The sequence below is a fragment of the Phocoena sinus genome, chromosome 1, assembly GCF_008692025.1.
Source record: "Phocoena sinus isolate mPhoSin1 chromosome 1, mPhoSin1.pri, whole genome shotgun sequence".
In the NCBI taxonomy this organism is placed as follows: Eukaryota; Metazoa; Chordata; class Mammalia; order Artiodactyla; family Phocoenidae; genus Phocoena; species Phocoena sinus.
In genome coordinates this window covers 178898685-178970773 of record NC_045763.1, presented here as the reverse complement: position 1 = coordinate 178970773, position 72089 = coordinate 178898685, and positions in this window count along the sequence as shown.

The window sequence follows — 72089 nt, the reverse complement described above, 5'->3', positions numbered from 1 at the left end:
GCAGCAGCAGCCGTAGCGTCTGATGCCCATCTCTGCCGTCTCCGCTGGTAGCCGCGGCTCGCGCCCATCTCTGGAGCTCCTTCAAGCAGTGCTCTTAATCACCTCTCCTCACGCACCAGGAAATAAAGAGGGAAGAAAAATTCTCTTGCCTCTTCGGCAGGTCCAGACTTTTCCCCGGACTCCCTCCTGCCTAGCCGTGGGGCACTAACCCCCTGCAGGCTGTGTTCATGCCACCAAACCCAGTCCTCGCCCTGGGATGGACCTTTGAAGCCCGAGCCTCAGCTCCCAGCCCCGCCCGCCCCGGCGGGTTAACAGACAAGCCTCTCGGGCTGGTGAGTGCCAGTCGGCACTGATCCTCTGTGCTGATCTCTCCGCTTTGCCCTCTGCACCCCTGTTGCTGTGCTCTCCCCCGCGGCTCCGAAGCTTCCCCCTCCGCCACCCGCAGTCTCCGCCCTCGAAGGGGCTTCCTAGTATGTGGAAAGCTTTCCTCCTTCACGGCTCCCTCCCACTGGTGCAGGTCCCATCCCTATCCTTTTGTCTCTGTTTATTCTTTTTTCTTTTGCCCTACCCATGTATGTAGGGATTTTCTTGCCTTTTTGGAGGTTAGGTCTTCTGCCAGCGTTCAGTAGGTGTTCTGTAGGAGTTGTTCCACATGTAGATGTATTTCTGGTGTATCTGTGGGGAGGAAAGTGATCTCCGTGTCTTACTCTTCCACCATCTTCCCCTCGTCCTATATGTAGGTTTTGAAATAGATAATAACATGATGTATGGATACAGATGTAGATATAGATCTCTATTTTTTAATTTTTTTGGTGAAAGAGGCTTTATGAGTTTTTAATATATAATATACATTATATTAATTAAATATACAACATTTAGGTGTGTACTCTTCTATTTGTATAATCTGGTGTTTTGAGAACACGCCAAAATGCAATTTCCAAAAAGATGAGTAGTTTAATACTTGAGAAAGTGCAGAATTTTGTCATAGCATGTAGGAAAAATGTATAGTCCAGATGATAGGGAAATGGGAGGTACATATCTCTCTTATCTCCATTTGAAATGATACATATTTGGCATCTTATTTATTTTATTTTTTAAATTTTCATCCTGTTTTATTGAGATATGATTGACATATAATACTGTATAAGTTTAAAGTGTGCATCATAATGATTTGACTTAAATACATCATGAAATGATTATCATAGTAGGTTTAGTGGACATCCATTATCTTCTATAGATATCAAATTAAAGAAATGGAGGAAAATTTTTCTTGTGATGAGAATTCTTAGAATTTACTTTCTTAACAACTTTGATCTGTAACATATAGCAGTGTTAATTATATTTATCATGTTGTACATTACATCCCGTACTTATTTATCTTATAACCAGAAAGTTGTAACTTTTGACTGCCTTCATCCAATTCGCCCTGCCCCTAACCACCTGCCTCTGATAACCACAAATCTGATCAATATTTTTGGTGAGTTTGTTTGTTTTTGAAGTATAATTGACCTGTGACACTATGTTAGTTCCTTTTACACTGCATAGTGATTTGGTATTTCTATACTTTTCAGAATGATCACCAGGATAAGTCTAGTTACTATATGTCACCACACAAAGATACACCATATTTATTGACTATGTTCTTCACACTGTACATGTCATCACTGTGACTCATTTATTTTGTAACTGGAAGTTTGCACCTCTTAATCTCCCTCCCCTATTTCTCCTTCACCTGCTCCCTGCACCCTGGCAACCACCTGTTTATTCTCTGTATCTATGACTCTGTTTATTTTGTTATGTTTGTTCATTTGTTTCAGACAGTATTTGTTTTTCTCTGTCCTATTTCACTTCACATTACACCCTCTACATCATCCATGTTGTCACAAATAGCAAGATTTCATTGTTTTCCATGACTGAGTAACATTCCATGTGTGTATATATATCTTGTTTAACCATTCATCTATTGATGGGCACTTGAGTTGCTTCTATATCTTGGCTATTGTAAATAATGCTGCACTGAATATAGGGGTGCATATATCTTTTCTAATTAGTGTTTTTGTTTTCTTCAGAAAAGTGTCTGGAAGTCAAACTCCTGGATCATATTGTAGTTATATTTTCAATTTTTTGAGGAATCTTCATACTGTTTTCCATAGAGGCTGCACCAATTTACATTTCTACAAACAATGGCACAAGGGTTCCTTTTTCTCCACATCCTTGCCAACATTTTTTATTTGTTGTCTTTTTGATGATGGCCATTCTGACAAGTGTGAGGTGATATTTCAGGGTGGTTTTGATTTGCATTTCCCTGATGTTTAGTGATGTTGAGCATCTTTTCACGTGCTGTTCCTTATCTGTATGTCTTCTTTTGAAAATTGCCTATTCAGATCCTCAGCCCATTTTTTAATTGAGTTGCTTTTTGATGTTGAGTTTTATGAGGTATTTGTATATTTTGAATATCAACTCTTTATCAGTTATATCAATTGCAAATGTTTTCTTCCATTTAGTAGGTGGCCTTTTCATTTTGTTGATAGTTTCCTACACTGTGAAAAAGCTTTTTAGTTTGATTTAGTCCCATTTGTTTATTTTTGCTTTTGTTTCCCTTACCTGAGGAGACATATCCAAAAAATTATTATTGAGATCCATGTCAAAAAGTGTACTACCTATGTTTTCCTTTAGAAGTTTTATGGCTTCAGGTCTTACATTTAAGTCTTTAATCCATTTAAAATTTACTTTTGTGCATGTTGTGAGAGTGTAGTCCAGTTCGATTCTTTTGTATGTAGCTCTCCAGTTTTGCTAATACCATTTATTGAAGAGGCTGTCTTTTCTCCATTGTATATTCTTGCCTCCTTTGTGGGAGAATAATTGCCCATATAATGGCAACTTCTTTTAAATAATAATCATGTGAGTAATAACATAGACACCTCTGGTTTAGCAGACATTACAATATGTATTTCATTAAAGAAATTTCATTGAAAAGAGATATTGATATTTATATTGGTTATATTATCTGCTTGTATACTTATTCAAAATGCAGTAAGGAATTTTATCAAACCATTGCATACCCACTCAAGCTCTATCCAAAAATTTTCTTTCCTCGTTCTTTACTCCTTCATCACTTTGGATATTTTGCCTTTTCTTACTTCACTATTTTCATATTTTATATCAATTTCATCATCTTCACCAGTAGGAATCTACACATTTGTATAAAAACCAATAACATTCGGTCTTAGAACCTCTCACTTATTTCAGATTCTGTAGAACAAATGTCTAGAGTCATGATGTCCAACATGGTAGCCATTTTAGCTTCATATGGCTATTTAAATTATTTAAAATTTTAAAATTAAAAATTTGGTTATTTATTCACAATACTCATATTTTAAATGCTCAATAACCACATATACTTCCTAGCTACCATATTGGACAGTGCAGATTATAGAACATTTACTCAATTTAGATAGAGCCGGACAGCACTTGTGGACAATGAATGGACAAACCCAGGGTTCTGCCTATTAGGAGAGTATTGAATGTAAATAGTGTCATGTGTTTTCCTCTCATACAAAACTTAGTTGATCGAATTATTAATTGCTTTTAAAATGCAAGTTACGGTGTAACTCGGTTATATCAAACAGTGATTTATATTTTAGACTTTAATGAAATTTTTTCCATTAATGAAATAATTTTTATATATTATCAAATAAGTATAAAAGTTTAGAATAAATGAACTAGAAAGTGATTTTTTAATTATAACAATAACAAAAGCACATGATTACTCTTAAGAAGTAATGTGGGCCCACTATGTGGTACACCAGAACAAATATAACATTGTAAGTCAACTATACTTCAATAAAAAAAAAAAGTGTAAGTGATGGATTTCTTTTTTTAATTTTTTAATTATTTATTTTTATTTATTTTCTTTATATATTTTTTTGGCTGTGTCAGTTCTTAGTTGCAGTATGCAGGATCTTTGTTGAGGCATGCGGAATCTTTCGTTGCGGTGTGCAGGCTTCTATCTAGTTGTGGCATGTGGGTTTTCTCTCTCTAGTTTTGGGGCGTGGGCTCCAGAGCACATGGTCTCTGTAGTTGTGGTGCATGGGCTCCAAAGCACGTGGGCTCTGTAGTTTGCAGCACGTGGGCTCTCTCGTTGAGACATGCAAGCTCAGAAGTTGTGGCGTGAAGGTTTTCTCTCTCTAGTTGTGGTGTGTGGGCTCCAGGGTATGTGGGCTCTGTAGTTTGCAGCATGCATACTCTCTCATTGAGGGATGTGAGCTCAGTAGTTGTGGCATGTGGGTTTTCTCTCTCTAGTTGTGATGCGTGGACTCCAGGGCATGTGGGCTCTGTAGTTTGCAGCATGAAGTCTCTCTCATTGAGATGTGCAAGGTCAGTAGTTGTGGCACACAGGCTTAGTTGCCCCATGGCATATGGGATCTTAGTTCCCCGACCAGGGATCAAACACACATCCCTTTCATTGGAAGGCGGATTCTTTACCACTGGACTGCCAGGGAAGTCCCAGGTGGATTTCTAAACTTTCCAAGTTGTTTCATTGATCTAATTTTTGCTCACACTACATTGTCTTGAATGCTCTAGCCTTATAGTAAGTCCTGAAATAAAATAGTTTTACTACTCCAACAATAACAATAAAAGAAATAATGAGGTTCCATCACAAAACAATTAAATCAGAATCTCTTAGGGAGGGAGCTGTATATCAATATAGCCCTATTTTTAAAAATTTCCACAGATGATTAGAATATGTAGCCTTGGTTGAGAACAAGTAGAGAATCTTGTATAGTCACTGTAGGCCTCTTAGATTAAATTTGAACATCATCTTGATTCCTCAAAGTTCTGGAAATCATTCATGGTCATTCATTCTACTCTTTCCATATATTTATATATGTATGTGTATATTTACATTTATACATACATAAATATGCATATATATATGCATATACACTTGTAGGACACATTATGTTAGCATAATCTGTTTTTAAAACTACTTATGTGTTTTAAAAAATTTTTGTTTTTAGGTGGTTTTAGATTTATAGAAATGTAACAAAAATGATACAGACAATTCCTGTACACCCTCTCTAGTTTCTCCTATTGTTAACCTCCTACATTACTATGATATATTTGTCACAACTATTGAATCAACTTGATACATTTTTTCAAAAATTTTAATACTTTATATAAAAATTTTTATTTTATACATTGTCATTGTACAGAATATATGTATATGCATATGCATTTTTTATTGAATGAGAGATTGTTTAAATTCCATGGTGCTTTACATTTTTCAAAAGTTTCACACACATGATTTCATATAATCCCATAGTAACACTTTTTTCTTCCCCTACCCCTATATTGTCCCTCCCTCCTTCCCTCTCCCCAATAGTAACCACTAGTTTTTTCTCTATATCCTGTGAGTCTACTTCATTTTTTAATCCACTTGTTTGTTGTATTTTTTAGATTCCATATATAAGTGATATCGTACCATATTTGTCTTTCTCTAACTTATTTCACTTAGAATAATTCCCTCCAAATCCATCCATGTTGCTGTGAATGGCAAAATTTCTTTCTTTATCATGGCTGAGTAGTATTCCATTTTATATATATACCACTTCATCTTAATCTATTTACCTCTTGGTGGACACTTAGGATACTTCCATAACTTTACAATTGTAAGTATTTTTTCCAAAGAAGAAGTGCAGATGGCTAACAGGCACATGGAAGGATGCTCAATATCACAAATCATCAGGGAAATGCAAATCAAGACCACGATGAGATACCACCTCACACCTGTCAGAATGGCTGTCATCAAAAAGAATGCAAATAACAAATGTTGGCAAGGATGTGGAGAAAAGGGAACCATTGTTCACTGTTGGTGAGACTGTAAATTGGTGCAGCCACTGTGGAAAATGTATGGAGGTTTCTTAAAAATCTAAGAATAGAACTACCATATGATCCAGCAATTCCATTCCTGGGTATATATCTGAATAAAACCAAAAACACTAATTTGAAAAGATACATTATTATTAACTAAACTCCATACTTTATTCAGGTTTCATTAGTTTTTCCTGAATGTTCTCTTGCTGTTTCAGGATTTCAGCTAGAATATCCCATTACATTTATTTATCATGTCTCTTTTGGTTCCTCTAAGCTATAACAGTTGCTCAAATTTTTCTTGTTTTTCATGATCCTGACAGTTTTGAGAATTACTGGTTAGGTATTTTGTAGAATGTTCTTCCATTGGGATTTGTCTGATGTTGTTCTCATGGTTAGACTGGATTTTTGAGATTGGAAAGGAAGACCACAGGGGTGAAGTACCGTTTTCAACACAGCTTATCAAGAGTACATGCTGTCATTTAAACGTATTGTTGATGATGTGAACCTTGATCATTTGACTGAACTAGTATTTGTCAGGTTTCTCCACTGTGAAGTTATTCTTTAATAACTTTCCAAACTGCACTCTGAGAGGAAGTCAGTATACACAAGCCACACTTACAGAGAAGGGTGATATCCTTCTTCAGAGGGAAGAATCTACTCTGAAATTCATTTGCATGGGAAATTTGTCTATTCTTTACCATCTATTTATTCAATTATGTATTTGTATTTGTTCAGTTCTGATGGCTATCCATTTTACATGTTTAATTATAATCCAACAGTAATTAACTTTGTTATTCAGATTGTTCCAGCTTTGGCCATTGAGAACTCTCAGTTGGACTCTGAGTCCCTTTATAGCATATTCCTGAGTAGTATATTCCTACTTTTGAGGATTTTTATTTGTTTGCTTGTTTTTAATGTTCTTTACTCTCTGGTACTACAAGATGCTCCAGGCTCATCTTGCCTATTCCATTCCATAGTCTAGAATCAACCATTTTTTTTAAACAAGCGAGTTCCTTTTATTGGAAAATGGAATAGACCTGGATGATAGCTGTGCTCTTTGCTACTGGGGTGCCCTTACTTTTAGGCCCCCTCAGCTGACAGAACAAGGAAATACAAGTGTGTATATGAACTGGTGTCTATACACATATACAAATATTTCTGTATGTAATCATCTGTTTCCATATTAAGTGAAACGTGAATTCACACTGACTGTCTCCAATTCTAATCCATTTCAACATGGACCATTCTAATCTCCTCCCCTTGATTGTCTGTGACCTTCACTCCAACAGTGAGAAACCTGGACCTGACCATTCAGTATCCATTCACTTATTCAGTTTCATCAGACAAGTACCATATTTTCAAAATTGTTCACTGATAGCCGTGTGGAAAACAACCGTACCAACTAAAGTACAGTGCTTATGGACAGTTTTTTGTTTTTTAGTTTTTTTTTAATTCCTGTCTTACAGACTCCACTCACTTCCAAAGTTTCTCAGGTCAGCACCTTTCCCCTGAAAGGTGAATTCCCTTCATTGATGTTGTTTCATACATTTGTAACACAGTTAGATTCTTTTGTCAGATTCTGCACCCCAGCTTCCTATTCCCAAGCCTCTTGAATCATTTTTTAATAGTTTGCATACATAACTAGGGTATTTCTGTTTTTCTATAAAGTTCTATGAATTTTGACAAATACTTAATAGTTTGTATTTCCCATTAGCGTACCCTGTATTTTACCCTTTCAACCCTTCCCCTTCTATCTGGCAACCACTAATCTATTCCATTTTTATTTCATTTCAGGAATTTTCTTCAAGTTCATTGATTTTCCTCCCTATCTTGTTGAGTCTACTGATGAATCAGTAAAAGGTATTTTCATTTCTTTTACATTTGTTTTTGATATCTAGGATTTCCTCCCCTCCCCTTTTACTTATTGTTTTATATCTCTGTTGACATGACCTATTTAGACTTGCATGTTGCCAACCTTTCCCATCAGAAATATTAATGCATTAATAATAGTTATTCTAAATTCTCTATTTGATAGCTCAAGATCTGTGTCATATCTAAATCTAGTTCTGGTAATTGAATTGTCTCTTCAGACATGTTTCTTTTTGCCTTCTGACATGGCTTATAAGTTTTGTCAAAAACCTAACATGTTCTATAGAGTAATATTTACTGAAAAAAGAGACCTTTAGAGTGAAGTTTTATATTCATCTTTCAAGAAGTTGGGCTGTGTTTCATGCTTTTTGGAATTACAGGCACCAGAAACTTCAAATTGCATTAGTGGGCTTGTTTTTTTCCTCATCTTTTGGCCTTGGAGTTTCTCTCCTTTTTAAAAAAATTATAGTTGATTTACAGTATTATATTAGTTTCAGGTGTACAGCAAAGTGATTCAATATTTTTGTAGATTATACTCCATTTAAAGTTATTATAAAATAATGGCTGCATTTCCTTGTGCTGTATGATATATCCCTGTTAATTAGTTATTTTTTATGTAGTAGTTTTTATCTCTTAATCTCATACCCTCATCTTGCCCTTCCTCCCTTCCCTCTCCCCACTGTTAACCAGTAATTTGTTCTCTATATCTGTGTCTGTTTCTGTTTTGCTGTATGCATTCATTCATGTTATCTTTTAGATTCCACATATAAGTGATAATATAGAGTGTGCATGTGTGTGTATATATATATTCCACATCTTCTTTATCCATTCGTCTCTTGATAGACACTTGTGGACACTTTTGTTGCTGCTGTATCTTGGCTATTGTAAACAAAGCTGCTATGAACATTGGGGTGTATGTATCTTTTCAAGTTACTGTTTTCAGGGTTTTATTGGATAAATACCCAGGAGTAAAATTGCTGGGTCATAGGTAGTTCTATTTTTAATTTTTTGAGGAACATGAATCTGAGAAAAATTGTAACTCCATCGTAATCAGAAAGATGTGACACTATGTGTCTTCTGAGACTAGGTCCAAACAGTAAAGAGACTTGAGCAATGGAACTGTGAGTGATTGAGGTTGTTATACAGTGGTAAATTATAAGAAAAATCAACTACAAAAATGTATCAGGGAAGATGGGTCACAAAAAATGTGAGGTCAGTTTTCAGTTTTTATTATGATGGTCATGGTGGGTGTTATTGAAATGATATTTGGTCAAAGACCTGAAATGGGGGAAGGAGTTAGTGAAGTGGATAATTGTTTTCATTAGAAATCTAGAAGCTCTATTTTGTCTTTTTTTTTTTTAACTTTGTATATTACTTGGGAGTATAGTTGATTAACAATGTTGTGCTAGTTTCAGGTGTACAGCAAAGTGATTCAGTTATTCATGTATCTATTCTTTTTCAAATTCTTCTCCCATTTAGGTTGTTACATAATATTTTGTTTTAAGACCTTCTTGTATTTTGAATTCCAATCCATCAGGATACCTGACTACATATCAAGTCTTCCTGATCATGTCTCTTAGCAACTATTATAAAGTTGGTCTGTTTGTTTAAAGAAGGTTTTATTTTTTTTCTTTGTATTCTATAGCTCATCAAATACAATATGCAACCAAATTCCAACACTGACCCTAGATTTCAGAGTTAAATTGTTTGTACTGAGATCCCTTTCCCCTAGTTTCTGTATTATATCAATATCTGCACTAACTTGTTTTTTGAAAGCTCAGTAAAGTATCTTGGGATATATTGGGCATTCAATACATGTTAATTCATTACTTTTTATCTTTCTCCTTGTACAATGTTTCTTCTACTTTGGAGACTTTATATTTTTTCTCACCATTTGTCAATTTGGCAAATTGAAATGAAAAAATATTGAGTATATTCAAACTCAAAAAATGACTTTTATAATGCACCAAATTCATACTAGAAGCAAGCAGTCTAATTCTCTTATTTTAAACCAGTGTTTCAAACACTGTGGTGTAATGACCACCTGTGTCTGAATCATCTAGGTCATGTGTCATAAATGTGAGCTCCTGGTCTTACTTTATTACAAGATAGGTGGTAAGCATAAGATTTTTAACAAGCTCTCTGGACAGTTCTGGTGTACAATTATGGAGCTGTTACTTAAAATGTTCTACGTGGAATTGAGCAGATATTGGATACAATGTATAGTGGAATGTTTATTTCTTAACATTTGCTAACCCTCATCATAGGACAATGTAATAAATAGATATTTCTAGTTTGCTTTTATTGTTTGTGGAAACAAAATGGAAATTTAAATGCTGATTCTTTGGTTTGGCTCTTTCTCAAATAGTAATAATCTCGTCATTGTTGTTCACAATTATATATTCAACACACACTTTTTTATTATACTTAAAAAATACTGTTAGGCATAATTGTGTTTGGTGGAAAAAGTTTTTAAAAGTTTACTGTTTTCAGCATATAGCAGCAGCACAGCAGATTGTAAATGCAAATATTATTACATGGCTCAAATTGTGTTGAGTGCAACATTTTCAGAAAACATTAATAGATTTGCAGAAATATAATAATCAAATGTTATGTAAGGCTATATATTTATGAAACATCAGATTTAAAATAATAGGATTATTATTATTTAATGGAAAACTTTTCCACATCTTTTATATGTTTATAAGCATTGTGAACTCCAAGAAGAATACAGAGTATCCAGCATTCCTCACACTTATTATGATAAAAGAGCACCCTGTCACCCCATAATTGTGCTCCTTTCCTTTAGCACCTTTCAGTTTTCACATGAAACAATTTTGGAGAACACTTGTCTATTGCCACTGTTCTATTCCATATTTTGCACATGTTTTCTAATACCTGGTATATTTTTTTAAATTTATTTTATTGAAGTAAAGTTGATTTACAGTTTGGTGTTAGTTTCTGGCATGTAGCAAAGTGATTCAGTTTACATATGTAATAGTTTACGTTTCCTAATCCTAAACTCCCAGTCCCTCCCTCATCCCCCTCCCCTTTGGCATCCACCAGTGTGTTCTCTATATCTGTGTCTGTTTCTGTTTTGTAGACAAGTTCATTTGTGTCATATTTTAGATTCCACATGTAAGTGATATCGTACAGCATTTGTCCTTCTCTGTCTGACTTACTTCACTTAGTACAATGATATCTAGGTCCATCCATGTTGCTGCAAATGGCATTATTTCATTCTTTTTTATGGCTGAGTATTATTCCATTGTATATACATACCACATATTCTTTATTCATTCATCTGTTGATGGGCATTTAGGTTGTTTCCATGTCTTGACTATTGTAAATACTGCAGCTATGAACATTGGGGTGCATGTATCTTTACGATTCATAGTTTTGTCGGGATATATACCCAAGAGTGAGATTGCTGGATCAACTCTATTTTTAGTTTTTTGAGGAACCTCTGTACTGTTTCCTATAGTGGCTGCACCAATTTACATTTCCACCAACAGAGTAGGAGGGTTCTCCACACCCTCTCCAGCATTCATTATTTGTAGACTTTCTAATGATGACCATCCTGACTGGTTTGAGGTGATACTATATTGTAGTTTTAATTTGCATTTCTCAAATAATTAATGATGCTGAGCATCTTTTCATGTGCCTATTGGCCATCTCTATGTCTTCTTTGGAGAAATTTCTATTTAGGTCTTTGCCCATTTTTTGATTGGGTTGTTTGTTTTTTTGTTATTGAGTTGTATGAGCTGTTTGTATATTTTGGAAATTAAGCACTTGTTTGTCACCTCATTGGAAGATATTTTCTCCCATTTCATAGTTTGTCTTCTTATTTTATTTATGGTTTCCTTTGCTATGCAAGAGCTTATAGGTTTGATAAGGTCACATTTGTTTATTTTGCTTTTACTTCTATTGTCTTGGGAGACTGCCCTAAGAAAACTTTGGTATTATTTATGTCACAGAATGGTTTGTCTATGTTCTCTTCTATGAGTTTTCTGGTGTCATGTCTTATATTTAAGTTTGTAAGACATTTTGAGTTTATTTTTGTGTATGGTGAGGGTGTGTTCTAACTTCATTGATTTATATGTAGCTGTCCAGCTTCTCCAACACCACTTGCTGAAAAGACTGTCATTTCCCCATTGTATATCCTTGCCTCATTTGTCAAAGATTAATTGACATAGGTGTGTGGGTTTATTTCTGGGCTCTCTATTCTGTTCTAGTGATCCATATGTCTGTTTTTGTGCCAATACCACACTGTTTTGATTACTATAGCTTTGTAGTATTGTCTGAAGTCTGTGAGGTTTATGCCTCCAGTTTTATTCTTTTTCCTCAGGATTGCTTTGGCAATTCTGGATCTTTTACGGTTCCATATAAATGTTAGGATTGTTTGTTCTAGTTCTGTGGAAAATGTCATGGGTAATTTGATAGATATCACATTAAATCTGTAGATTGCTTTGGGTAGTATGGCCATTTTAACAATATTAATTCTTCCAATCCAAGAGCATGAGATAGCTTTCCATTTCTTTCAATCATCTTCAATTTCCTTTATTAATGTTTTATATTTCTTAGCATACAGGTCTTTCATTCCTTGGTCAGGTTTATTCCTAAGTATTTTTTTTGGTGCTATTTTCAAAGGTATTCATTTTTTTTACATTCCCTTTCTGATATTTCATTGTTCGTGTAAAGAAATACAACTGATTTCTGTGTGTTAATCTTGTATCCTACTACCTTGCTGAATTCATTTATCAGTCCTTGTAGTTTTTGTGTGGATTCCCTGAGTTCTCTATATATAGTATCATGTCATCTGCACATAATGAAAATTTTACCTCTTTCCTTCCAATTTGGATACTTTTTATTTATTGGTATTTTAGTAATGTGTTGTTTTTTTTCCATGTAATAGTTTTTTTTGTTGTTTTGTTTTTGTTTTTGTTTTTGCGGTACATGGGCCTCTCACTGTTATGGCCTCTCCCGTTGCGGAGCACAGGCTCCGGACGCGCAGGCTCAGCAGCTATGGCTCACGGGCCCAGCCACTCCACGGCATGTGGGATCTTCCCGGACCAGGGCACGAACCTGTGTCCCCTGCATCGGCAGACGGACTTTCAACCACTGTGCCACCAGGGAAGCCCCATGTAATAGGTTTTTTTCTCATTTCTTTTTATATGATTGATATCTAGTTTAATGCCTTTATAATCAGAAAAGATGCTTGAAATAATTTCTATCCTCTTAAATTTGTTTAGGTTTGTTTTGTGTCCTATTATGTGTTTAACCTTAGGGAATGTTCCATGTGCACTTGAAAAGAACGTTTATTCTCTTTGTTTTGGATGTAATGTGCTGAAAATATCAATTAAGTCTAACTGTTTTATTGTGTCATTTAGAATCTCCATTGCATTAATGATTTTCTTTCAGGAAGATCTGTCCATTGATATCAGTGGGGTGTTAAAGTCTCCTAATAGTATTGTATTCCCATCTATTTCTTCCTTTATATCTTATGTGTTTTATGTATTTGGGTGCTCCTATATTGAGTTCATATACATGAATGAATTTAATATTCTCTTCTCCTGTTGATCCTCTTATCATTATATAGTGTCATTTTTGTCTTTTGTTTTAAAGTCTGTTTTGCCTGATAAGAGTATAGCTACCCCCACTTTCTTGTCATTTCTGTTTGTGTGAAATATCTTTTTCCATCCCTTCACTTTCAATCTATGTGTGTCCTTTGCCCTAAAGTGGGTCTCTTCTAAGGCAGCATATTGTAGGCTCTCTTTTTTTTTTAATCCAATCTACCACTCTGTGTCTTTTGATTGAATCATTTAGTTTCTTGACATTTAAGGTAATTATTGATAGATATCTATTTATTGCCATTTTAAACCTTGTTTTCTGGTTGATTTTATATTTCTTCTTTGTTCCTTTCTTTTTCTTTTTTCTTTTCCTTTTGTGGTTCAATGGTGTTCTTTTGTATTATGCTTGTGTTCTCTTTTTGGTTTTTGTGAATCTATTGTATGTTTTGATTTGTGGTTACCCTGTTTTTCACGTATGTTAAGCCCTTCCTATATCTACTTGCTTTAGACTGATAGTCTATAGGCTCAAACACATTTTTTTAAACAATCTGTATTTTCTTACTCTCCTCACCCACATTTTATGATTTTGATGTCCTCTTTTACATCTTCATGTTTATCATTTTGCTGTTCATTGTTGTTATCAATGCTTTCAGAAATTTTTGATTTTTTAAATCTATGTACTGGCTTATTTAAGTGGTTTACTTTCCAATTGCAATTTTCTCTTTCTTACAGACTCTTGCTTCTTTTCTATTTAGAGAAAAACTTTCAATGTTTATTTTAAGGTAGTTTTAGTATTGCTATATTCTTTTAGTTTTTGCTTGTCTGACAAATCCTTTATCTCTCCTTCTATTCTAAATGGATAATCTTGCTGGGTAGAGTATCCTAGGTTGCAAGTTTTTCCCTCTTAGGACTTTCAGTAAATCTTGCCACTCCCTTCTGGCCTGCAACGTTTCTGTAGAGAAATCAGCTGATAGCCTTATGGGGGTTCCCTTGTCATGAACTCTGTTTTTCCCTTGCTGCCTTTAGAATCCTCTGTCTTTAACTTTTGCCATTTTAATTATAATGTCTTGGTGTAGGTCTGTTTCAGTTCATCTTGTTTGGGACTTGCTGTGCTTCCTGTACCTGGACATCTGTTTCCTTCTTTAAGTTTAGGAAGTTTTCAGCTATATATTCTTCAAATACTTTTTCTATCCTCTTTTCTCTTTCTTCTTCTGGGATCCCTATTACACATAGATTGGCATGCTTGATATTATCCCATAGGTCTCTTATATTGCTTTATTTTTTAATGTTTTTTTTTATTTGGCTTTCTGACTGCTGTTCTGATTGGCTGATTTCCATTATTCTATCTTCCAGATCCCAATAATACACATTATTCAATTTGCTATTTATCGCCTTTAGCTCAGTTTTCATCTCAGCAAATGAGTTTTCTAATTTTCCTTGATTCCTCTTTATAGTTTCTAGTTCCTTTTTACAGTAATCTGCATTTCTATTGATAGTCTTTCTTAATTCCTTCAGTATTTTCATTACATTCTTTTTGAACTTGGTGTCTATTAGACTGAAGAGGTCTGTTTCATTGTTTTTTCAGGGGACTTCTCTTGATCTTTTAACTGGGAGTGGTTCTTCTGCTTTTTCATTTTACTTATATTTCTCTTGCTCTGTGTGTTTAGAAGAAGCCGTTATCTACTGTGGCCTTGGAGGGCTATTTTTACGTGGAAGCATCCCTGTGTTGCCTGCGTGAGTTTAATATTTTTGGTGCAAGGGCTCTTTTTAGTATGTGTACCTGTTGCATCTTTCCTCAATGTGTGCTGGCTGTTATTCCCTTGATAGGGGCTGTGACTGGTGATGTGGTGACCAGAACCTGCACCGGCTATCAAGCAGAGTCTCCTCTTTGCTTTGTGGTTATCACCACTCTGTTCCAGGCAGCGTTTGCTCCCCAGTTGTTGGAGTAGAAGACCCCAGATCCATTTCTGAAGTGCAGTGTGAAGTAGGCGGAACTGGAGCACTCCCCCTGGAAGAGGAGCCATTAAGTATTCCTCTGCAGGAGCTGTCCACTGGGGAGTGCACTCTGTGGTGTTACCTGAAACCCATTGTGCAGGCTCACAAAGTACACTGTTGTTGGCACTGTCCTTTGCCCTGCCTCAACTGGGAATGCAGGCAATAGGGCCTTGTGAACTTCAGGGGCTGCATTCACAAAGCCACCAGCACAGATGCATAGGCTTAGATCCACTGAAATTAGTTAACCAGGACTGCAGTAGTAGCACACCTGGCCCCACCATGGAAGCTATGGAAGCAGCCCAGACCCTGGCCCCGCTTCCATGTGCCTGCACTTGGTAAGCCCACAGCTGCTAACAGCTGCCCCAGCCACAGGAGCACCTGCTGTCCACTCTGATGTCCTGAAGGCACTGAGTTTACAATGCTGGCAGTGGTGGCGTGAATCTGCCAATCACACAGACATAGGAAGAGGGCTCATGTTTCAGCCCTGACTCCTAAGTCACACAGTTCCTGGGGATCAGCTTGGGTTTCAACCCCACCCCCACATGTGGGCAAATCACTGGCACTTGCGCACTCCCAGAACTCCTAGAAGCTGTACCACACCCACTGGAAGCACTTTGAGAAATAGGTTGCTATGGCAGGGTCCACCCCTCCCTTCACATGTTGCTTTACTTTTATGGTGGGTTCAGGCTTCTTTAGCCTACACCCCCGGTTGCGGCTCATACCACACTCCAGCCCCTTCAGGCTGTCTCCAATGCAGCCAACCCCAGTCCTCTCCCCAGGTCTGTCCTCTGAAGCCCAAGTTTCAGCCCCCAGCCTCCACATGCACCAGTGGATATGACCCTCTGGCTGGGGAGTGCAGAGAGGTGACACCAACCATCTGTTCAGGTCTCTCTCTGTTCTGCCTACTGCAGACCATCAGCTGTGTTCTCCTCCAAGCCTCTGAAGCCTCTTGCTTTCTGTCCTGAATGATCTCACTGGAAAAGGGGCTTCCCAGGGTGAGGGAACCTTTCCTCTTTCACAGCTCCCTCCCAGGGGTACAGGTCTCACCCCATTTTTTTTTCTTTTGTCCTACACAGTTACATGGAGATCTTTCTTGCAATTCTGGCTGGCTGAGATCTTCTCCCAGCATTCAGTAGGCATTCTGTGAAAACTGTTCCAAATGTAGATGTATTTTTGATGTATTTACGGGAGGAAGTGAGCTCCAAGACCTACTATTTCACCATCTTGATTGGAACACCCCATATTTTGTATTATGATCTGAATGTCTGTGTCCCTGAAAAATTCATATGTTAGGATCCTTATGTACAATGTGATGGTGTTAGAAAGAGGGGCTTTTAGGAGGTGCTTAGGTCATGAGGATGGAGCCCTCATGAGTGTTATAAAAGAGATTCCACAGAGCGCCCTAGACCTTCCGTCAGGTGAGGATACGAGAAGTCTACAATCCAGAAGAGGGCCCCCACCTGGTCTTGCTCACAGTCTGATCCCAGACATTCAGCATCCAGAACATGGAGCAATACATTTCTGCTGCTCTTTACCCAGTTTGTGGTATTTTGTTATAGCAGGACAGGCAGACTAAGATATTTTGATATCTGAAGTTTTAGTTTTATTCATAATTCATTAATATGTGTTATCCATATACTGTAAATGGCACACTTTCTTTATACAGATATTTATTTTCATTTAGTAACAAGCTTAATTCTTGTTATTGCTATTAAATTCTGATTTTATGCTCTTAAATTCAGTAAGTTTATCTATTTTATAAATTCATTAAATGTAAGTGCAATAATAATTACATTCATGGCAAGGCACATAGATTTTTAAATGTATCACAAGATATTCTCCACGACTTTAATTAATTTTAGACATTTCATTATGGCCAGAGACTTTCTTGAATAGGATAATCTGCATTCTAGTTTTTACAAAAAAATGTAGATTGAAATGCTGGTATCTGCTGATATCTAATTGACTGAATGATATTATTTACATTTAAAAGGTTATTTGATTTAAAATACAACATTTTTATTGCTAAATATTAAAGCCTGATTAAATGAATCAAAATTGATGATTATAAAGTAGTCTAAAATTGTATTCAGAAGTAAGATTTTCAGAATATAATACAAATAATAAGAAATGGAAATAAATATAATGTTACACATTTACCCTTGAGGTATTCAGAATATATGTGTACCCGAAGTTGTGATTTTGCTGCTAATCCATTGATGTAAGTTATCATTATTTATATTGTAAATCAATAATAGATTCTATTTGTCACACACGTACTTAACAAGATAACACTATACAAGATACAAATGTACTTAGGTAACAAGGTACTTAAGAATATTTTTAAAGTTTATTTTGTATTTTTTTAATTCAAATATGCTTAAACTTTGGATACATATGGATTTCATGATTTATCTGTTAACTGGTAATTTACATAGCTTGCAAAAAGTATAGCAGTATTAACCCCTCCTGCAGCATTTTTCGTAGAAATAGAATAAACACTCCTAAAATATGTTGGAGCCACAAAAGATCCCAAATAGCCAAAGCAATCTTGAGAATGAAGAACAGAGCTGGAGGCATGACATTCCCCGATTTTAAACTATATTTTAATGCTATGGTAAAAAACAAAAACAAAACAGCAACAATAACAAAATAATAGTATTCTATTGGCATAAAAACAGATGCAGAGTTCAATGGAACAGAATGGCAGCCCAGAAATAAACCCATGCATAGCGTATACGGTACATAATTTATGACGAAGGAAGCAAAAATATACACTGGGGAAAGTATATGATGCTTGGAAATGATGCTTGGAAAACTGGACACCCACATGCAAAAGAATGGAACAGCACCACTATCTTACACCATTCACAAAAACCAACTCAAAATGCTTTAAAGACTTGAATGTGAGATCAAAACCCATAAAACTTCTAGGAGAAAACATAGTGGATAAGCTCCTTGACATCACTCTTAGCGATATATTTTTGGATTGCATTCCAAAGCAATGGCAACAAAAGCAAAAATAAATAAGATCACATCAAACTAAAAACTTCTGCAAAACCAAAAAACCTTCAAGAAAATAAAAAGGCAACCTCCTGAAAGGGATAAGGTACTTACAAATCATACATCCAATAAGTGGTTAACATAAAAAATATATAAAGAACTCATACAACTCAATATCAAAAAACAAACAACCTGATTGAAAAATGAGCAGAGGACCTGAAAAGGCATTTTTCCAAAGAAGGTACACAGATTGCCAACAGGCACATGAAAAGATGCTTGACATCACTAATCAGCAGAGCAATGCAAGTCAAAACCTCAATGAGTATCACCTGACACCTCCCAAAATGGCTATTATCAAAAAGATAAAAAATGATGTGTTGGCCAAGCTGTGTAGAAAAGGGAACCCTCCTACACTGTTGGTGGGAATGTAAATTGCTGCAGCCACTATGGCAAGCAGTATGGAGTTTTCTCACAAAAATTAAGAATAGAACTATCATATGACCCAGCAATTCCACTTCTGGATATTTATCTGGAGAAAATGAAAACACTAATTCAAAAGGATTGATGAACCCCTATGTTCATTGCAGCATTATTTACAATAGCCAAGATATGGAAACAGCATTAAGTGTCCATTGATGGAGGAATTGATAAATTGTGAGATATAGATATACACATATACATAGTGTAAATGTATACACTACTCAGTCATAAAAAAGAAGGATGAAATATTGCCATTTTCAGTAACATTGATGGGACTTGAGGGTATTATGCTAAGTGAAATAAGTCAGATAGAGGAAAACAAATACTGTATGATTTCACTTTTATGTAGAATCTAAAAACAAAACAAAGAAACAGATCAAAACAAAACTCATAGATAGAGAGAACAGATTGGTATTTGCCAGAGGAGGTCAGTCTGCTTTACTAGATCTCCTGATTGGTATTTGCCAGAGGAGGTCAGTCTGCTTTACTAGATCTCCTGATTCAAATGTCCATCTCATCCAGAATCACTCTCATGGACACACCCAGGGTAATGTTTGACCAAATGTCTGGGCACCCATGGCCAATTGACATGTAAAATTAACTATCACACAAAGTATACTATTGATACCAGAAAAGCTTTATCAAAAGCCCAGGCTCTTTTGTTCAACTCTTTCAAAAGAATTTGGAACACAAAACACAAAGGAAAAATAAACACACTGAAGCTGAGGAGCAAAGAGAACAAAGAAGCAGTGTATTTAGGTCAGAAGGGAAAGTTACACAGTCAGAGGAGAGAAGTGTGTGGGCATCCTTGCGAGTGAGGGGTGCGTCGCAGCGTTCTTTGATCCCCTTTTACTTTTAGCCCTTTGAATGGGTGGGGGTCTTTTTGATTAGGGGTGGAATATTCACTGAGGGGAGGGTTGAGGTGTGGTCTAGATTGCACCAGGTTGCATCAGCTCCCAGTCCTACACATTTTTCTCCTGAAGTCACTGTACACGCACTCTAAGAGTTGTTTTCCCTTAAATTTCTCCTTACTAGTCGACCACCACTCATGGAAGGTTGTACTGTTGCAGGAAGGGGGAACCCTTCCAGGACCAAGAGCTGGCTCTTGTCTAATACTTGGAAATGAATTGTCCCAGGAGACACACGTACTGACAAAGCAGAAGACTTTGTTGGAAAGGGGAATCCAGGCAGAGAGCAGTAGAATAAGGGAACACAGGAGAGATGCTGTGCCACATGGCTTGCAGTCTCAGGTTTTATGGTAAATGGGGTGAGTTTCCAGGTTGTCTCTAGCCAATCATCTTTTTTTTTTTTTAGATGTTGGGGATAGGAGTTAATTAATTAATTTATTTATTTTTGCTGTGTTGGGTCTTCGTTTCTGTGCGAGGGCTTTCTCTAGTTGTGACAAGCGGGGGCCACTCTTCATCGCAGTGCACGCACCTCTCACTATCGCGGCCTCTCTTGTTGCGGAGCACAGGCTCCAGACGTGCAGGCTCAGTAGTTGTGGCTCACAAGCCTAGTTGCCCCGCAGCATGTGGGATCCTCCCAGACCGGGGCTCGAACCCGTGTCCCCTGCATTAGCAGGCATATTCTCAACCACTGCACCACCAGGGAAGCCCTGGCCAATCATCTTGCTTGGCCCATATTTGATCTGACTCAGGGTCCCTCCTGGTGGTGCACATCTCTCAGACAAGATGGATTCCAGCGCGAGGGATTCCGGGAGCTTGTAGGACAATATTATGGGCTGGCGTCTCCTCCCTCCTTTTGGCCCCTTCCAAATTCCCCCAGTTAGTTTTATAAGACATATTAGGGACTGGCGTCTCCTCCTTCTTTGGGCCCCTCCTGAATTCTCCCAGTTAGTTTTCAGCAGAAACACCATGCTCCTTATCTGGACCTCCTATTGTGAGACAACTCAGACAAGTGGTCATCATCATGCCTGGTCAAGGTGGGCGGTTTTGGTCAATGGTTCCCTAATAGTACAGGGTCATCAGCAACCTATGCATTTTTATTGCGCACGTTCCACTGTTTTCTTGGTCAGAGTTTCTTGCTCAGATGCCACAAAGTTTATGTTTTAGATGCCATTCCTCCATGTGTCATGGCCTCCTTTAGTGCAAAACAAGGAGGTGGCTTGGCCTTCTGCCTAATGCCTATATATGAGGAAGCTGTCCTTGGGCCCCGCCCTGTCTTTCCTGCCTCACTATTATAACGTTTATAATTGAATAGTAGAACAATATGGATTTGTCCTTTTAGTTCATCTTACCCTGAAAGTTCAATAAATGCATTTGTCTGTGATTCTTTCTTCCTTTACTTTGCTGTGTCAGTCAATGTGTGCATTCTCACCGGCCTCTGTCAGACAAAGAGAATAACTACAAAGCCTCAAAGCCTTAAGTAAACAATGTAATAACTCCTAAAGTGACCTTGTGATCTGGAGAAACTTGCTCTTTACTTGTTCCCCTGCTTTCTTCAGTATCATAATTTCCAGGCTCTAGCCCAGTTGGTCTTGTCACTAATTTTCCTCCTTGCCATTCTTTCCCTAACAGCCTCCCCATCCTTAGAGAGCCTTTTCTTCCTGTAAAACAAACCACATCCCTCACTAGTCTCTGAATAATGCGCACTGACACCAGGCATCCTTTACATGAGGCCTTAGTCACATAGCTCACACTGGCAGGGTGTGGTGAAAAGAACATGAACTTTAGAAGTAGATAGGTCTAGGAGCCCTTCCCTGCTTTATAATTACTGGTTGTGTGATCTTTTGAAAGGGACTTAACTCTTTCAAACTTTACTTTTCTCATTTGCAAGGTGGAGACAAAAATCCTGCCTCATAACTTTGTAATGAGGAAACATAGTATCAGGCATAGAGAAAAATCATTGTCTCCTTTTTCTTTTGTCCAGTATTTACTGACCATCTATCATATATGAGGCACTACAGCTGTCACCAGGGTTACTGGGTTAAAAGACATGTCTTTACCATCAAAGAACTCACAGGCTAGGGAGGAGATATCATAAAAATAAATAACTACCAACAATGTGGAAATGTCTATAAAATAAGTAAGCCTATTGCATTATGTTTATTCAGGAGATATGTGCCAGTACTGGTCTGAAAGGATCAGAGATGGTTTTTTGAAGTGATAAAAATAAAGATTTGGAATGAGCAGAATTTTCCAATAGAAAGCAGAGCAGGAAGTTTTAGCATGTGCAACCTATGAAATCCAAAGAGAGATGGTGACAACACATAGGATCTTAGAAGGACTGAACTTTATTTTATTCAGAATGGGGCTTGAGGAATCCAAAGAAAGCTTGTAGAATTAAGAGGGGGCCTGAGTATTCAAGGTCTAGGCACAGTAAATACATTAGTGTGTTTGAACTCTTATAGATGTTTGTGTTATCACCATTGTAAAGATGAAACAGAAACAAAAATAAGCATTCCTTAAATCATAAAGCATTTAGGTTGCTGAGCCAAGGTTTATACCTTGGGAATCTAGCCCCATATCCAGTGCTTTAAACCAGCCTGCATTGTTCCTGTCCTCCAAGCTAATGCATTAAAGCATCCACTTGGGGCTCTTCCAGTTCTTTCCCTTTATTCATATAAATGTCAGTCACATATGAAATCCTTGGACCATGCTACTAATCCAAGTTACTGTATCATTGTTTTGCATGAGACAAATTAGCTATAAAAAATTCTAGGAGATGCAACACCAATTAATTAGAATTTAAGAGAATAGTTCTCTAAGGTGGACAGATTTTGTATTGCCATACAAAAATCTATACTTTATCTCTGTGCCAGCTCTAAACTGAGGCGTTTAGGTCCTGGTTAAAATCTTATGTGCAATATTTCAAGCCTGATCACAGGCAGTTACAAAGGCTTTACCCGGCAGGTTTCAAGCCTTTCCATAACAGACTTGGTGCACAGCTGATGCAATGCAGTCTCTGAACAGAGTTACAGTAAAGGATCCAGGCCCGCCTGGCTGGTCACACTCTCCACATACTTGTTTTCCTAGCCCTGGTGCCTTTGTTTCTAGATCTCTTTATCTGTGGTCTTTGCAAAAGGTCCTCCTCAGATGCCTCTGCTGAGAACTTATTACTGCACCATACTTGGGTCTACTTGCCCACACGCAGTAAAGCCAATCTACTGATATTGGGTCGTGGTGAAGGAAAGGACAGCGTTTATTGTAGGTACCAGGCAAGGAGAACAGGGAGCTTTTTCTCATGAGACCAGAACTCTCTGATGGTTTTCAGAGAAGGGGTTTTAAAGGCAGTATGGGGGGGGGGGGGGGGGCTGCAGGGTACGTGATCAGCTCGTGCACAATTCCCGTATTGGTTGGCATCAAGGTGAAGTTTCAACCTTCATCAACCCTCTGGTTTCAACCAGTCTAGGGTCTATGTTATAGCACTCAGCAGTTTTCATCTGGTGGCAGGTCTACTTCCTGTAAAAACAACTTAGCAATGTGTGTCAGGCCCTTGTCTATATCTTTCAGGGAACTGTGAGTTCAGTGATTCTGCTGTGTGGAAGATTTAGAGTCTAAATTATTATGTTTCCCAGCCCAACAGCTATTCTTTGTTTCTACATCTTCATATTTCCTAATTATTAACTCTTGAACCAGCTTTTAGAGACCCAATGGAGGCCAGGGAGACTAAAGCAAAAGCCTTTTACTGCAAAGAACAGGGACACAGGGACTTGTATACAGTTTCAACCTCCTTACTGGAGCGTAGGAGGAACCCTTGGAGAAGATTTTCCCCACCTGACTCAGTCCTTTCCCACCCCAGTCCTTTCCCCCTGTAGCCCTCACACCACTTCAGGTTTCATAAAATTTCCAGAGCCTTTTGTTTGGTTTCCTCAACACTGAGATGCCCCCCACGTCTGCACTGATCCACCTGACCCTAGACCAGTGAGCTGTTCCAGGCTGAGCTGGTCTCATTTTAGACTCTTGCTTATACCATTATAGTTTGAAATTAACTCATTCATTTTTGACATGTTACTTTAATCAATTACTCCAACACCTGACAACTGAGCTTTATTTCTCCCAAATCAACTGAGCTCCTGACATAAACAGAAAATATATACTTGTCAGTGTAACAGAAATCTTTAATGCATGTAAGTAAGCACAATTAAAGGAAGAAAAGTACAATTTATACTGAAGGCACTGGAATGAATGAATACCCAGATTCATTTACCGAATGGCACTATTATATTCTCAGTATTGGTAAAGGTAACAATTCTTTCTAAATGAACCTGTAATTTCAATGCAATCTCAATCAATATGCTAACTCTACCCAAAGTTCAGTTGAATAGGGAGGGCTCAAACAATGTTAAAGCAATTTCATGAAAAATATAATACTTTCCAAAATTCTAATTCTTAAAATTATCACTGATCCCCAGTTATGGATTATGATGATTTATTTTGTATATTTGTTACTAAATACCTTGTAAGTCCTAAATTCCAATGACAATGCATGGTTAATATTTTTATGTAGGGATAAAAAGAGGTAAGAATACTTCCCTAGAGGGTCATGTATTTCATATCTCTTTAATTCACTTTGATAAGACCTATAAATTAAAATGTTATATTATGATTAATAAAATATGTAAAAATAATGACTGCTTTACAGAATTGATTGATTATAGTAATTTAAAAAAAACAAGTGGCACAAATTTATGAGATGTTTAGTCAGAGTGTTGAAGAGAAAAAATTAGGGGAAGATGGAAGGCAAAGGGACACAGAGATGGATTAAGCAGAGAAAAGGCTTTATATTCTAGGATAATACAGAAACTACTGACCCTATAAGCAAAAATAGTAAAGAGACAGGGAATTTAGACAATGGCCTTGTCTTTGGATAACTGTTTGAGTATTTAGTTTGAAATCACCAGGGATGCTTAGCTGAGTGAGTTAAAATGTAGTTACCATATTAGAGACAAAAGGCTTAGTCTGCATACATTTAACATCACTTACTAATGATTCGGGGTGGTGTTATACTAAAACAGTTTCAAATAATCAATGGACCAGGAATGATAATTAGGAACTGCTGGAGATAGAAATTTTGTAATTGTATACATTTTGTATGCAAATTAGATTTTAATTATAGAATTCCTCAAATATTTAGTTGTCCTTGTTAATGCTAATTGGTTTGGTAAATAGTTTTAACAAGGGAATTATGTATTGTAAAACTGTGTTTTCTAAATTAAAAGCCAGCTTTGGGTTAAAAGCACTCATTCTGAAATTAGACGACTTGGGTTGAATGCCTGACTCTGCTGTTTGTCAACATTTGTGAACTTCGAGCAAGTTAATGAATTTGTGTGTGCCTATACGTGATCATCCTTATCACAGGATTAATATTAGTATCTATCTCATCAAGTAGTCATGAGGTTTAAATAGTCAACTGTGTTCAAAGTTTCCTTGATATCTGGTCCATACATTTAAATAGTTTGGCAAAATTTTAATCATGAGGATAATTTAAAATGTATTGGTAATTGCTACAGAATTCATATACCTGTCATTTCCTTACTATACATTTTTCTCCTGAGTTGTTATTTTGATTTTAAATCCAAACCTCTTACTTTTAGGATAGATTTATATTGCATATATTGGTAATGATATAAATCATAAATTTACCCTATTTCAATGTTTTCATAAAGTAAATATAAATAGTAATTTCTATTGCTAATATTTAAGGCTAAGATATTTGAACACATTTATGAGTGGTTTGATTATTTACTACATTCATATTAAAAATCATAGAATTTGATCAAAGCATGTGAATGTTTAGCACCCTACTAGGTGTAATTACCTACAATATTTATTTATTTTTATTTTTTATTTTTTGTCTTTGCCAATGGTTTTTATTGGAGTAAAATTGCTTTACAATGTTATGTTAGTTTCTGCTGTACAATGAAGTGAATCAGCTATATGTATACCTATATCCGCTCCCTATTGGACCTCCCTCTCCCCCTTCCCCTCCCCATCTAGGTCATCACAGAGCACCAAGCTGAGCTCGCTTAGCTATACCGCATGTTCCCACTAGCTATTTTACACATGGTAGTGTATTTATGTCAAGCCTAATCTCCTAATTCGTCCCACCCTCCCCTTCCCCCCTGTGTCCACATGTCTATTCTCTACGTCTATGTGTCTATTCCTGCCCTGCAAATAGGTTCATCTGTACCATTTTTCTAGATTCCACATATATGTGTTAATATACGATATTTGTTTTTCTGTTTCTGGCTTACTTCACTCTGTATGACAGACTCTAGGTCCATCTACATCTCTAAAAATGACCCAATTTTGTTCCTTTTTATGGCTGAGTAATATTCCATTGTATATGTGTACCACATCTTCTTTATCCATTCATCCATCGTTGGACATTTAAGTTGTTTCTATGTCCTGGCTATTGTAAATAGTGCTGCAATGAACATTGAGGTACATATGTCCTTTAGAATTATGGTTTTCTCAGAGTATATGCCCAGTAGTAGTAATGCTTGGTCATATTGTATTTCTATTTTCAGTTTTCTAAGGAACCTCCATACATACTGTTCTCCGTAGTGGCTGTATAAAGTTACATTCCCACCAACAGTGCAAAAGTGTTCCCTTTTCTCCACACCCTCTCCAGCGTTTATTCTTTGTAGATTTTTTGATGATGGCCATTCTGACCCACCTCCTAAATAATGAAAATAAAACCAAAAATAAACAAATGGGACCTAATTAAACTTAAAAGCTTTTGCATAGCAAAGGAAACTATAAACGAGACAAAAAGACAACTCTCAGAATGGGAGAAAATATTTGGAAATGAAGCAACGGACAAAGGATTGATCTCCAAAATATACAAATAGCTCGTGTAGCTCAATATCAAAAAAACAAACAACCCAATTTAAAAATAGGCAGAAGACCTAAAATACATTTCATCAAAAAAGACATACAGATGGCCAACAGACATGTGAAAAGATGCTCAACATCACTAATTATTAGAGGAATACAAATCAAAACTACCTATAATATTTAAATGACTATAATTTAGACCATGTGCCTCCTATGTCTGAATCTCTGCCTAAGAAATTAATGAGTTGAATTAAATATTGTACAAATGTTACTATAAATGAGATTTATGCCTTCAATCTCGGTTGGTTTGTAGTTAGTTGGCATGTATTATCCTGACATTCAAGCACACCACACCTTTCCAACTAGATATATTTACTACCACTTTATCTCAAGCACCCAAGTTACTTATTTGATCTTCTCTGTACACTATGTGTGCTAGGTACACTTCTATGATGGCCAACAGTGACTGCCACCTCCTAGAACTGACAAACTATGTCATTGTATCCCCTTAAATTGAGGGTGGAACTGATAGAAAAACGTAGAAGTTATATGTCACTTCATGATTAGGTTACAAAGTTTGTGACATCTGTCTTGCAAGCAGACTCTATTAACTTCTCAGCTTACAGCTCTGATGAAGCAAATTGTCACATCAGAGAGACCATGATACGAGAAACCCAGGGTGACCTCTGGCCAACAATCACAAGAAGGTGAATGCTGCCAACAACCACTAGGTGCACTTAAAAGGGGATCTTTCCCCATTAGAGCCTTTGGATGAGTCTGCAGATCCTGGGCTGACACTTAGATACCATCCTTGGGAGAGAGGGGGAAGCTGAGGACCTAGCTAAGCCATGGCCAACTTCCTGAATCACAGAAACTATGAACTGATAAATGTATGCTGTTTTAGGTCATTAATTCTTGAGCAATTTGTAACACAGCAATAGACAATAATACACTATGCCACATAGGAATAACAACAACAACAATAATAATAATAATAATAATATCTGTAAGAATAAGAATAAAGATAAAAATATCCCCCAGTGTCGTAAATCAAAGTATTTCCTTACTGTGCAATGGTACTTTGTAGTTTCATCAGTACAAATTCAATTCCAATCATAAAGCATCAAAATTGATTATGAAATATCTAGGAAAGTAAATACAAATATATATTCTAAACATTGTAAGTTGTGTATACATTAAATATGAAGGACAGATCATAATTATATTTTTGGAAATTTTTTCACAGAATAGTTGGAATTAGGCTTCTTAAAACAATGATTCAAAAGAAGTTTTTGCTCAAGACATGGTAATTTTCCTGTTGTTTTCCTTTGAATATGCATAAAGAATTATTAGGTTCCAAGACTCTCCCAGTCACACTTCTCAATGTAATTATATAATCAAAATCACATGTGAATACTGCTATAATACTGCATAATAACGAAGCCTTGACTTAGTCACACTAATTGAGAAGCAGGATAGCAGCATCACTTTGAAGTTTTCTGACTGCTTCTTGTTAGTATATCTCTTTGCCTCCTCTACAGAGGTAACAGCGATTGTAAATGTTACGGTTATCATCTTACTTTAAAAAGAGTTTGTCACATGAAGGTTAAACAATACACTACTAAATAACAAAGAGATCAGTGAAGAAATCAAAGAGGAAATCAAAAAATACCTAGAAATAAATGACAATGAAAATACGACAACCCAAAACCTATGGGATGAAGCAAAAGCAGTTCTAAGACGGAAGTTTATAGCAATACAATCGTACCTCAGGAAACAAGAAACATCTCAAATAAACAACCTAACCTTACACCTAAATCGATTAGAAAAAGAAAAACAAAAAAACCCCAAAGTTAGCAGAAGGAAAGAAATCATAAAGATCAGATCAGAAATAAATGAAAAAGAAATGAAGAAAAAAATACCTAAGAGCAATGAAACTAAAAGATGGTTCTCTGAGTAGATAAAAAAAAATTGATAAACCTTTAGCCAGACTCATCAAGAAAAACGGGGAGAAGACTCAAATCAATAGAATTAGAAATGAAAAAGGAGAAGTAACAACTGACACTGCAGAAATACAAAAGATCATGAGAGATTACTACAAGCAACTCTATGCCAATAAAATGGACAACCTGGAAGAAATGGACAAATTCTTAGAAAAGCACACCCTTCTGAGACTGAACCAGGAAGAAATAGAAAATATAAACAGACCAATCACAAGCACTGAAATTGAAACTGTGATTAAAAATCTTCCAACAAACAAAAGCCCAGGACAAGATGGCATCACAGGCGAATTCTATCAAACATTTAGAAAAGAGCTAACACCTATCCTTCTCAAACTCTTCCAAAATGTAGCAGAGGGAGGAACATTCCCAAACTCATTCTACGAGGCCACCATCACCCTGATACCAAAACCAGACAAAGATGTCTCAAAGAAAGAAAACTACAGGCCAATATCACTGATGAATATGGATTCAAAAATCCTCAGCAAAATACTAGCAAACAGAATCCAACAGCACATTAAAAGGATCATACACCATGATCAAGTGGGGTTTATCCCAGGAATGCAAGGATTCTTCAATATACTCAATCGATGTGATACACCATATTAACAAATTGAAGGAGAAAAACCATATGATCATCTCAATAGATGAAGAGAAAGCTTTCGACAAAATTCAACACCAATTTATGATAAAAACTCTCCAGAAAGTAGGCATAGAGGCAACTTACCTTTACATAATAAAGGCCATCTATGACAAACCCACAGCCAAAATCATTCTCAATGGTAAAAACTGAAACCATTTCCACTAATATCAGGAACAAGAAAAGGTTGCCCACTCTCACCACTGTTATTCAAAATAGTTTTGGAAGTTTTAGCCACAGCAATTAGAGAAGAAAAAGACATAAAAGGAATCCAAATTGGAGAAAAAGTAACACGGTCACTGTTTGCAGATGACATGATACTATACATAGAGAATCCCAAAGATGCTACTAGGAAACTACTAGAGCTAATCGATGAATTTGGTAAAGTAGCAGGATGTAAAATTAATTCACAGAAATCTCTTGCATTCCTATACACCAACAACAAAAATTCTGAAAGAGAAATTAAGGAAACACTCCCATTTACCATTGCAACAAAAAGAATAAACCTACCTAAGGAGACAAAAGACCTGTATGCAGAAAACTATAAGACACTGATGAAAGAAATTAAAGTTGATACAAACAGATGGATAGATATACCATGTTCTTGGATTGGAAGAATCAACATTGTGAAAATGACTATACTAACCAAACCAATCTACAAATCCAGCCATCCCTATCAAACTACCAACAACATTTTTCACAAAATTAGTATACAAAATTTCACAGTTTTTATGGAAACACAAAAGACCCTGAATAACCAAAGCAATCTTAAGAAAGAAAAATGGAGCTGGAAGAATCAGGCTCCCTGACTTCAGACTATAGTACAAAGCTACAGTAAACAAGACAGTATGGTACTGGCACAAAAACATAAATACAGATCAATGGAACAGGATAGAAAGCCCAGAGATAAACCCACACACATATGGCCACCTAATTTTCATAAAGGAGGCAAGAATATACAATGGAGAAAACACAACCCCTTCAATAAGTGGTGATGGGAAAATTGGACAGCTAAATGTAAAAGAATGAAGTTAGAACACTCCCTAACACCATACAAGAAAATAAACTCAAAATGGATTAAAGACGTAAATGTAAGGCCAGACACTATAAAACTCTTAGAGGAAAACATAGGCAGAACACTCTATGACAGACCTCACAGCAAGCTCCTTTTTGACCCACCTCCTAGAGAAATTGAAATAAAAATAAACAAGTGGGACGTAATGAAACTTCAAAGCTTTTGCACAGCAAAGCAAACCATAAACAAGACGAAAAGACATCCCTCAGAATGGGAGAAAATATTTGGAAATGAAGCGACTGACAACGGATTACTCTCCAAAATATACAGGTAGCTCATGCAGCTCAATATCTAAAAAAAAACCCAATCCAAAAATGGGCAGTAGACCTAAATAGATATTTCTCCAATGAAGATATACAGATTGCCAAAAAACATATGAAAGAATGCTCAACATCACTAATCTTCAGAGAAATGCAAATCAAAACTACAATGAAGTATTACCTCACACCAGTCAGAATGGCCATCATCAAAAACTCTACAAACAGTAAATTCTGGAGAGGGTGTGGAGAAATGGGAACCCTCTTGCACTGTTGGTGGGAATGTAAATTGATACAGCCACTATGGAGAACAGTATGGAGGTTCCTTAAAAACTAAAAATAGCACTACCATACAACCCAGAAATCCCACCACTGGGCATATACCCTGAGAAAACCATAATTCAAAAGGGTCATGTACCACAATGTTCATTGCAGTCCTCTTTACAATAGCCATACATGGAAACGACCTAAGTGTCCATCAATAGATGAATGGATATAGAAAATGTGGCACACATATACAATGGAATATTACTTAGCCATATAAAGAAACAAAATTGAGTTATTTTTAGTGAGGTGGATGGACCTAGAGACTGTCATACAGAGTGAAGTAAGTCGGAAAGAGAAAAACAAATACCATATGCTAACACATACATATGGAATCTAAAAAAAAAAAAAAAAAAGGTTCTGAAGAACCTAGGGGCAGGACAGGAATAAAGGCGCAGACATAGAGAATGCACTTGAGGACATGGAGAGGGAGAAGTGTAAGCTGGGACGAAGTGAGAAAGTGGCATGGACATATATACACTACCAAATGTAAAACAGATAGCTAGTGGGAATCAGCCACATAGCACAGGGAGCTCAGCTCGGTGCTTTGTTTCCACCTAGAGGTGTGGGATACGGAGGGTGGGAGGGAGACACGAGAGAGGATATATGGGGATATATGTTTATGTATAGCTTATTCACTTTGTTATACAGCAGAAACTAACACACCATTGTAAAGCAATTATTCTCCAATAAAGATGCTAAAAAAAAGAGTTTGTAACATAGGTCTGTATTCTTCAAATGTATTTTCTTTGATGAATATGCTTAAAATAACAAAATGCTAGTTTATATGATTGGCCTACATAAAATGACTACATGGAAAATTGAAATATACTCTTCTGACATCACTGGTTAAAATAAACATCTATATAATATTTCTCATAATGTCAGCATAGACGTAATTTATTATTTTATGTCTGGAAAGAGATAAAGGACAACTGTAGCTGTTTGCTCTGCTTTATTATAATGAATTTCCCATGAAAATCTCCCAACCCTATAGCTACAGTATAACCATGAGGGGAAACACTTAGAGAATCATTTACAAATATTTATTAAACATTTTAATATGTGATATACCTTTAAAAGTATCAAGGTTTGCATTCTTTTGGATACATCGTATTCTACTTGGTGACTATTGTACTGGAAAACTTAGTGCAGAATTAGTGTAACTTGGAGAAATAGTTGTTTACAACTTGTAACAGGTCACATAAGAATAAAATTAAGCAGGGTCTTCCCAGGCAGTACAGCGTTTATGACTTCACCTTCCAACGCAGGGGATGCTTGTTCAATCCCTGGTCGGGGATAAGATTCCACATGCCTCGTGGCAAAAAAACCAAAGCATAAAACAGAAGCAATATTGTAATAAATTCAATAAAGACTTAAAAAAAAAAGAATACAGTTAAGCAGAGTTGGTTTGAATGACTGGTGGAGCTGGAACTAATAGAACATCACAAAAGTTACATGCCGTTTCCATGATTGAATAGAATTATTTTAGTATCATTTGGGTTTTGCAGTTTTTAATATATTACAATTATATATTAATAGCAATCAATTTTTTTCATGTTTATTGGAGTATAATTTCTTTACAATGGTGTGTTACTTTCTGCTTTGTAACAAAGTGAATCAGTTATACATATACATATGTTCCCATATCTCTTCTATATTCCGACTCCATCCCTCCCACCCTCCCTATCTCACCCCTCTAGGTGGTCACAAAGCACGGAGCTGATCTACCTGTGCTATGCAGCTGCTTCCCACTAGCTATCTATTTTACGGTTGGTACTGTATATATGTCCATGCCACTTTCTCGCTTTGTCACAGCTAACCCTTCCCCCTCCCCATATCCTCAAGCCATTCTCTAGTAGGTCTGTGTCTTTATTCCTGTCTTACCCCTAGGTTCTTCATGACATTTTTTTTCTTAAATTCCATATATATGTGTTAGCATATGGTATTTGTCTTTATCTTTCTGACTTACTTCACTCTGTATGACAGACTCTAGGTCCATCCACCTCATTACAAATAGCTCAATTTCGTTTCTTTTTATGGCTGAGTAATATTCCATTGTATATATGTGCCACATCTTCTTTATCCATTCATCAGATGATGGACACTTAGGTTGTTTCCATCTCCAGGCTATTGTAAATAGGGCTGCAATGAACATTTCGGTACATGACTCTTTTTGAATTATGGTTTGCTCAGGGTATATGACCAGTAGTGGGATTGCTGGGTCATATGGTAGTTCTATTTGTAGTTTTTTAAGGACCCTCCATACTGTTCTCCATAGTGGCTGTACCAGTTCACATTCCCACCAACAGTGCAAGCGGGTCCCCTTTTCTCCACACCCTCTCCATCATTTATTGTTTGTAGATATCTTGATGATGGCCATTCTGACCAGTGTGAGATGATATCTCATTGTACTTTTGGTTTGCATTTCTCTAATGATTGATGATGTTGAGCATTCTTTCATGTGTTTGTTGGTAGTCTGTGTATCTTCTTTGGAGAAATGTCTGTTTAGGTCTTCTGCCCATTTTTGGATTGGGTTGTTTGTTTTTTTGTTATTGAGCTGCATGAGCTGCTTATAAATTTTGTAGATTAATCCTTTGTCAGTTGCTTCATTTGCAAATATTTTCTCCCATTCTGAGGGTTGTCTTTTGGTCTTGTTTATGGTTTCCTTTGCTGTGCAAAAGCTTTGAAGTTTCATTAGGTCCCATTTGTTTCTTTTTGTTTTTATTTCCATTTCCCTAGGAGGTGGGTAAAAAAGGATCTTGCTGTGATTTATGTCATAGAGTGTTCTGCCTATGTTTTCCTCTAAGAGTTTGATAGTTTTTGGCCTTACATGTAGGTCTTTAATCCATTTTGAGCATATTTTTGTCTATGGTGTTAGGGAGTGACCTAATCTCATACTTTTACATGTACCTGTCCAGTTTTCCCAGCACCACTTATTGAAGAGGCTGTCCTTTCTCCACTGTACATTCCTGCCTCCTTTATCAAAGATAACATGACCATATGTGTGTGGGTTTATCTCTGGGCTTTCTATCCTGTTCCATTGATCTATATTTCTGTGTTTGTACCAATACCATACTGTCTTGATTACTGTAGCCTTGTAGTATAGTCTGAAATCCGAGAGCCTGATTCCTCCAGCTCCGTTTTTCGTTCTCAAGATGGTTTTGGCTATTCGGGGTCTTTGGTGTTTCCATACAAATTGCGAAATTTTTTGTTTTAGTACTGTGAAAATTGCCAATGGTAGTTTGATAGGGATTGCATTGAATCTGTAGATTGCTTTGGGTAGTAGAGTCATTTTCACAATGTTGATTCTTCCAATCCAAGACCATGCTATATCTCTGCATCTATTTGTATCACCTTTAATTGCTTTCATCAGTGTCTTATAATTTTCTGCATACAGGTCTTTTTTCTCCTTAGGTAGGTTTATTCTTAGATATTTTATTCCTTTTGTTGCACTGGTAAATGGGAGTGTTTTCTTGATTTCACTTTCAGATTTTTCATCATTAGTGTATAGGAATGCCAGAGATTTCTGTGCATTAATTTTGTATCCTGCTACTTTACCAAATTCATTGATTAGCTCTAGTCGTTTTCTGGTAGCATCTTTAGGATTCTCTATGTATAGTATCATGTCATCTGAGAACATGGACAACTTTACTTCTACTTTTCCGATTTGGATTCCTTTTATTTCCTTTTCTTCTCTGATTGCTGTGGCTAAAACTTCCAAAACTATGTTGAATAAGAGTGGTGAGAGTGGGCAAACTTGTCTTGTTCCTGATCTTAGTGGAAATGCTTTCAGTTTTTCAGCATTGAGGACGATTTTGGCTGTGGGTTTGTCATATATGGCCTTTATAATGTTGAGGAAAGTTCCCTGTATGCCTACTTTCTTCAGGGTTTTTATCATAAATGGTGTTGAATTTTGTCAAAAGCTTTCTCTGCATCTATTGGGGTGATCATATGGTATTTCTCCTTCAACTTGTTAATATGGTGTATCACGTTGATTGATTTACGTATATTGAAGAATCCTTGCATGCCTGGAATAAACCCCACTTGATCATGGTGTATGATCCTTTTAATGTGCTGATGGATTCTGTTTGCTAGTATTTTGTTGAGGATTTTTGCATCTATGTTCATCAGTGATATTGGCCTGTAGTATTCTTTCTTTGTGACATCCTTGTCTGGTTTCCATGTCAAGGTGATGGTGGCCTCGTAGAATGAGTTTGGGAGCGTTCCTCCCTCTGCTATATTTTGGAGGAGTTTGAGAAGGATAGGTGTTAGCTCTTTTCTAAATGTTTGATAGAATTTGCCTGTGAAGCCATCTGGTCCTGGGCTTTTGTTTGTTGGAAGATTTTTAATCACAGTTTCAATTTCAGTGCTTGTGGTTGGTGTGTTCATATTTTCCATTTCCTTCTGATTCAGTCTTGGCAAGTTGTGCATTTCTAAGAATTTGTCCGTTTCTTCAAGGTTGTCCATTTTATTGTCAAAGAGTTGCTTGTAGTAATCTCTCATGGTCTTTTGTATTTCTGCAGTGTCAGTTGTTACTTCTTTTTTATTTCTAATTCTATTGATTTGAGTCTTCTCTCTTTTTTTCTTGATGACTCTGGCTAAGGGTTTATCAATTTTGTTTATCTCCTCAAAGAACCAGCTTTTAGTTTTATTGATCTTTGCTATTATTTCCTTCATTTCTTTTTCATTTATTTCTGATCTGATTTTTATGATTGCTTTCCTTGTACTAACTTTGGGGATTTTTTGTTCTCCTTCTCTAATTGCTTTAAGTGCAAGTTTAGGTTGTTTATTCGAGATGTTTCCTGTTCCTTGAGGTAGGATTTTATTGCTATAAACTTCCCTCTTAGAACTGCTTTTGCTGCATCCCATAGGTTTTGGGTCATCATGTCTCCATTGTCATTTGTTTCTAGGTATTTTTTTTATTTCCTCTTTGATTTATTCAGTGATCACTTCGTTACTGAGTAGTGTATTGTTTAGCCTCCATGTGTTTGTATTTTTTACATATCTTTTCCTGTAATTGATATCTAGTCTCATAGCATTTTGGTCAGAAAAGGTACTTGATAAAATTTCAATTTTCTTAAATTTACCAAGGCTTGATTTGTGACCCAAGATATGATCTATCCTGGAGAATGTTCCATGAGCATTTGAGAAGAATGTGTATTCTGTTGTTTTTGGATGGAATGTCCTATAAATATCAATTAAGTCCTTCATGTTTAATGTATCATTTAAAGCTTGTGTCTCCTTATTTATTTTCATTTTGGATGATCTGTCCATTGGTGAAAGTGGGGTGTTAAAGTCCCCTACTATCAATGTGTTACTATCAATTTCCCCTTTTATGGCTGTTAGTATTTGCCTTATGTATTGAGGTGCTCCTATGTTGGGTGCATCAATATTTACAATTGTCATATCCTCTTCTTGGATCAATCCCTTGATCATTATGTAGTGTCCTTCTTTGTCTCTTGTAATAGTCTTTATTTTAAAGTCTATTTTGTTTGATATGAGAATTGTTACTCCAGCTTTCTTTTGGTTTCCATTTGCATGGAATATCTTTTTCCATCCCCTTACTTTCAGTCTGTATGTGTCTCTAGGTCTGAAGTGAGTCTCTTGTAGACAGCATATATAAGGGTCTTGTTTTTTTATCAATTCAGCCAGTCTGTGTCTTTTGGTGGGAGCATTTAGTCCATTTACATTTTACATAATTATCAATATGTATGTTCTTATTCCCATTTTCTTAATTGTTTGGGGTTCGTTATTGTAGGTCTTTTACTTCTCTTGTGTTTTTTGCCTAGAGAAGTTCCTTTAGCACTTATTGTAAAGCTGGTTTGGTGGTGCTGAACTCTCTCAGCTTTTGCTTGTCTGTAAAGGTTTTAATTTCTCCATCAAATCTGAATGTGATCCTTGCAGGGTAGAGTAATCTTCGTTGCAGATTTTTCTCCTTCATCACTTTAAATATGTCCTGCCAGTCCCTTCTGGCTTGCAGAGTTTCTGCTGAAAGATCAGTGGTTAACCTTATGGGGATTCCCATGTGTGATATTTGTTGTTTTTCCCTTGCTGCTTTTAATATGTTTCCTTTGTATTTAATTTTTGAGAGTTTGATTAATATGTGTGTTGGCATATTTCTCCTAGGATTTATCCTTTATGGGACTCTATGTGCTTCCTGGACTTGCTTAACTATTTCCCTTCCCATATAAGGGAAGTTTTCAACAATAAGCTCTTCAAATATTTTCTCAGTCCCTTTCTTTTTCTCTTCTTCTTCTGGAACCCCTATAATTCGAATGTTGGTGTGTTTAATGTTATCCCAGAGGTCTCTGACACTGTCCTCAGTTCTTTTGATTCTTTTTTCTTTATTCTGCTCTGCAGTAGTTATTTCCACTATTTTATCTTCCCGGTCACTTATCCGTTCTTCTGCTTCAGTTATTCTGCTATTGATCCCATCTGGAGTATTTTTAATTTCATTTATTTTGTTGGTCATTGTTGCTTGTTTCATCTTTAGTTCTTCTAGGTCTTTGTTAAATTTTCTTGCATTTTGTCTGTTCTATTTCCAAGATTTTGGATCATCTTTACTATCATTATTCTGAATTCTTTATCACATAGACTGCCTATTTCCTCTTCATTTGTTAGGTGTGGTGGGTTTTTATCTTGCTCCTTAATCTGCTGTGTGTTTTTCTGTCTTCTCATTTTGCTTATCTTACTGTGTTTGGGGTCTCCTTTTTGCAGGCTGCAGGTTTGTAGTTCCCATTGTTTTTGGTGTCTCTCCCCAGTGGCTAAAGTTGGTTCAGTGGGTTGTGTAAGCTTCCTGGTGTAGGGGACTAGTGGCTGTGTTCTGGTGGATGGGGCTGGATCTTGTCTTTTTGGTGGGCAGGTCCACGTCTGGTGGTGTGTTTTGGGGTGTCTGTGGACTTATTATATTTTAGGCAGCCTCTCTGTAATGCGTGGGGTTGTGTTCCTGTCTTGCTAGTTGTTTGGCATAGGGTGTCCAGCACTGTAGCTTGCTGGTCGTTGAGTGAAGCTGGGTGCTGGTGTTGAGATGGAGATCTCTGGGATATTTTTGCCATTTGATATTATGTGCAGCTGGGAGGTCTCTTGTGGACCAGTGTCCTGAAGTTGTCTCTCCCACCTCAGAGGCAGAGCACTGACTCCTGGCTGCAGCACCAAGAGCCTTTTATCCACATGGCTCAGAATAAAAGGGAGAAAAAGTAGAAAGAAAGAAAAAGAAAGAAGGGAGAGAGGAAGGGAGGAAGGAATGAAGGAGGGAAAGAAGGAAAGAAAGAAAGAAAGAAGATAAAATAAGATAAAATAAAGTTATCAAAATAAAAAATAATTATTAAGTAAAAAAAAATTTTTAAAAGAAAACAAAAAGACAGATAGAACCCTAGGACAAATGGTGTAAGCAAAGCTATACAGACAAAATCTTACACAGAAGCATACACATACACACTCACTAAAAGAGGAAAAGGGGAAAAAATTATAAACCTTGCTCTCAAAGTCCACCTCCTCAATTTGGGATGATTCGTCATCTATTCATGTATTCCACAGATGCAGGGTACATCAAGTTGATTGTAGAGCTTTAATCCGCTGCTTCTGAGGCTGCTGGGAGTTTTCCCTTTCTCTTCTTTGTTCTCACAGCTCCCGGGGCTCAGCTTCGGATTTGGCCCCGCCTCTGCATGTAGGTTGCCGGAGGGTTTCTGTTCTCCGCTCAGACAGGACAGGGTTACAGGAGTAGCTGCTTCAGGGACTCTGGCTCACTCAGGCTGGGGGAAGGGAGGGGTAGGTAGTGCGGGTGGAGCCTGCGGCGGCAGAGGCCGGCGTGTCATTGCACCAGCCTGTGGCGCGCCACATGTTCTCCCGGGGGAGTTGTCCCTGGATCCCGGGACCCTGGCAGTGGCGGGCTGCACAGGCTCCCCGGAAGGGAGGTGTGGATAGTGACCTGTGCTCGCACACAGGCTTCTTGGTGGCGGCAGCAGCAGCAGCCTTAGTGTCTCATGCCCATCTCTGGGGTCCGCGCTTTTAGCCACGGCTCGCACCCGTCTCTGGAGCTCCTTTAAGCAGTGATCTTAATCCCCTCTCCTCACGCACCAGCAAGCAAAGAGGGAAGAAAAAGTCTCTTGCCTCTTCGGCAGGTCCAGAGTTTTCCCTGGACTCCCTCCCGGCTAGCCGTGGTGCACTAACCCCCTGCAGGCTGTGTTCACGCTGCCAACCCCAGTCTTCTCCCTGCGCTCCGACCAAAGCCCGAGCCTCAGCTCCCAGCCCTGCCCGCCCCAGCTGGTGAGCAGACAAGCCTCTCGGGCTGGTGAGTGCCGGTCGGCACCGATCCTCTGTGCGGGAATCTCTCCGCTTTGCCCCCCACACCCCTGTGGCTGTGCTCTCCTCCATGGCCGCGAAGCTATCCCCTCCGCCACCTGCAGTCTCTGCCCGCGAAGGGGCTTCCTAGTGTGTTGAAACCTTTCCTCCTTCACAGCCTCTTCCCACTGGTGCAGGTCCCATCCCTATCCTTTTGTCTCTATTTATTCTTTTTTCTTTTGCCCTACCCAGGTACGTGGGGACTTTCCTGCCTTTTGGGAGGTCTGAGGTCTTCTGCCAGCGTTCAGTAGGTGTTCTGTAGGAGTTGTTCCACGTGTAGATGTATTTCTGGTGTATCTGTGGGGAGGAAGGTGATCTCCGCGTCTTACTCTTCAGCCATCTTCCCTTCTCCCCTGCAATCATCTTTTTACTGAGAGCAGATTGACAACTTCAGGGAAACAAGCCACACGCAGAAGCTTCAACAGACACCGTGTTTACTTAGCGATAAGAAAGATACAAAGCAGGAAACCAAATAGCATACATAACAACAGGCTTGCAGATATCTTGTGGCTTCCAGGCAGATTTCTGATGGCCTGAAGACAAGCATGGTCATGAAAGAGAGGTCTGAGTGCCTGTGGACAACCTCTGCTGATGGAAAACATTGGTATTGCGTTCTTTCAGCTTTAACATCTTAAATCACATAGCCCCGAGGCACACTGGATTGAGCCCATGCTCTGGGTCAGCTGCCTCTCACCCATGCTGGATACCCATTACTGGATCTTCACAATAGGATACAGGTGCTTAATCCGGTAGGGAGACCTTAGCCAAATTCACTCTACTTGGACCTGGAAACTCCTAAAAATTCCTTTGTTTATTACCTTAAGAGAGATTTGCCAAAGGTCATGTCCTAAGACGGTGTTGAAGTTAAAGGAATGGCCAAGGAACCAACAGTACAATCTTTTTTTCTGCATATATTATGAAGTTATTCTGTTACAAAACATTTTTAAAGACTAAAAGTTGGTTGTTTTCTTTATAAAGTGATTCAGGAATGTAATGACTGACTCTACTGGTTTCTAGCTCCAGGCTCCCACCCCTAGTTCTTACTGTGTATCTTTGGGCCATATTTTTTATTTTATTATTTTTTTAACTTTTTGGCCACACCACACAGCATGCAGGATCTTAGTTCCCTGACCAGGGACCGAACCCATGTCTCCTCTGGTGGAATCACGGAGTCTTACGCACTGGACTGCCAGGGAGTTACCCTATTTTATTTTCTTTAAGACAGTAGGAAGGGCACATGATAAAAACCAAGTTGTAAAAGAGTTGTTAAAGATTGTTCAAGTACCTTAAAGTAGTCATGTTGCGTGGAAGTTCAGGAAATGAGGACAGTGTAGGGTAGATAAAGTTAAAGAAGTAGGTAGTAGTAAAACATTCTTACATGCATGTAAGAATACTGGAATATTTTTGTGCTATAAAAAGCCATTAAAGGAGTTTAAATAGTATAATCAGAAAACCGAAGCAGTGAAGTTGTGGCTGGTCTGCAGTAAATCTCTAAGGAAAATGATGAAGTGAAAGAAACTAAAAGAATGAAGATATTATCCAGGGAAGGAATTCATTGGATATCTCAATCTGCTTATTTACAACATACGTATAATCAACTTCATTGTAATTATGATCATAAAATAATGTACTTCTTAACATGACACTTAAAATATAAAGAAAACATTTAACCTTAATAGAATTGTAAGAAATAGCAAGGCATATAGTAAAAATGATCTGGTGAATGTTAAGAGAAGGTGGGAAGGAAAGTGTGATAATTTTAGTGTATTTCACAATGCATTGTTAATGGAAAATACTTAGAATTGCTAGTTAAGAAATAGAATATTGTCAGGATAACCAAGTAATCTACTGAAATTATATTTTGTTCCTGTTTTATTGTATCTTAAAGTACATTAAACTATATGCTGCTAGTGTGTCAAAATGCAATTAAGTTTTTATAAATTTAATTTGGTTAAATTTGAGGAATTAAAGAAGGGAGGGAAGGAGGAATAGAGGGGAGCTAGGAAAGAGATAGAAAGGGGGGGTGGGAAGAAAGATAATTGTACAGCAATATGATCAGCATAACAGTGGCTTGATCATGATGCTAAGTTAGATAGAGAAAACAATCACATAATTTTGTATGCATGATGACAGCAAGCATTTTCTAGAGTTAAATCATCAAAAATTAGAACACTTACTAAGATATTGAATGGAATTTGAGGGAAAAAAAGTGCAAGAATTATAAGGCATAATAAAGGCATAAATAAAATCACTGCATTTTCAAGGACTTAATATTAAGTCAACGTAATAGTAAGAGGTAGAAGATAAACTAGGACCTGCAAACTGGTGCTGGGTAGCAAAGAGCTTATCTGTCGTGCAAAGCAATGTGGTATTTGTAAATATTTGTTATTTTTGTTTCTCCAACATTTAAACCTCCTTCTCAGCTTGGAGGAATTCCATGACAGCTAAGATTTAATGAGAGGTAGGGATCCATCTTCACCTATAAAAACAGAAAGAACTTAGAAACTCCTTTCCCCCAGCTCCCTGACAACTATTAATTACTAGAGAGCATAACAGGGAACAGATTTCTGGGAAAATGTAGGTAATCTTGGATAGATTATGTGGTTAGCTAGGCTGCCAGCTTCCCATTAATATTCCCCAATGAGGATAATAAACCTTGCTCCATGGCAGCAAGAGAAAATGTAATTATCCTTAGTGATCATCTGGAATAAAGAACTCACTGGGATCTAGAATTTTAAGGACTGAATATTCAGTGCTTTTCAACAGTATGAACAATTGAGAAAATCAAGGACTATGAAGTAGAGTGCAGCCTCAAAAATCAGAAAACTTTAAAAAGAGAATAAAATTCAAGTATCAGTGCAAACCATTAGTGGAGATGAAGAAACTTAGTATGATAAACAGATCTCTTATCTCACAAAGTTGCAAAGTTGAGATGGCTGACAACCAAACTCAAACATTGATCTGCTGATCCTGCTATGTTGCAGATTACAATGTCAGTTACATTTATAGTCCTGCCAGGTATCCTATGTGAAAACTAGGACATCTTTAGGATAAGATTGGGATCTTCAGAATTGGAATGATTTAGGTAGTGTGAGTACTCATGAACAGCTTCCACTAAATCTCCCTTGCAATTTGCATCTCCTCCTCCTCTTTCTGATGGGGCAGAAGATGTTGCTTGTCAGTGGCAGTTTTCTGAAAAGGGGGGCAAATTGTCCTCATTTCTTATGACCCTCACTTCTCTGTTTAAAAGCCTTTTAATAGAGTTGGGTAACCTCATGGAGGCAAAGAAGAAGGGAAGACATGCCATCAAAAGTCAAACTATAAAGGAAGGTCAAGATAAAGCATGTTAGAACTTTCTAATTTATGTAGGCAAAAATCTAAAGAATAGGTGTAGAAAATAATTCTACGTATGCTTAATCCACAAGAGAGGAGCCGTTATATACAGAACCGGAACAGATAAGTTCCTCAAACTCTGATCAGGTCCCCCCCTAACTCATACTGATCCTTCACTCTGCCAACACTTCGGGTCTTAGAAGGAATGTTTTTGTTCATTGGGCATAGTAGGATAAATTTCAAGCCTCCTTTACAAATGGCTCCACAGCACTTACTGGCAGAGATTCTAATAGCACTCTGCCCTTAGGTCATTGCACAGTGTACCCATGACTGGTTTCAGAAAGGGCAAATATTTTCAGTGAGAAAACTTGGTTATGTATCTCCTTATCTATGGTTTTTGGAAGAAGATATGGTTGAAGGTAAGAATAAGCAAGTGTACTTAGGGAAGGGGCACGTATCTGTGTCATTTAAACTCACCAAAATAACCCAATGAATATCAGCCTTGATGGCTACTCTGAGCTCAAAACACAGCTATACTATGTCCAAGTTTCAAATTTTCAAGAAGAAGCAATAAAACTTGATTTGCAATATGATACTCAGTTACTAGAAGCAGACTGACAAAACTTGGCCTCATTTCACTATGACTATAACAAGGTTGATGATTCATTTTACTGAATTACAGTCATTTAGCCTTTTGATATGCTTTCTCCTCCTGTTGTGTTTTTAAGCACTTATTGAATAGTTTATAAATTATCATGTTATACTACAGAATATAGTACTGAATAGGGAATTCACTTTACAATAAATAAATAAGTTAATGGACTACTGGCCATGTAATTTCTGATCATATAAAATAGCCCATCTTTCAGAAACACCTTGATTTTTCTAATGATAGAATGGCCTATGGAAATTACAATTAAATAATTGCACTGGAGAAACTATCCTGAGCATTTGAGACACTAGTGTAAAGAGGTGGCATGTTCTCTGAATTGACGGACGGCACGTGACTTAAGGTAGTTCACGTTGAATTGTCCTTTAACAGTCTCTAAAAAAGGAGACAAGTTCAACTCAGTGGATAAGTGGAATCACAATCATGAAAGGTAACCTGAAGAGAATGCTGAAGATCGTAATAGCAGCTGGGTCAAAGAAAAAGGCTATTACTATTGAACATTGCTGAGGACCCAACCTAATTTTAAGACCATTTTGCTAGTGCGTAATTTTGTTGCAAACAGCATTCCAGTCATAGAAAGTAAATGTATTTATTGCTGATAAAGTCACTTAAAAATGTTATTCTATCTTTTATTTAAATTCTAATTGGTGTTTTTTAGTATTTATCAAGTAAGCCAAGAAGCACAGGATAAGCAAATAGCTCAGGGGTTTTTGTCCAAAGTTATTGAGTCCCTATTGTGGAATCTAGGTGTACGTTAAGTCAGTAAACTGAAGGGGGGATGTGTGTCATTGTACATGATAAGGATGGCTGAACACAATAAAACTTTGTGTCTGAACTAGGCATCAAATTGTATTTCAAAAGCATTTTCATGAGCAAAATTTCCAGTGAAATTTTATAAGCACTTTAATGTGTCCCAATACCAGAGAAGGCAGGAAAGATTTATGCTGGCAAATTAAGGAAAGGTAATTAAAGTTTCATATAAAAATAGCACACACCACTAACAAAAGAGGACTCATAAAATAAATAAGCAGTAACATTATGATTTTGGTTTTTTGGTTTTTTTGTGGTACGCGGGCCTCTCACTGTTGGGGCCTCTCCCGTTGCGGAGCTCAGGCTCTGGACGTGCAGGCTCAGCGGCCATGGCTCACGGACCTAGCAGCTCCGTGGCATGTGGGATCCTCCCGGACCGGAGCACGAACCCGTGTCCCCTGCATTGGCAGGTGGACTCTCAACCACTGCGCCACCAGGGAAGCCCACATTATGATTTTTGATGCTCTTCACATGTGATTTGCTCACAAAGTTATTTGATAGTGCTGTTCAATTTACAATAACTTATTCTGCAGACCTTACACGTGGGAAACTCCCACACATTAAAAAGTTGCCTGTTTACATTTAGGTATTTAATCCATTTTGAATCCATTTTTTGTGTACGGTGTTAGAGAATGTTCTAATGTCATTCTTTTACATGTAGCTGCCCAGTTTTCCCAGCACCACTTATTGAAGAGACTGTCTTTTCTCCATTGTATACTCTTGCCTCCTTTGTCATAGGTTAATTGACGATAGGTGTGTGGGTTTATTTCAGGTCTTTCTATCCTGTTCCATTGATCTCTATTTTTGTTTTTGTGACAGTATCATACTCTTTTGATGACTGGAGCTTTGTAGTATAGTCTGAAGTCAGGGAGCCTAATTCCTCCAGCTTCATTTTTCTTTCTTAGGATTGCTTTGGCTATTTGGGGGCTTCTGTGCTTCCATACAAATTTTAAATTTTTTGTTCTAGTTCTGTGAAAAACAGCATTGGGAATTTGATAGGGATTGAATTGAATCTGCAGATTGCCTTGGGTAGTATAGTCATTTTGACAATATAGATTCTTCCAATTCAAGAACATTGTATATAGACCTAAACATAAGACCAGGTACTGTAAAACCATTAGAGGAAAACACAGGCAGAGCACTCTCTGACATAAATCACAACAATATCTATTTGGATCCACCTCCTATATGGATTGCTGGATCATATGGTAGTTCTATTTTTAGTTCTTTTAAGGAACCTCCATACTGTTCTCCATAGTTACACAAATTTACATTCCCACCAACAGTGTAGGAAGGTTCCCTTCTCTCCACACCCTCTACAGCATTTATTGTTTGTAGAGTTTTTGATGATGGCCATTATGACTGGTGTGAGGTGATACTTCATTGTAGTTTTGATTTGTGTTTCTCTAATAATTAGTGATGTTGAGCATCTTTTCATGTGCTTTCTGGCCGTCTGTCTGTCTTCTTCGGAGAAATGTCTGTTTAGGTCTCCTGCCATTTTTTGATATGGTTGTTTTTCTTTTCTGGTATTGAGCTGCATGAGCTGTTTTGGAGATTAATCCCTTGTCAGTGGCATTGTTTGCAAATATTTTCTCCCATTCTGTGGTTGTCTTTTCATTTTGTTTATGGTTTCCTTTGCTGTGCAAAAGTTTTAAGTTTAATTAGGTCCCATTTGTTTATTTTTGTTTTTATTTTCAATAATCAAGGAGGTCAATCCAAAAAGATATTGCTGCAATTTATGTTAAAGAGTCTTCTGCCTATGTTTTCCTCTAAGAGTATTATAGTATCCAGTCTTACATTTAGGTCGTTAATCTTTTTTTAATTTATTTTTGTGTATGGTGTTAGACAAGGTTTTAATTTCATTCTTTTACATGTAGCAGGCCAGTTTTCCCGGCACCATTTATTAAACAGACTGTCTTTTCTCCATTGTATATTCTTGCCTCCTTTGTCATAAATTAATTGACTATAGGTGTGTGGGTTTATTTCTGGGCTTTCTATCCTGTTCCATTGGTCTGTATTTCTATTTTTGTGCCAGTACCATACTGTTTTGATGACTATAGCTTTGTAGTATATTCTGAAGTGTGTGAGCCTGATTTCTCCAGCTCCGTTTTTCTTTCTTAGAATTGCTTTGGCTATTTGGGTTCTTTGGTGTTTCCATACAAATTGTAAAATTTTTGGTTCTAGTTCTGTGAAAAATGCCATGTTAATTTTATAGGGATTACATTGAATCTGATGAATTTCCTTGGTAGTAGATTGCCTTGGGTGGTATAGTCATTTTGACAGTATTGATTCTTCCAATCTAAGAACATGGTATATCTTTCCATCTGTTTGTGTCATCTTTGATTTCTTTCATCAGTGTCTTATAGTTTCCAGAGTACAAGTGTTTTGTCTCCTTAGGTAAGGTAATTCCTAGATATTTTATTCTTTTTGATGTGATGGTAAGTGGGATTGTTTCCTTAATTTCTCTTTCTGATAGTTTGTTGTTAGTGTATAGAAATGCAACAAATTTCTGTGTATTAATTTTGTATTTTACAGCATTACCAAATTCATTGATAAGCTTTGGTAGTTTTCTGGCAGCATTTTAAGGATTTTCTATATATAGTATCATGTCATTTGCAAACAGTGACAGTTTTACCTCTCCTTGGCCAATTTAGATTCCTGTTTTTTGTCTTTCTTCTCTGATTGCTGTGGCCAAGACTTCCAAAATTATGTTGAGTAGAAGTGGTGAATGTGGACATCCTTGTCTTTTTCCTTATCTTAGAGGAAATGCTTTCAGCTTTTCACCATTGAGTATGATGTTATCTGTGAGTTTGTGCCTTTATTATGTTGAAGCAGATTCCCTCTATGCCCACTTTCTGGAAAGTTTTAATCATAAATGGATGTTGAATTTTGTCAAAACTTTTTTTGCATCTATTAAGTTGATCACATGTTTTTATTCTTCAATTTGTTAATGTGGTGTATCACACTGATTGATTTTGGATATTGAAAAAAATCCTTGCATCCCTGGGATAAATCCCACTTGATCATGGTGTGTGATCCTTTTAATGTATGTAATATTTTTCTTCACTTTGTCTCCTACAACTTAAAAAAATCATAAATTACTTCAAATCAAACTCCAAAATAATTTTTCTCTTCATACCTCACGGTCTTTACTGATACATTTTTATCCAAATCCCCATCATCTGTAACATGGAATAATGCAAATTCTCTAATTTTATTTTTTTCTCTGCTTGTACTCATTCCTCCTCACTACAGTCATTGACAAGCACTAAATCAAATCACATCACTTATCTGGGATAGCCCACCACTTCTCATTTCGCTTGGAGGAAAAACACCTATACAGCTTGTTGACCTCACCCACCCAAATCTCCAGCCTCACTCCAAATCAGTCTTTCCCTTATACATAATGTTTCTTTCACATTGAACTTCTAGAACCTGCTCTTTTCTCCTGAAGTTAACTGTATTTGCTGTCCCCTCTCTTTGGAATATTCATCCTCATTTATTTTAATGGCTAAATTCTCTTCACCTCACAAGTGTTGGTACAAAGCTCACATTATTATGGAGAGGGACTCAATCTTTATATGTCCCTCACAAAGTTACTGTTTTTTATCTTCCCTGATTATTTTATTCCTAACATCATATTCTGAAATATTATTTGTTTTCAGTACATCTCCTTCAAGTTAAACTCTAAAGTCCTTTCCTAGAGAAGCATGGCTTTCTTGAGCTCTTCTATATCCTTTTTTCATGACATTGCCTGCAGGCAGATAGATAAATAGATATATAGAAAGCTAGATAATCCATAAGATATTAAACCCATATTTCCTCCTGTATTTTTCTCCACTATCCTCCAGGCATCTCAAAGTATAAATTTTAAAGTTGCATTCACTAAATAGATACTCAAATTTTACAGTCACAGACACTAATAAGTATTAATTTGGAAAACAGAATAAGCATGATTCCATTATCAAAATAATTTAATTTTGCTTATTGTGTGTTCTTAAGTGTTTTAAAAATGTAGCTATGTTCTGAATATTTATTGTCAAATTTTAACAGTCATTTTCCACTTTAAATTAAAAGATACCTCTAAATACATTATATCCAGCACTGAATATAGTTTTTCAAATGTAGTTTGATAAATACAGCTTAAACAGATACTAGGGCTCCCCTCTTTCTGGTCTTATACTTGTATTAATAGAGCTTAAGTTTATATCAGATATTTTTCTAGAGCTCACTCAAACAGATGACAAACACTGAGGTAAACTGGAATCTCTTTATATATTTGTTCAAACTATCATTGCTTAATTCAACTCTTTGACAATTTATATATATATTCTATTTATATTGTAAAGAAATAAAGAGCAAATATAATTTAAGTACTTTGTTGTGTCACTATATCTGTTCCAAAAAAAGTAAACTTTTATTTGCAGCTTTATTACACCATCATTTGTTTATCTGTAAGTTAAGTAAAAATGATATATGATTCTAAATTTAAATATTTGATAATGTGATGAGCATAATTGGACCATATTTAAAATATGTCACACTCAAAGAGAAGCGCTTCCAAATTATCTTTAGATAACTCCACCCATGAAAACATATTATGTGAGGAGAGGCAGCAAAGATGGTTTCATAGGAGGCTCCTGAACTTTTCTCCTCTCATGGACACATGGAAATGTACAGCTCTACATGGATCAATTCTCTCTGAAAGAAATCCAGAAAGGAGTTGAACAACTCCTACATATCAAGTGAATGAGAAAATACCCATATTGAAATTAGTAAGAAAGGCTGAAACATACTCTTGCCAAAAACCCCACCCCCAGCAGCACCATAAAATCTCGTAGGAACTCTCAACTCCCAGCTTCTTCCTGAGGAGCAGAAGGGTTGGATCTCACATGTAGAGGCCCAACTTTGAACAGGTCCCCAAAACCCCAAACTCTAAAAGCCAATGGGGCTTGTATCTATGATACCCACACAAACAAAGAAGGAATTTTTAATTCCTGGGGGAATTTTTAATTAATGGGGGAATGAGCATTCACAGTGGCTAGTCTCCTAGGGCTCAGTGCAGAGGGAAATGACAAAAAAAAATCCTGTCTCAATCTTTTCCTGAATGGGATCTATTTGCACACTTGAGAAGCTGCTGCCTGAGGGTCAGACTTCTAATTTAGCATGCCTCTAGGGGCTGACTGCAAGCATCCCCCAAGGCTGGGGAAGACAGAGGACCCTTCCCCTCCCCTCCTCCTCCTGCCTGACACAAGTCACCAGTATGTCCCTGGAGAGAGTTATATACACATCTGCCCCACAGCTTTTCAGCTGCCACCTGTGGGAGGGGTGCCCAGATTGCCTGACTCTGATAGCAAACTGGGCTTCCATTCAAAAGTCCCACAGAACTGTAGCAAACAAAGAGGAAGTTCTTAACTGGCTATTCCCACCGTGGTTCAATAGCAGACTAGATTAAGTAGAAGAAAGGATTGGCAAATTTGAATACAAGGCAGTGGTATTCTAGTCAGAGGGGCAAATAGAAATAAAATAAAAAATGAAGTTAGCTTAAGAGGAGTATCATACAGTTCAATTTATGTATTGTAGGAGTCCCAGAAAGAGAAGAGAGTGAGAAAGGGGCAGAAAGTTTATTCAAAGAAATAATGGCTGAAAACATCCCTAACCTGAAGAAGAAAAGGACATACAGATCCAAACAGTGCACAAGACACTAAATAAGAAAAATCTAAAAAGACCCACACTTAGACACATTGTAATTAAATTTTAAAATGTTAAAAGATAAGGAGAGAATCTTAAAAGCAGCAATGGAAAAACAACTTCTCTGTACAAGGAACCCCCATAAGAATATAAGCAGATTTTTTTCAGCAGAAACACTACAGGCCAGAAGGAAGTAGGATGATATATTCAAAGTGCTGAAAGAAAAAAAAAAAAACCTGCCAACTAAGGATACTGTACCCAGAAAAGTTGATCTTTCTTTTAGAAAAGTTGGTAACACATTATACCATAAATAAAATTTAATAAATTTATAACCATATTTACCTAATATTTTACAGTAAAAAATTAATGCTAATGAAATATCTAACAAAGTTTTTTAATTAAAATCAATATATAAATATTTTAAAATAATTTCTGTTTTATTTTTTTTTATTTTTTTTTATTTTTTTTTATTTTTTTTTTTTTTAATTTCTGTTTTAAATGCAGCTACATTTCTATGGGAATATGGCATCTATAGAAATTATTTTCAATTCACATAATATATTTAAATAATTTTTTCTTGGGCAAGAAATGTTTACTAGAAATAGAGTTAGGAAACAATAAAACTATGATAATGAAATACAGACAAAATCAAATGGAAGCATAAATAATTATAAATAGTTAAAAATTAATGATTTAGTAAGTAGTCCAACATTGAGCACAACTCTTTCAGCATAGATTAAAAAAGAAAGGGAATAGTAAGATGTCTATATTGAATATGTTAGGAAAAAGAAAGTAACCTAGGAAATTATAAGGGATTACATGTGATTGTTTAAAAAGTAATGATTTATTTATAAAATATAAATAACCTAAATGTTGTCTTCAAAAGAAGAAACCCAAGAAACCCAATAATAACCATAAAAAAATAGATTACATCCCAAATAATCTACTGAAAGTAGGCCGTTTTGCAAGTAGTATATTCAAATCTACTGAAAGTAGGCCGTTTTCAAGTAGTATATTCTATGTTATATAAATTGTTCCAGCTTAAAAATAAAGAAAAGCTCCCCATTTGTAACAAAATTTTATGATTTCTAATCAAAAACATAAAATAGGATTCCATTATTTATTAAAAACATACATGAGTTATTGGTTTTAAATTCTAGCAAACTAAAGTAAATGGTTTAGTAAAAGAAAAAAAATCCATGCATATTTGTGATTTTAGAGAAGTACATGTTTTATTTTTAAAAACTCATTAACTTAATAAGTCATATTACAAAAATAAAAACAGATTTATTATTATATAAATGTGGGATTAAATATACAATAGCAGAAACAAAGCCTTTGTATTTTACTATTGAGAACTATGAAGACAATAATATTATGTAAAAAGTTACCAATTAAAATGTATATAATTGATTCCTACTCTACTTCCCACACACACACACAAAAAGTAGACAATTACCTAAGTGTTTGAGAGAGATACATAATGTATAGCTAGGTATACATTTACCAAATACTGTAAAGAATTTATATAAAATTTTTCAAAAGATTAATGAGGGACATATATTAATACTTGAATATACAGAGCAGCATAAAAGTTTCTAATTTTGAAGACATATATTAAGAGAAGTTAATTTTTCCAGTAATCTGATATTTTAAACATCACAATTAGAGATCTAAAGAAAGTTTTTAATTTTGGCACCCACTGACATATGTCAAATGTTTAATAATATTACAGTAATAATAATATTATGGCACTGATGAGGTTGAAAATAAATAGAAAATTAAAATTTCAGAAATAAATATAAGAATACATTCAAATTGTGTATAAACTGAAGGTTAAAAATTTGAATTAGGTAAAACAAAATGCAAAGTTCAATCAGAAAAGTACCAGACTTCAGAGCCATTTAGGAAAAAATGAATTAAAAATCTACTTATAATTTAAAGCTAACAACATGGGAAAAAAGGCTGATGGATAAACATAGTAATCATACATGAGGACTTAAATATCATATTTTTAATCTATAAATTTTTCTTACTATATTTTCAAGGAAAACTTGAAAAGAGTCTAATAGAAAAGTAGGGAAAGAGGGTGAAGTATCCATATAAAAAATAAACACCAAATAACATATAAAAATATATCAACTATAATCAAAAACTACAAAATGAAATAGCAAACTTAAAATTTTTTTGATTTATTTGTATTTAATAGATAAAATAATCTCTAGAATCTTTCTGAGTATACTAATTCATAATTTAAACTATAGTTGATATACAATATTATATTTGTTTCAGGTATACAACATAGTGATTCCACATTTGTATACATTGCAAATTCATCACCACCATAAGTCTAGTAACTGTCTGTCACCATAGTTATTGCAGTGTTGCTGATTATATTCCCCATGCTGTACATTACATCCACAGGACTTATGTATTTTACAACTAGAAGTTTGGACCTCTAGACCCCCTTTGTCTATTTCATGCCACCCCAAGCCCCTCCCCACTGGTGACTACTAGTTTGTTCTCTGTATGTATGAGTCTGTTTCTGTTTTGTTTGTTTTTGGTTTTGTTTTATAGATTCCACACATAAATAAAACCATACAGTAAATCTTCTCTCAGTATCTTCAGGGGGTTGGTTCCAAAACTTGTCACAGATACAAAACCTGAGGATGCTTAAGTCCTATAGTCGGTAATGAATTAACATAGGAAATCAATAAAAAGAAAACAATCAGGAGGCTATTTAAAAGTAGAGCAAAGTGATAATGAAAATTATAATAAAGGAAATGGTCATAGAGAACTAAAATGTTTAGATCTGAAAGTAATTGTGATATTAATTCAGAACGTACTGTAGTCTAAAACTTAAAGCATTAGCAACTTATAATGAAAACTCAATATATAATGAAAACCCAAAATAACTCAATATATTATAAATGTAGATAGTTGCTTGTAAAAGTCTATGACAAATGCTTCAATAGATTGTTTAAATAGCATAATTTTTTTTCACTTTCATGTTCTTCATTTATCCTAACTATAAAAGTCCTTTTTGATTAAAAATATTTTGATTGAATGTTGGTGTATTTGGGAGAGACTTATACAAGTAAATAAAAGGCATATATAATAATGTTATTTGCATTATATTTCTGTACATTCATAACCCCAAATTAATGGCTAACAAAACGTTACCAATCAGGTGTTCTAACTTGATGAATGCATGCAGATATTTTTAAATTGACATGATGAATGCATGTATGTAAACAAAGCCAATTCAGCTGCTTAAAAAACAGATGTTCTTTTAAATTAAACATTCACAGATACTACTGAAATATTATGCATGTATTTCATGAAGTCTTCTTCCCACAGCAAACAGGAAAGCCATGTTAAACTTGACCTGTGTATAAATTATTAGATATTCCAACTTGGTGTATTGCAGTTGGTTAGATTTCACAGATCTGTACTGAAAGGAAGTACAATGAGATTGAGTTCTGAGTGAAACTGAGAGATTAAATTTATGATATTTCTATAATCTAAAAATAATTGAAAATAACATTTAATCTACATGTAAGGAGCACCTCAAAAAATGGTTCCAGTTACTCCTTAATTTTCTTTCTGTTTGATGTAAGATTTTGGAAAGAGGAAGGAAACATTAAAATGGTATTTTATAAATTTCTGGTTTTCACTTCCATGTGTAAAGAAGTCACTACTCCATCCTAACAACAAGTAAAAAACTGAACAGACTAAAAAATCAAACACCATGTATCCATGAGAAAGAAGAGAACAACAGGGCAAACTATTGCCCCCAAGACTGGAGAGACAGATTGGAAAATTCAGGGAGATGAGCCTCAGGAGGGCAAATCACCTGTGGAACTAGAGTAATGGTAGGAAAGCCAAAATTGTAATTGACATTTGCTGGGGCTTGGTGCTGATGCCTGTGAGGGTTAGAAACACCAGGGGGTGCTGTCATAAGAGAGCGCCAACAATATTGTGAGATTTGCCTCAAGGAGCTTGCCCAGAAATGTGTGGGATGCCATGTTTAGAGGGAAATTTATAGTATTAAATGATACATTAGAATAGAAGACGTATCTAAAATCAGTAATCTAAATTTCCACCTTATGAAACTAGAAAAAGAAGAGAAAATTAAATCCAAAGTAAGTAGGAAAAAAGAAATAATAAGTATTACAACAGAAACCAATAAAATTGGGAAAAAGGAAATCAATGGAAAAAAGCAAAGAAAAACTGTTTAAAAAATTAATAAAACCAATAAGCCTCTAGCCAGCCTTATTAAGAAAAAAAAGAAAGAGGACACAATACCATTTATATTATCATTCCCCAAAATGAAATAAATAGGTATAAATCTAACAAAATATTTACAAAATCTATATGCAAAAAACTACTAATCTTTGATGAATGAAATAAATGGAGATATTTTCTGTGTTCATGGATGAGACTCAATATTGTCAAGATGACAGTTCTTCCAAACTTAATCAATAGATTCACTGCAATTCCAATAAAAATCCCAGCAAGTTATTTATGGGTATTGACAAACTGAGTTTAAAGTTTATATGGAGAGGCAAAAGACCCAGAATATCTACTACAATATGGAAAAGAACAAAGTTGGAGGACTGATGCTACATGATTTCAAGACTTACTATAAAGCTGCAGTAACCATGTGGTATTAATGAAGGAATAGACAAATAGATCAATGTAACAAAATAGACAATCCAGAAACAGGCCCTCATAAATCTAGTCAACTGATCTTTCCTAAAGGAGCAAAGGCAGTACAGTCTCCTCAACAAATGGTGCTGGAATAATGGGGAAGGTGAAGCCATGTGTAAAAAAAAAAAGTGTAAATCTAGGTACAGACCTTACCCCCTTCACAAAAATTAACTCAAAATGCATGACAGACCTAAGTATAAAATGCAAAACTATAAAACTCCTAGAAAATAACATAGAAAAATCTAGATGAACTTGGGTGTGGTGACCAGCTTTTTATGTATAACACCAAAGACATAATCCATAAAAGAAGTAATGGATAAGCTGGACTTCATTAAATATAGAAAGTGCTCTGAGAAAGACAATATCTAGAGAATTAGAACACAAGCCATAGAATGGGAGAAAACCTTTTGCAAAAGACACATGGGATAAAGAACTGTTTTCCAAAATATGAAAAGAATTCTTAAAACTCATCAATAAGAAAACAAAACCTGACCAAAAAATAGGTCACATACATTAACAGACTCCTCACAAAAGAAGACATACAGATGGCAAAAAGCATATGGAAATATGTTCCACATAATGTCACCAGGTACTGCAAATTCAATGCAAAATTAAACAACATTGAATTACCACTATACTCGTATTAGAGTGTCCAAAATTCAGAACACTGACTACACCAAATGTTGACAAGGATGTGGATCAACAGGAACTCTCCTTTATTGCTGTTGGGAATGCAGAATGGTACAGCCACATTGGAAGTCCCTTTTGGGATTTCTTACCAAATTAAACATACAATACAGTATTTGTGCTCCCCAGTATTTACTCAAAAGAGTTGAAAACTATGTTCATACTGAAAATCTGCACACAGATGTTCATAGTATCTTTATTTATAATTGCCAATTCTTGAAAGCAACCAAGATGTCCTTTTTGTTAGTGAATGGATAAACTGTGGCACATCCAGAGAATGAAATATAATTTAGTGCTAAAAAGAAATGAACTATCAAACCTTAAAAATACATGAAGGGACCTTAAGTACACATTATTAAGAGATAGAAGCAAACCTGTAAAGGCTACATGTTATATAATTCCAACTTCATGACATCTGGAAAAGGGAAAACTATGAAGAAAATAAGATCAGTGCTTGCTAGGATCAGGTTGGGGAGATTCTGGTGCATGATATAGATAATGGGGGAGGCTATACATGTGTGACACTGGTGGGTCTAATGGGAAGTCTCTGTACCTTCCTCTCACTTTTGTTGTAAATCTAAAACTGCTCCAAAAAATAAGGTCTTTATATACAGTCTCTCTATATATAAATTATATAGGTAATACCCAGGCATTGTTATGACCTATTTGGCCTAAGTCAAAATGATGCCTGGGATATTATTCCAGAAATAATCATCAACAATTCTTTTTGTGGGACTTCCCTGGTGGTCCAGTGGTTAAGACTCCGTGCTTCCACTGCAGGGGGCACAGGTTCGATCCCTGATCCAAGAATTAAGATTCTGCATGCTGCGCGGCAAGGCCAAAAAAAAATATTATTTTTGTATTCCGTATTTTAGAAGTTTTCTCACATTGAAACTAAGCAAAATACGTAAATCATGCACATGCTCAGGAAAATTAGCAAACACGCTCCTATTTTATGTGGGTAATTGACTGTATTCTGTATTCATGATATCGTGCTTTAACTCCAATCACTTTTAGCAAGTGTCACAAACATGTACAGGCTCTTAAGGGTTTTTCCTGATGCAGGAGAAAGCAACAAAGTCTTTGATTTGCATGTGTATTCGTATGCTATAAAGAACTATATTGTACTTGTTACTTAGCCAGGTAAAGAAAAAATATAACATATTACTTCATAGCTCACATATTTTGATTTTGTGTCAATTTAATCATTTTTCTATTAGTGGTACCAACAGACAAGATAGGTTTGGCCAATGAGCCAAAATATTAAGTTGGATAAAATGTAATTAATTCAAATACCTTTCTTAATCAAGAATTATTCTGATTTTTTTATTATTCATTCTTTGAGCAAGGTACATTTTATTTTACCTAGGATACCAAGCCCCATTGTCTATGACTGAAAATGAGCTTAATCAATTTGCTATGGATAACTACACCTGGGATCAATCACCCAGAGCACTCCTCAAGGAGCCTTAGAAAAAACACAGCTAACATTAACTGGCATATGCCATAAAAAATTAGTCTTTGAATGGAGCATGACATCATAGGCTAGCTTATTCCTGAAACCCAGGTATTCATTGAATTTGGAAAATGTATATATATTCATGGACTGATTTAAATTGATTGAATTGGAATTAGCTAGTTGCTTTGACTAATGCAAAGGGAGAAAAGTTAACTGTTTCCTCTAGTTTTCTTTTTAAGTGGGTATTATTATTCTATGTAAATAGATATTTTAAAGTTAAAAAATTAACATAATTATGCTAATTGATCAAAACCACATACTATTGAAATATACAGATAATTTTAGTGTTTGAAGGGATAGAAATATCTGGGTTTCAACAATATTACCATTTATTGAGCACAATGCTAGAAACGTTACAATTATTATCTTATTATCTCACTTGACCATCAAACAATCCTGTAATAAAGATCGACATCCTAAAGTATTTACTGAAGTCAAATGTTTTTGTTTCTAACCTCAGAATATAATGGGAATCTTCCCATATTCAATTAGATTGGTGTAATATTCTACTATTTGCTTTACAGTATCTTTTCTTCTCCTGTATCTTTTTCTCACATAGCAGCCAGAGTCATCTTACAAGTTCAAATATGCATCTGAGGAATATTTAAATCTTTTATTATTTCAAATGTCAACATTAAAATTACTAGTTTGAGTTCAACCCAATCAGAATTATTGTTCATATCACATAAAAATGTGTTTTTCTTCTTAAAATTTCACCACGGGATATGGAGTCCTTGCTTATTTGATTGTCAGTTAAGCCTATTCTTACTATATTAGACAAGAATTAAATATTGCAAAAAAAATCTAGCAGAAAATAGTTATAGATTAAAATGAAAAGTGTGGGTTTTTTAAATCAGTATGTTTGGTGAATATAAATAGCCTGTCCAACTACATTTTTGTAAGCTTTTCAAAACAACTGTTTTAAACAGTGAATAAAAAGAAAAGCCTCTAGAGATCAGATAAAATATGACTATGATTCCTTTTATCCTTTATACAATAACATTAATCATTAACTATCCAACCCCAAACACTAACCTCTCTATGCAGGGGAGAAGAAAAATCAGAACAAGAACAATCAAACTGAAAATGTGTTTCACAATTTCTCACTTGATTATACATTAATCTTTCTTTTGGGAATCTGTTCCTTAAATTTTAATTAATCTTATGCTAAAATTCATGGCATATTTGCCTCATTAGTCTTTCTGCATTTTTTGTGTGTGTGTCTTTAATTTGTAATTTTCCCTTTTAACTGCATCCCAGTTCCATTCTCCACTGACACAAATTTCATCTATCTTTTAATACATATATATACTTTCAAAATATGTGGTATTATTACTATGTATATGCATCAGGCACCAGCTTTTAAAAGCATGCAAATATATACTGTCTTATGGGAATACAAGTGTAAGCTCTGCTGGCCTCCAGAGCCAGGCAATCTGGGAAGCAGTCGCAAAAATCGGGGCTCCAGATGAGTGTATAAGCTCCTTTCTGGGAGATACAGTGAGCTGCAGGAAGGCGAGGAAAGGGCTCCAAGATGGTATCCGTGGTCTGTGTTCCTTAAGAGGAATTCTGTAGGCCCTGGATGCATGCCAAACCTGAAGTCCACCTCTCAGGCTCCACGACATGCAAATTTTAATTTAAATTTTAATCACATTTCAACTAATCCGTTTCTTTAAATATGAACATTACATGTGTTTTGTAATTGTTGCCTAATACAAATTACATTGAAATAAATATTCTTGACTACATCCCCTTACAAATCTGTATCTATTTATCTCAAGTATGTACTCAGAATTAAGGATTCTGGGCATGAGCTATATATGCATTCGATTTCATAGAAAAGCATGCAGTTTTCTCACTTTTTCAAAACAGACAAAAATGTTGTCTTCGTTACATTCTCTACCTTTGTCAATTTATTAAGCATCTGCAGTGGCATGTCATCATTGTGCCCCCGATACAATGAATACTGCAAGTTGCAATGTTAGAGGATCACAGTGGCTATTCACGCCTCAGGTCAAGCACTAAGAGCTATTGGGGCGGGGGGCAACATATAGATCTTTATTGAAAAAGGAGTTAGAAGGACATCTTTTAAAGGAAGGCATATTTGTTTTCAATGCAACTGGTCTAATTTTAACAACATTCTATAGAAGATTATAAGAATTGCCAAGGTTAATATAATCAAACTATATATGTAATATATGTTATATATAAACAATATATTTATATATAAACTATGCACGTCATATATAACATATGTGCATAGTTTATACCTACATATATAGGTATATTTTGTTTTGTTATTTGTTTGTTTAATTAGGATAACATAGAATTTGCTTCTAGTGACAAAGAATACACTTCTGTAGTTAAATTATATATATATAGTAACATCTATATAACATATTACTCTGATCTATATATTATTAAGATCTATAAACATATTATGAGCTAATTGTGTGCTATTATGTTGATTTACATTTGAAAACCATCCTTAGATGTATGGATGGTTTTTCAAGTAATTATTTTTCAAGTAATTGAAAGCTGTAAAATATTTTTAATGGGCCCATGGAATCATAAAACTATTCAATTGGATACGTTTGAGAATGGTAGTGTTTCCGTAAATCTGGAGAATACTTTTAATAGGTAAACATATAATACCTCCACAAGATTCTAAGAAACATGTATAAAAGAATCAAATTTTGTTTATCCTCTTTTGCTGAGCACTGTCTGCTGCTAAGAGTAAATCTTAATAATTTGTCCAAAAGGAAAATTCAAAGGAAACTGTTAGGACTAGGGCTATGTCCTAGATTGGGAACTTGGTTGGAAACAGGAGTGACTTTGGGGGAAAATGTAACATTTAGGGAAAATGATCAGGTGGCCATCACTTGCGAATGTATTGAGAACAAGAAGCAGTGAGACTTTTCAAGCTGCTTATTTAATGTAAATAAATTTTTATTTACATTAAATAAATGTAATACATTTACATTACATTTATTTACATTATTACATTTACATGTAACATTTACATGTAAACATGTGAACATTTACATGTAAACATTAACATTTACATGTAAATTATTACATTTACATTACATTTATTTACATTAAATAAATGTAATGTATTTACATTACATTTATCAGGAGGGTTTTTATCATTTAATGTAAAGTGTTATGGTCTTATCTTTCCAAAGCAGGTGTGTCAGGGGCTAGTTCTAGCTTGTTTTACAAATTACATTAATACTATTTAATTTAGTATTTTCAATTATGTAACAAAATGTCACCTGGTATGTTACTAAGGCTTGTTCAAGTAGAGAGCTTGACAATTTCATATCTCTTCTGATATTTAAATAAATATTTGTCTATCTACTTGTCTATCTATCTATTAACCTATATATTGAAGAAAACCAGAATATTTAATCCCAATATATACCTCTCTGACATAAAAGTCATTCTGAGCTGAAGGCAATTAAGAAACAAAACCCAGAATAAGCGTCCTCATTTCAGCCAAAAGGCAGGATACGAAATATCTTTTGTTTTAATTAACATTTTAAAACAAATCTTTATTAGAATATAATTGCTTTACAATGCTGTGTCAGTTTCTGCTTTATAACAAAGTGAATCAGTTATACATATACATATGTCCCAATAACTCTTACCAGTTGCATCTCCCTCCCTCCCACCCTCCCTATCCCACCCCTCTAGGTGGTCAAAAAGCATGGAGCTGATCTCTCTGTGCTATGCGGCTGCTTCACACTAACTATCTATTTTACATTTGGTAGTGTATATATGTCCATGCCACTCTCTCACTCTGTCCCAGCTTACCCTTCCCCCTCCTCATATCCTCAAGTCCATTCTCTAGTACCTCTGCATCTTTATTCCCATCTTGCCACTAGGTTCTTCTGACCATTTTCTTTGTTAGATTCCATATACATGTGTTAGCATACAGTATTTGTTTTTCTCTTTCTGACTTACTTCACTCTGTATGACAGTCTTTAGGTCCATCCACCTCACTACAAATAACTCAGTTTCGTTCCTTTTTATGGCTGAGTAATATTCCATTGTATATATGTGCCACATCTTCATTATTCATTCATCTGTTGATGGACACTTAGGTTGCTTCCATGTCCTGGCTATTGTAAATAGAGCTGCAATGAACTTTTTGATACATGACTCTTTTTGAATTATGGTTTTCTCAGGGTATATGCCCAATAGTAGGACTGCTGGGTTGTATGGTAGTTCTATTTTTAGTTTTTTAAGGAACCTCCATACTGTTTTCCATAGTGGCTGTATCAATTTACATTCCCACCAAGAGTGCAAGAGGGTCCGCATTTCTCCACACACTCTCCAGCACTTATTGTTTGTAGATTTTTTGATGATGGCCATTCTGACCTGTGTGAGAGGATATCTCATTATAGTTTTGATTTGCATTTCTCTAATGATGAATGATGTTGAGCATTCTTTCATGTGTCTGTTGGCAATCTGTATATCTTCTTTGGAGAAATGCCTATTTAGATCTTCTGCCCATTTTTGGATTGGGTTGTTTGCTTTTTGATATTGAGCTGCATGAGTTGCTTGTATGTTTTGGAAATTAATCCTTTCTCAGTTGCTTCATTTGCAAATATTTTCTCCCATTCTAAGGGTTGTCTATGCATCGTGTTTATGATTTCCTTTGCTGTGCAAAAGCTTTTAAGTTTCATTAGATCCCATATGTTTACTTTGTTTTTATTTTCCCTTTCCCTAGGAGATGCGTCAGAAAGGATCTTGTTGTGATTTATGTCATAGAGTGTTCTGCCTATGTTTTCCTCTAAGAGTTTGATGGTGTCTGGCCTTACATTTAGGTCTTTAATCCATTTTGAGTTTATTTGTATTTATGGTGTTTATGGTGTTAGGCAGTCTTCTAATTTCATTCTTTTACATGTAGCTATCCAGTTTTACCAGCATCACTTATTGAACCAGCTGTCTTTTTTCCACTGTATACTATTGCCTCCTTTATCAAAGATAAGGTAACCATATGTGCATGAGTTTATCTTTGGGCTTTCTATCCTGTTCCATTGATCTATATTTCTGTTTTTGTGCCCGTACCATACTGTTTTGATGACTGTAGCTTTGTAGTATAGTCCAAAGTCAGAGAGCCTGATTCCTCCAGCTCCGTTTTTCTCTCTCAGACTTGCTGTAGCTATTCGGGGTATTTTGTGTTTCCATACATATTGTGAAATTTGTTGTTCTAGTTCTGTGAAAAATGACAGTGGTAGTTTGATAGGGATTGCATTGAATCTGTATATTGCTTTGGCTAGTTTAGTCATTTTCACAATGTCGATTCTTCAAATCCAAGAACATGGTATATCTCTCCATCTAATTGTATCATCTTTAATTTCTTTCATCAGTGTCTTATAATTTTCTGCATACAGGTCTTTTGTCTCCTTAGGTAGGTTTATTCCTAGGTATTTTATCTTTTGTTACAATAGTCTTTTGTCTCCTTAGGTGGGTTTATTCCTAGGTATTTTATCTTTTGTTACAATAGTAAATGGGAGTGTTTTCTTAATTTCACTTTCTGATTTTTCATCATAAATGTATAAAAATGCTAGAGATTTCTGTGCATTAATTTTGTACCCTACTACTTTACCAAATTCATTGATTAGCTCTAGTAGTTTTCTGCTAGCATCTTTAGGATTCTCTATGTATAGTATCGTGTCATCTGCAAACAGTGACAGCTTTAATTCTTCTTTTCCGATTTGGATTCCCTTTATTTCTTTTTCTTCTCTGATCGCTGTGGCTAAAACTTCCAAAACTATGTTGAATAATAGTGGTGAAAGTGGGCAAACTTGTCTTGTTTCTGATCTTACTGGAAATGGTTTCAGGTTTTCATCATTGAGGATGATCTTGGCCATGGGTTTGTCATATATGGCCTTTATTATGTTGAGGAAAGTCCCCTCTATGCCTACTTTCTGGAGGGTTTTTATCATAAATGGGTGTTGAATTTTGTTAAAAGCTTTTTCTGAATCTATTGAGATAATCATATGCTTTTTCTCCTTCAGTTTTTTAATATGGTGTATCACATTGATTGATTTGTGTATATTGAAGAATCCTTGCATTCCTGGGATAAACCCCACTTGAGCAGAGTGTATGATCCTTTTAATGTGCTGTTGGATTCTGTTTGCTAGTATTTTGTTGAGGATTTTTGCATCTATGTTCATCAGTGATATTGGCCTGTGGTTTTCTTTCTTTGTGACATCCTTGTCTGGTTTTGGTATCAGGGTGATGGTGGCCTTGTAGAATGAGTTTGGGAGTCTTCTTCCCTCTGCTATATTTTGGAAGAGTTTGAGAAGGATAGATGTTAGCTCTTCTCTAAATGTTTCATAGAATTTGCCTGTGAAGCCATCTGGTCCTGGGCTTTTGTTTGTTGGAAGATTTTTAATCACAGTTTCAATTTCAGTGCTTGTCATTGGTCTGTTTATATTTTCTATTTCTTCCTGGTTCAATCTCAGAAGGCTGTGCGTTTCTAAGAATTTGTCCATTTCTTCCAGGTTGTCCATTTTATTGGCATAGAGTTGCTTGTAGTAATCTCTCATCATCCTTTGTATTTCTGCAGTGTCATTTATTACTTCTCCTTTTTCATTTCTAATTCTATTGATTTGAGTCTTCTCCCCGTTTTTCTTGATGAGTCTGGCTAATGGTTTATCAATTTTGTTTATCTTCTCAAAGAACCAGCTTTTAGTTTTATTGATCTCTGGTAGTGTTTTCTTCATTTCTTTTTCATTTATTTCTGATCTGATCTTTATGATTTCTTTCCTTCTGCTAACTTTGGGGTATTTTTGTTCTTCTTTCTCCAATTGCTTTAGGTGTAAGGTTAGGTTGTTTATTTGAGATGTTTCTTGTTTCTTAAGGTAGGATTGTATTGCTATAAACTTCCCCCTTAGAACTGCTTTTACTGCATCCCATAGGTTTGGGGTCATTGTGCTTTCACTGTCATTTGTTTCTAGGTATTTTTTGGTTTCCTCTTTGATTTCTTCAGTGATCTCTTGGTTATTCATAAGTGAATTGTTTAACCTCCATGCACTTGTATTTTTTACAGATTTTTTACTGGAATTGATATCTAGTCTTATAGTGTTGTGGTTGGAAAAGATAATTGATACGATTTCAGTACAATATTCCATGAGCACTTGAGAAGAAATTGTATTCTGTTGTTTTTGGATTGAATGTCCTATAAATGTCAATTAAGTCCATCTTGTTTAATGTATCATTTAAAGCCTGTGTTTCCTTGTTTATTTTCATTTTGGATGATCTGTCCATTGCTGAAAGTGGGATGTTAAAGTCCCCTACTATGATTGTGTTTTTGTTGATTTCCCCTTTTATGGCTGTTAGTATTTGCCTTATATATTGAGGTGCTCCTTTTTTGGGTGCATAAATATTTACAATTGTTGTATCTTCTTCTTGAATTGATCCCTTGATCATTATGTAGTGTCCTTCTTTGTCTCTGTAACAGTCTTTGTTTTAAAGTCTATTTTGTTTGATATGAGAATTGCTACTCCAGCTTTCTTTTCATTTCCATTTCCATGGAATATCTTTTTCCATTCCCTCACTTTTAATCTATATGTGTCCCTAGGTCTGAAGTGGGTCTCTTGTAGACAGCATATATACGGGTCTAGTTTGTGTATCCATTCAGCCAATATATGTCGTTTGTTTGGAGCATTTAATCCATTTACATTTAAGGTAATTATCAATATGTATGTCCCTATTACCATTTTCTTAGTTGTTCTGGGTTTGTTCTTGTAGCTCTTTTCCTTCTCTTGTGTTTCCTGCCTGGAGAAGCTCCTTTAGCATTTGTTGTAAAGCTGGTTTGGTGGTGAATTCTCTTAGCTTTTGGTTGTCTGTAAAGGTTTTAATTTCTCCATCAAATCTGAATGTGATCCTTGTTGGGTAGAGTAATCTTGCTTGTAGGTTTTTCTCTTTCACCACTTTAAATATATCCTGCCACTCCCTTCTGGCTTGCAGAGATTCTGCTGAAAGATCAGCTGTTAACGTTATGGGGATTCCCTTATGTGTTATTTGTTGGTTTTCCCTTGCTGCTTTTAATATTTGTTCTTTGTATTTAATTTTTGATTGTTTCATTAATATGTGTCTTGGCATGTTTCTCCTTGGATTTATCCTTATGGGACTCTGTGCTTCCTGGACTTGCTTAACTATTTCCTTTCCCATATTAGGGAAGTTTTCAACTATAATCTCTTCAAATATTTTCTCAGTCTCTTTCTTTTTCTCTTCTTCTTCTGGGACCCCTATAATTCAAATGTTGGTGCATTTAATGTGTCCCAGAGGTCCCTGAGACTGTCCTCAATTGTTTTCATTCTTTTTTCTTTATTCTGCTCTGCAGTAGTTATTTCCACTATTTTATCTTCCAGGTCACTTATCTGTTCTTCTGCCTTAGTTATTCTGCTATTGATCCCTTCTAGAGTATTTTTAATTTCATTTTTTGTGTTGTTCATCGTTGCTTGATTCATCTTTAGTTCTTCTAGGTCCTTGTTAAATGTTTCTTGCATTTTGTCTGTTCTGTTTCCAAGATTTTGTATCATCTTTACTATCATTATTCTGAATTCTTTTTCGGGTAGACTGCTTATTTCCTCTTCATTTGTTAGGTCTGGTGGCTTTTTGCCTTGATCCTTCATCTGCTCAATGTTTCTCTGTCTTCTCATTTTGCTTAACTTACTGTGTTTGAGGTTTCCTTTCTGCAGGCTGCAGGTTCGTAGTTTCCGTTGGTTTTGGTGTCTGTCCCCAGTCCCTAAGGTTAGTTCAGTGGGCTGTGTAGGCTTCCTGGTGTAGGGCACTAGTGGCTGTGTTCTGGTGGATGAGGCTGGATCTTGTCTTTCTGGTGGGCAAGTCCATGTCTGGTGGTGTGTTTTGCAGTGTCTGTGGCCTTATTATGATTTTAGGCAGCCTCTCTGCTAATGGATAGGGTTGTATTCCTGTCTTGCTAGTTTTTTGGCATAGGATGTCCTGCCCTGTAGCTTGCTGGTTGTGGAGTGGAGCTGGGTCTTGGCATTGAGATGGAGATCTCTGCGAGATTTTCGCCATTTGATATTATGTGGAATTGGGAGGTCTGTTGTGGACCAGTGTCCTGAAGTTGTCTCTCCCACCTCAGTGACACAGCCTTGATGCCTGGATGGAGCACCAAGAGCCTGTCCTCCATATGACTCAGAATAAAAGGGAGAAAAGAAAGGAAAGAGAAAGAAGAGATAAAATAAAATAAAGTAAAGTAAAATAAAATAAAGTTATTAAAGTAAAAAATAAAAATTAAGAAAAAAACATTTTTTTTAAGTAATAAAAAAATAAACACCAAAAATGGACAGAGAGAACCCTAGGACAAAGCTATACAGACAAATTATATATTTGTAAAAGCAAAGCTATACAGACAAATTCACACACAGAAGCATACACATACACACTCACAAAAAGAGAAAAAGGGAAAAAATATATATATTTCATTGCTCGCAAAGTCCACCTCCTCAATTTGGCATGATTCGTTGTCTATTCATATATTCCACAGATGCAGGGTACATCAAGTTGTTTGTGGAGATTTAATCCTCTGCTCCTGAGGCTTCTGGGAGAGATTTCCCTTTCTCTTCTTTGTTCCGCACAACTCCTGGGGTTCAGCTTTGGATTTGGCCCCGCCTCTGCGTGTAGGTTGCCTGAGGGCGTCTGTTCTTCACTCAGACAGGACGGGAGTTAAAGGAGCCACTGATTCGGGGGCTCTGGCTCACTCAGGCCGGGGGGAGGGAGGGGTATGGAGTTCGGGGCGAGCCTGCAGTGGCAGAGGCTGGCGTGACATTGCACCAGCCTGTGGCGCGCCGTGCGTTCTCCTGGGGAAGCTGTGCCTGGATCACGGGACCCTGGCGGTGGCGGGCTGCACAGGCTCCTGGGAGGTGGGTGTGGATAGTGACCTGTGCTTGCACACAGGCTTCTTGTTGGCGGCATCCACAGCCTTAGCGTCTCATGCCCATCTCTGGGCTGTGAGCTTTTAGCCGCGGCTCACGCCCGTCTCTGGAGCTCCTTTAAACAGCGCTGTTAATCCCCTCTCCTGGTGCACCAGGAAACAAGGAGGGAAGAAAAAGTCTCTTGCCTCTTCGGCAGCTCCAGATTTTTTCCCGGACTCCCTCCCGGCTAGCCGTGGTGCACTAGCGCCCTTCAGGCTGTGTTCACGCTGCCAACCCTGGTCCTCTCCCTGGGATCTGACCTCCGAAGCCTGAGCCTCAGCTCCCAGCCCCCACCCGCCCCGGCAGGTGAGCAGACAAGCCTCTCGGGCTGGTGAGTGCTGGTCGGCACCGATCCTCTGTGCGGGAATCTCTCCACTTTGCCCTCCGCACCCCTGTTGCTGTGCTCTCCTCTGCGGCTCCGAAGCTTCCCCCCTCTGCCACCCGCAGTCTCTGCCCGCGAAGGGGCTTCCTAGTGTCTGGAAACCTTTCCTCCTTCACAGCTCCCTCCCACTGGTGCAGGTCCCGTCCCTATTCTTTTGGCTCTGTTTTTCCTTTTTTCTTTTGCCCTACCCAGATATGTGGGGACTTTCTTCCCTTTTGGGAAGTCTGAGGTCTTCTGCCAGTGTTCAGTAGGTGTTCTGTAGGAGTTGTTCCTCATGTAGATGTATTTCTGATGTATTTGTGGGGAGGAAGGTGATCTCTGCGTCTTACTCCTCCGCAGTCTTGAAGCTCCCTCCCTGTATCTCTTTTTACTGGAGACAAACTTGTCAGCCCAGAGATGTCACCAGAGGAACTTCAAACAAACTTTCTTCCATCAATTCCCGCCTGTATATTTACCTTCCCACCGTTTTCCAAGTTGGACACTGAAAACTGCTTTCCTCGTCCTGTCAGTTCTCTACAACTGTAGTATTTTTCATTGAAGTCCCTGTATAAGCCAAAATCCTAAGGCACTGCTTTGAATCACACTTTGTTTCAGGTTTCTCTCTATGATGTACACTGTACACATTAACAAGCCATGTGTTTTCTCTTGTTAATCTGTCTTTCTGTTAGAGTCCCCACTGACAACCTAAGATGGGTAGAGGTAAATTTTTGCATCCCCTACACTAACATCTGTCTATCACTGTGCCTCTGAGAAGCTGAATACTCATGTAGATGTTTTACAATAAAATCACCCAGACGTAATTACTACAGAACAAAATTCAGTCTATGTAAAAATTAGCCACTCTCGGGTACATTTAGATGCTCACAAATCCTCTCAATTGTCCATTAAAATCCATGTTTTAATTCATATGATGAGGAAGAATATTATTTGGATTATTTTTGATTTTCCAAATAATTTCATCTATAACTTTAGAGATGTAGTATATCTATGATATGATTTAGCAAATGTAACACACATAGTTTAAAACACATAATTATATACAATTTAAAAATACTTAACATACATATTTAATGTTAATAAATTTGAATATTTATAGGATAGTTTATCAGTATGACATTCTTATGAGAAAGATTAAAGGATTTATCATATTTATACTGTGCTTTATATAATTCCAGGTATGTTAGATAACAGAATGATAAAAAAAAATAATTCAGCTGTGAGGACACTTTCTTCTTCAAATTGTAAAGTAAATTGCTAAATACCTATTGACCAATCAATGGTATACCCATTATTTTTAAAGATGACTGATTTCTGTAATTTCAGTGTAGGAGTGAGGCCCAAAAAACATCTTTTTGAATTGAACTTTATTCTTAGTTCTGTGATTTATTCATTATTTCATTTGGAATTTATCATATAAAATATCACTTTACTTTTTTACAAATCTAATTTCATTATTAAATTGTGAGATTTTAAATGAGTATATGGTGTCTTAGTTTTCTATATACACTTAGGTCTCAAATAAAAATGCCCACAATTTTGATTACGTATAAATGTAAAGCACTGTTTATTGTTCATTTTCCTAAGTTACTTACTTTGACCTCTACGAAGTCTCTGAAATTTGTTTGGTTATAAAAACTGAAAATTATAGAAATTAAATAATTTATCCCAATGAAAACATCTAGGTGGTGGTGAAGCCATAATTCAGGCACAGGTCTGTCTGTGAATCTGGTTTCCTTTCTATTATACCTCAGCCCTACCTGCAATCTGCTAGGCATTTCTGCGTTTAGCCTATAAACTTTAGAGCTGTAGAGTAGGTCTGTAAATATATTACAATCTTTTCCAGGCTTTACAAGTGGGAAATTTTATGAATGATAAATTCTACCAGTATAAAACTGTATTTCTGCTTTGTTCTTTTTGTTTCTTTTTTTAAGTTGTCAGATCTGACAAGCTGGAGTGACCATAGCTCATTCCTATTGCTTCTTATATGTAGAATGGTGCATACTCTCTTCTAAATGTCTGACATGAAGCACCAAAGGATCAATTGGGTTGTTACTCATCTTTCCTAGGATGAAAGATGTTGTTTGTTGTTGTTTTGTTTTTTTCTTTTTGTTATTTTTCCTAATATCTTGCCTGCTTCATTCATTCAAGTTAACTTCCTGGCCCCTGCAAGCATTTACATCCATAATCAATATTATACCATAATATTCTACCTGTTTATTGTAAGAAAGAATAAGGAAAGTGAGAAGGAAATGTGTAAGTAAGAATGAGAAAAGAAAAGGAGAAGACAGGTAGAAAGGAAGAAAAAAAGAGAAAGGACGGAAGGGATAAAGAAAGGAAGGAAGTGTTGCCCTTTTAGTCTCACTAAAAGAAAAAAAAAATCCCCCAAATCTCTATCTCTGTTTAGGCCCCAAATTTCTTATCATAATTGACTTGACTTGATATCTCTTCAGTAGAATTTGCTTTGTTCCTTATTAATACTTGTTAATAATTTGTGTTGATTAACTTTTACTGTTACAATTGCAAGTCTTTTCATATGTGCACCATGTGTTATCCTGAACATCAATGGAATGATAGAACATAAAATAACAAGCATGTAATTGTATTAGATATTAGAAATTTGAGCATAAAACTAGAGAAAAGAAAAATCTTGATAAAATAAACATACTTTATGCCATTAGCCTTTAGCTTATGCATCACTTTATAGTCTCTGCTTAATTTTTTCAGTTTTTGACATAACTGTGAAAAATTCAGGAAAATGAGAAGGAAACAGAAATGTTCATTTAATAGTGAAAGACCAGGAAATAGTGTGAAAAAAAAGAAAGGCATAATGGCTGTGTAATAAGCAGGATAAAGACAAAGTTAATTAGGGTCAAAGAATTTAAGTATCAGTGACCTGAGCCACTGGAAAATTCAGAGGTATTTACAGTCAGAAGCAGTATTGTAGACTTTTGATAGGTTCTTATAGAACATAGAGTTAAGGAAGAAAAATGGGAAGCAGTTTGAGACACTTATATACTATAGTCTCATAATACAAGTAAGTAAAATAATTGGTAATGCCTTTTACATGATGTAAACAAAAGTAAATAAAAGTAAAATATAATAAGCAGTGAAAGCTTATTTGAAAATGAGATCTTTCCAAAAGGCTTTGGCAGGACTTAAAGGAAGCAAACCAATTTAAAGCAAATTACTTAAGGAGTATTATCAAAGGGAAAATAACCATCTCATATTTATGCATGCAGCATAATGAACTGAAAAACAATAAGGCAAATACATTAAATTAGCATAATTTTATTTCACTATTCAAATTTATAGTTTGGAAATTGATTTTGTTTCAATTACTGCATCCTTTCAGGATTTTACATATTTTATTTTAAACCTATGCTTGTGTTTGAATTTGATACTTTTCATTCTTTTCTATGGATATTTACCATGTTATATAGTTATATATTATATAGATTTTGCTCTTATTGAGAAAGTACTCATAGTTACATTTGGCCAAAGTAGATAATTAATAGATTGAATATTTATTTTTTATTACTTTAGAATAAAATTTGCCCTGGATTTTCTTATAACACACCAAAAATACTGTTTGACTAATATTTTTAACTTCTTATAAAATCATTGATCTACATAATCTAAATGACAGTAATAATAGTAGGCATTTATCATCAAGCATTCTTTGACCCAAATTCTACTTAAAAGAAAGACATAATTTTTAATTTTTTTTTTTTTTTTTTTTAAATTTTTTTTTTAAATTTTTATTTATTTATTTTTGGCTGTGTTGGGTCTTCGTTTCTTTTCGCGGGCTTTCTCTAGTTGTGGCGAGCGGGGGCCACTCACTATCGCAGCCTCTCTTGTTGTGGAGCACAAGCTCCAGACGCGCAGGCTCAGTACTTGTGGCTCACGGGCCCAGTTGCTCCATGGCATGTGGGATCTTCCCAGACCAGGGCTCGAACCCGTGTCCCCTGCATCGGCAGGCAGATTCTCAACCACTGCGCCACCAGGGAAGCCCTAATTTTTGAAATTAAAGTTTTCCTCCATTTTCAAATTAAGCCATATACCCTCTGAAATGAAGAACAAAAATTAAAATTTTTGTTTTCTAGTTTGGATTTTCAGAGAAAATTAGGCATACTGATTCTGAATGAAAAATTCTCCCACAGTGATAGTCATACAAGCAATTTATTATATATTTTGAACTAGGTTCTTAGTAAACCATAGTAATTCAAGCAAAATGAGGCGCTGATATCTGGGTAACTCCTTTTTTTCTCATGGTCCACGAGTGATCACACCAACAATGAAGTGAGCAATGTTTTGGACTGTTAAACTACAAAGTTCAGTACATATTTCTTCACATCCTCCTAGCATGATGCCTTAGAAATAATAAATATTACTTAAATGAGGTAATTGAAAATATACTATTAAAGATACTATTCTAAATACTATCATACAAAAGTCTTAAAATTAAATAATGTAAACTGTCATCAACTTTATATAGTATAGATGACTGTCATATTGACCTGCAGAACCACAATGTAGCAAAGATGATATAAAAACTCTGCTTATTAATGATTTCACTTGATCTATTTTGCTATATACATTCTGAGTTAATGTGCTATGTATATGACAAAGTTTAAAGTACTTTAACAACTAAAGTTAATTCTTAGGCTTCTTTTTCAAGTTTCTACTTGTGGCTTCTTAATTAGATGCATAGGTTGCAGCTAAGAGGAGGTATGGTTAGGTATTTTGTTATAATTAGCTCTATTAAATGAAGTTCACTAGAAAAAAAAATTAGCTTCTATAATTTTTAGGTACCAGCATTAGTTGGTATTGATGACTCTAGGCCAAACACATGAAGTGTCTTTAACAGAGTAATGAAAGAATCTACTCTGTAATTGCTAATAATTGTTAATATTTATTAAATCCTTAATATGTGTCAGGCCCTATGCTATTCAGCTTACAGATTTTATTCATTTAATCATTACAAATCCCTAAGTTAGGTTCTATGGTTATTTTCTTTCTTTCTTTTTTTTTTTTTTGCGGTACGCGGGCCTCTTACTGTTGTGGCCTCTCCCGTTGCGGAGCACAGG